Source organism: Heteronotia binoei, chromosome 6 (assembly GCF_032191835.1).
Source record: "Heteronotia binoei isolate CCM8104 ecotype False Entrance Well chromosome 6, APGP_CSIRO_Hbin_v1, whole genome shotgun sequence".
Lineage (NCBI taxonomy): Eukaryota > Metazoa > Chordata > Lepidosauria > Squamata > Gekkonidae > Heteronotia > Heteronotia binoei.
The window spans coordinates 48,951,025-49,011,972 of NC_083228.1; the positions used below are offsets into that span (position 1 = coordinate 48,951,025).

General features: G+C 41.8%; 1 protein-coding gene across 1 annotated transcript; it reads right to left on the reverse strand.

Moving 5' to 3' along the window:
• Positions 1 to 21,890: 21,890 nt before the first annotated feature.
• Positions 21,891 to 60,643, reverse strand: LOC132573724 (proliferation marker protein Ki-67-like). Its single transcript, XM_060241417.1, has 16 exons — positions 59,853 to 60,643; positions 57,096 to 57,207; positions 54,025 to 54,106; positions 53,257 to 53,372; positions 52,571 to 52,640; positions 51,863 to 51,935; positions 42,694 to 44,058; positions 42,038 to 42,279; positions 40,897 to 41,266; positions 40,571 to 40,689; positions 39,858 to 40,047; positions 33,461 to 33,580; positions 30,487 to 32,741; positions 29,956 to 30,010; positions 23,823 to 28,055; positions 21,891 to 22,331 (listed from the first exon to the last, which is right to left on the reverse strand). The coding sequence occupies exons 2-16, from the start codon at positions 57,185 to 57,187 to the stop codon at positions 22,192 to 22,194; spliced, it is 9,522 nt and encodes a 3,173-aa protein (XP_060097400.1). The 5' UTR covers positions 57,188 to 57,207; positions 59,853 to 60,643; the 3' UTR covers positions 21,891 to 22,191.
• Between the last annotated feature and the right edge of the window lie 305 nt (positions 60,644 to 60,948).

Here is a 60,948-nt window from a genome sequence, read left to right on the forward strand (position 1 = left end):
TCAAGCTTGTGTACATTTTAGGCACCATCCAGTTAAAGTGAAGCATGCACTTAGTTTTTAGAATTAAAATGCATGGCAATTAAAAGTGTGCAGGTGCCCATCATCCCTGCCAATTGTGAGCAATCCACCCAATTCCTGTCCCCCAAATTCCTGCTTAGCCCCCAAACTGTTGAACGGCTAGTCCCATGCTATTCCAAGGGAGGGTGAGTCAGAAGCAAGTGGGAAAAGCCTGCTGAAAAGGGAACAAGGCTTTCTAAACTACTCCTCAATTCCCACTGGCTGATTCCTTCTAGCCATTCAATTTTTCCATTGTGCTTCATTTGAATAGGGGTAGGGTAGGGGCAAACATATCCACAGCCTGACTGCTGTGAATGCCCCATGTCCAGCCATCTGTGCATACCTGCTCATAAATCTGGCACGAAAAATACCGAGCAAGAAAAAAAATGACCTTTTTTCCCTCTATTGATAAGGAATGACAGCACAATTTAAAAATCTTAGAGAACAAGTCTAAATAAGTTTACTGTGAATTCTATATAATGAGACTTATTCACAGGAAAGTGTTCTTAGGGTACCACTATTAGATATTTAATGCTTATTGACCTGATCAATCTAAGTCACTGTAACAATATATATTTCTACCCATGCTTTAAAATGAGATAGACAGTGGTATCTTAAAACAAGAATGATTAAAAATATGAAAAAATCTCATTTTCTGTACCAAGCAAGAAACTGAATTTACAAGGAAAATGAAAGGATTTTACCCATTTGCATTTAATATTGTGATTTATAACTTTGGGCAATTGATAAAAGAAGCTTGCTTTGTCATTTGCCACAGGTTTCTACATTTTAAATGTCCAGCTGCATAGTTGTCAATCAAAAAAGTTTCCCAGCACATTAATCACCTGGTGCTTGAAAATACATCTTCGCTAAGCACAAAAATACTCATCTGAAATAATGTCACTAAGATAAAGTTTATCTGTCTTTTTACCCCCTTGTCTCATTCAACTATGTGCTTTGCCTCTTATTAAAAAGGTATGGGATGAGGTAAAATTGCCACATTTACACTGAAAATATATTACAACCACAGATTGTGTTATTTAGAGATTATTTCTAGTAGGTAGATAGAACAAATACAGAGCAAATAGTCTAGAAATGTTTGGTATTCAAAGGAACCCTTTTATAAACTTCATTCTGAAGGGTAGAAATGTTCTCCATCTGCCCCCTACACACAGACACACTGTTTTCATCAGGGTGCCAACCTTTTCAAAATAGAACAATTAACAAGGGAAATGACACCCCTTTCAGTGATATTGGAAAGTTCCGAGACCAAATAGGCACATTAATTACTATGTTGTCAGAGAAACACTTGTTCCTTCTCTACACACAGGTAAGAGAGGGAGTGAAAACTCTTAAGTCCAACATTCACCAGCATCCCTGCTCTGTAATGGCTCTTTGTTACAAAGACTGACTGTCAAGTCCGGGAAAAATGTATATATGCAGAGTTAAGGTAAACAAAGGTATTTGAATAATGCCAATTTTTTCACAATTGCGACATCTCATCTGATATCTGAAAAAATAAATAACTTGCAAATGCAGGTCTAAAAAAAATATACACCCCGTATTCAGGTTTGTTCAACTTCTAGTTTAAAATTTTAATAATAATAAAAAAGCTAGAGAGCTCATTCAAAAAAGAAATTAGTGGAAAAAACTTTGGTCGTCTCTCATCAGTGAAAACTGATTTAGTTATGCAAATTACTGCTATGAATATTAAACCACTGATGAAAGGTTTTTAATGAAGGGATCTTTTGTTTTGGAAATGCAAGGGTATATGCTTTAATTTCTTGCTAATTTACTGTTCTTTGATAATGTTCACATTTTCCCCAAAGTGACTTCACTGATGGGTTTAATACAGTGAATAGAACTACAGGCCAACAATACTGGTTTTGACAAGCCTTCCCCTGTGTAACAGGAGATCATGATTTGCAGCCCCTTATGCACAATTCTATTAGGGTGAATTTTGTCTACAGGGCTTTCCCTGAAATGAATTCTCATTTTAATGTTAGCCTCCTGCAGTTTTTAATTTTTAATCTGTAATATGAAATTGCAAATTTTACAAACATCATTTGGAAAAGCCACTAGGACAGAACCGAATGCCAAAGTTTACATATTGCCTAATTAGACGGTTATGAGAAGCAGCTTATCAATGTCAAGCCAAAGATCATCAAAAATCCAATTACTAATTTGAAAAACACATATATTTATAGGTTCATTTTGTTTAATTTGCATCTGATTAGCTTAATAATTGTTTAAAATTTGTATTAAGTTTAATAGTTTGGGTTCCGTTTGCACCACACCTGGGCTGTAATTGCAGTTTAGAAGCTTTGTCAGTTGCACCATCTATGATAAAATCTTCATCATAAAGCAAAGAGAAAATTCAGTACTCAAATTGCAAAACAGTTTTTCAATATGAAATTTATCCATTTTATTGATACTGTCTCTTTTTTAACTGCTGTATTATTGGACAGATGATTAGACATCACTTTCATCAAACCACTTTTTGCTATTGTTGTTGGATACACTTGACTGGAAATGTCAAGAGAAGTTTGTTTTCTGTTAACATTAGAAGAGCATGCTTTGTTACTTGTGTTACCAATTCAGTTAACCATTCATAAAGCCTTTACTGTAGCTGCTATGTATTTTTTAAAACACAACATCAAAATAAAATAGATCACATAATCATCACATAATGGATAATCTTAGAGGTTAATTACATGATTATTTATCCTCTCAAAAAAGCAAAAGATGGCTAACTCATTTCAGTCTCTACTTGTTAACAAACAAGTGGTGAATTCTGAGATGGACAATGACAAGTTCTTTTCCTACTTTGGCTTTCACCCTTGGCATAACTGACCATGTAAAGCAATAGTACAGGAAGAGATTTATGGTGGGTAGCATTAGTGCACAGTGGGGGCTTAAAGTGCATTGAGGCAGAAAGAATGGGTGGCTACAATGCCTAGAATTTAATTTATTTATTTTAAGATTTGTGCCCCGCCAAGCACAGCTCCAAGGAGCCCTCAGGGTAGCAAACAACATGGTATAAAACAATAGTAAAGCCAATATAAACCAATATCAAATTAAATTGCATATATGAACAACAAATCAACAAGTCAGCAGTGGCAAAGAAAGAAAAACCTGTCTGGTAGATTGAAAACAAACCAAAACCTAACCTCGAAATCCCCAGACACTATACATTCAAAAGCAACAAGACCTCATCCTTCAAAGAACTGTACAGTAAGGCTTTTTACTAACTTTCTTACAACACAAAGAAAACTGGGTTTTCTAAAAAGTGTCTACAAATGTTTTTAACTCTAATGGATAGGGCTAAATAAAATTAAGGTTAAAACCTCCCTGTTTGATTGACCAAGTTCTGCTGCTGTAAAAAATCCTCAGAACTAAACTGGTTTTAGAGTTGGGTATTATCAGTATGCTGATGACACCCATCTCTCTATTTCTTGGTCCAAATTGCACTGGACTTCTGTGGAGGTCTTGAGCCAGTGCCTGGCTGCTGTGGTTAAGAGGCTAAAGACAAGCAAGCTGAAATTGATTCCTGATAAGACAGAGGTGAAACTGATTGAAAAGGCTGAGCTTTTGGAGGGTATTGTGCACCCCACATTTGATGAGGTTCACCATTCAGCTCACCTTTATTGACTCAATTAACAGTCTAGAGCAGAGGTATCAAATTCATTTGTTATGAGGGCCAGATCTGACATAAATGAAACCTTGTCAGGCTGGGCCATGGTGGGCAGGCCATGTGTGTACCTATTTAAGATTAGGTAGCAGAGATAGAAACTTTATAAAGGACACAGATAAGCACAAATATTTTTTTAAATCCCTTAAAACATTAACACTCTATAAAATATTAATGGAAAAAATCTGGAACAAACCCACTTCCCAGCAAAATGCTTGGAAAAGAGACTGCAATATCCAATTCACAGAGGACCACTGGGATAAACAGGTTGCTTACCTGTAACTGATGATCTTTGAGTGGTCATCTGTGCAGTCACACACATGGGTCTTGCCGCAGGCAACAGATCCATACCTCGGAGTCTTCAATAGCTCGCCTAGAGTGTTTTTTGGCGCACTTTCCGCTCGCCCTGGGGAGCAGGCATCGACTGCTCATTCCTGGAGCAAGCGGGAGGCACCATTCCCACTCAGTTTCTTCCAGCCGCTACTGACAGTCTACAAAGGTAAAAACCAAGGCAGAAAAAGCCAGCAAAGGGAAGGCTGGGTGGGCGTGTGTGACTGCACAGATGACCACTCGAAGATCATCAGTTACAGGTAAGCAACCTGTTTATCTTCATCGTGGTCTCTGTGCAGTCTAGCAAGCTGAAAGTCAAAAGGAAGGTGGGTGCTGGCAAGAAAAAAACATTTTCATACTTTCATAATTTCATAATGTATGTATGCACTCACCTGGGGTGATTTCAGTGGAAGATGGACCTGAGGACCACTTGGCCGAAGGAGGCGTCCTGTCTGGTACGAACGTCCAAGGCATAGTGCGAGATGAACATGGATGGCGAGGACCATGATGCAGCAGCACAGACGTCCTCTAAGGAGACGCCCTCCAGGAAGGCCGAGGAGGTCGAGTCTGCTCTAGTCGAGTGAACCTTAAGGCCTTCAGGTAAAGGTTGCTTAGCAACTTCGTAACACAACTGGATTGCAATGGATACCCACTTAGAGAGTCTCTGGGTAGAAATCTTGCGTCTTCTTTGAGGATTGCCGTAGGCCACAAATAAGTTAGAGTCCTAATGGAACAGTTGTGTATGAGAGAGGTAAAAAGACAAAGCTCTTCTGATGTCGAGGGTATGTACAGCTCTTTGTACGGAGTCCTTAGGATTAGGAAAAAACGTGGGCAACGAAGTAGAAGTTGAAAGATAAAATTTCGATACAACTTTGGGTAAGAAAGCAGGATCCGCTCTCAGGACCACTTTGTTCCTATGAAAAACTGTATAAGGTGGGTCAGAACGGAAAGCACACAAGTCACTGGCCCACTTGCCAGAAGTGAGAGCAACCAACAGGGCAGTCTTCCAAGAGAGAAGATTAAGGTCCACAGTGGCCAAGGGTTCAAACGGGGGTTTCATAAGTTGTAAAAGAACTAACGACAAACTCCAAACTGGCACAATCAGTTTGATAGGAGGGTGAAGGTGCAACATGCCCTTGAGGAATGATTTGGACAGTCTATGGGAGAAAACAGTCTGACCGTCAATAGGCTCATGGAAAGCAGAAATGGCTGAAAGGTGAACTTTTAAAGAAGAATAGCTGAGCCCCGACACCTGTAGAGACAGCAGATATTCCAGGATCGAAGGGAGAGGTATAGAGTCTGGATCAAGTTGTTGAGAGGATGCAAAGGAGCAGAAGCGCTTCCACTTGCACTGGTATGAGCGCCTGGTAGAAGGTTTTCTAGCATTCAGGATAACTTCCATTACTCTCGGTGGTAAAGATGTGGCCGAATTCTCCAAGCCGTAAGTCCTAGAATTTGGGGGGGGGGGTGCCATACCTAACCATGATCTTGGGTGAGGAGATCGTCTGCCAGGGAAAGGCAGCGATAAGTGTGATGGGACATTTGAAGGAGTCTCGTGAACCACGGTTGCCATGGCGACCAGGTTGGATAGAACGGGAGAAGATGTGTTTGATAGCAGGGATTCAGCTGTTGAGTGAAATGCAGGGGGGAGTCAAAGAGACTGCTTGGCTGGCTGAGAAGACTTCTTTGTCTGCTGAGAGCGTGGCCTCTGTTGGAAGGGTTGCTTTTGTTGGGGGAGGGTTCCTCTTCCAGTAATCGGATTGCTTAGGAGAGCGTTGACGCCTCTGAAAAGATGGTCTCCAGGGCTTAGGTCAATTGAACTGCTGAGAGGCTGGCTGAGAGACTCCAAGGCGCTTCACCCTCTTGCGGCCATCATCTACCGAAGTGAGGACTTCATCAGTGGATGCATGAAAGAGGCCAAGATCATCAAAAGGTAGGTCTTCGATTTTTTATTTGATATCGGGTTGCAGGTTGGTTGACCTCAGCCAGGCGTGTTGACACAATGCCATCGATGAAGCGAACATTCTAGATGAGCAGGAAACCGCATGTCTGATGGTGTTAATCTGCTGTTTTGAAGGAATGAGAGGAGAAAATTGGTTGGCGAGATTAAATGTATATGCCGCAAAATAAGCCAAGTAATTATTAAGCTTGGAATTAGTAGAGGCAAGGTTGTAAATCTTGCGAGCCAAGGTGTCCAACTTCCGGCCCTTACGATCAGGAGGAGTAGGGTGCCTGGATGGTTTGGCTTTAGTAGCTGAGTGCATGATTATGGAGTTTGGAGCAGGATGGGAGGCTAAAAATTTAGAATCAGGAGCATGTACTCTGTACAGGGAGTCAAAGCGCTTCGAAGTAGGTGGAATCGAAGCAGGTTTGTCCCAGGCCTCATGCAGACCTTCCAAGTGCACTGGCAACAGAGGTAGGAGACCCCGCTGGGAAATCCGCCTGAACCAGATCATGGACTATGTCAGAAACCTTGGGTGAGTTGGAAGGAAGAGTAACATTCAAGGCTTCAGTCATGGTAGTAATCAGGTTAAGGTAAGCCTTCGAACCATCCAATGGAGAAAGACGGGCGTGGAATCTGAGGCAGGAGAGCCAGGAGGATCTTCAGAGTCAGAAGAGCCTCAGCTGTCCCCGTTGGATTGGGATTCCTCGGTTGCAAGAGAGATCAGAGGCTTGGAAGGTGCAGATGCGGATGCACATTCCTCAGAAGGTTTAGACTTATCTTGTAAAGAAGTCAAAGTCATGGCCAATGTAGAAGTCGTGGCCAGGACAGCAGATATGGTGGCGAAAGCAGTGCGGGGTATAAAAGGTTCTCGGTACTGAGGAGGTTCACGGACTCGAAGGGCTTCATGGTCTCGAGAAGAGAGATACTCCGGGTCTCAGGTTCGAGAACGCTCATGGTACCAAGGAGATTCGAAATCACGAATTCGAGGTGTTTATACATCACGCCTGTGGGATGCGACCTCGAATTCATGGTACCAAGAGTGACAGAAACCCTCATCCGAGGGGGAACGGGAGTAGCGATGATACACCCGGCGATGTCTGGGAGATGGTGATCTGGAGAGTGAGGAATATTCATATCGACCCCTCTGGTAATAGTCCTGGTATTCACGGTAGACTGGAGAGCGTGAACGGAAATCACGACGTCGAACTGGTGAGCAGGATCGGACATGCTGGGTGGAAACCTGTGTCGACGACTCTCTGTAGAGAGGAGAAACTCCAATGTCTTGAAAGGATCCAGCCTGTAACAAAGACCGGGGATGCTCCTGAGAGAAAGTCAGATCCGAATGGGGGTCGGGTTCGAGGAACGGCACCATGCTATAGATGGAGGGCGAGCGAGATCGAACCGGTATAACCTCGACTGCAGCTGGGGAGTGAGGAGTGAGATGAGGCATATCGGAGATGACATCGGAGGGTGCCGAAAGCTCTGGTGGAACAAGAGGTTGGATCAGAGCTGAGTGTGTGGAAACCAATGCCATCGATGTTGCTATAGCGGTCAAAGTGGTAGCCCTCGGGGAAGTCGTCGAAGTCGACCTTGTCGGATTGCGGGATTTCTTCTGGGCCGAGGCGGATGAATCTGTATGGCGAGACTTCTTCAAAGCCTTGTGGCCAGTGTTGGAGTGCTTGGATGGTCTCTTGTCAGACTTATGTTTCTTGTGAAGTTGAGGAGCAGCCGACAAAGCCAAATCTCCCACTCGGTGTGGGGGAGGTGGCGAATCAGAGCTGGGCATAGCCCAGAGATTTTTCAAGCAGGAAACTTTGAAGTCTTGCCACTCGGTTTTTTCGCACCTGTTTACCGAAGCTGGCGCAATGAGGGCAAGAATCTACCCAATGAGCTTCACCCAAGCAGAAAAGACAGTACAAATGTCTGTCTGAAGTAGGGATTTTAGATCCACACCTCCGACACTTTTTGATAGTAATTTTTCCTTCCATGCGCTCCGGACAAGGGAGGGGAGGGAGGGGAGAAAAATAGGGAAAGGAAAGCACAAAAACAAGGCCTTTAAAAAAATTATAAGGATGAAAAATGATAGAAGAAAGGTAAGAGAAAAAAGAATACGATACCAAACAAGAGAAGACAAGCTGAGAAGACGAGCTGAGGAGAGAGGAACGCAGCAAGGTAGGTGTTGTCCGGGTGGCGGAAAGGAAGAAACTGAGTGGGAATGGCGTCTCCCGCTCGCTCCAGGCATGCACAGTCGATGCCTGCTCCCCAGGGCGAGCAGAAAGCGCACCAAAAAATGCTCTAGGCGAGCTATTGGAGACTCCGAGGTATGGATCCGTTGCCTGCGGCAAGACCCATGACCCAAGACCACGATGAAGATCAAATATGGTCTACTCCTACCTTAAAGAGTAGAGCTATAAATATCCGTACCCAACAATACAGGCCAGTTGCTTGGGGGCCTGATAGGACCCCTCCAGAGGGCCAAATTTGGCCCCTGGGGTGCGTGTTTGACACCCCTGGTCTAGAGGATGTACTGGATCCAACATTATTGCTGGAGAAGAAAGTTTACTGAGCTGCAAAAACAAAACAAAACTTTCATCTTCATGCTGTCTGCACTAGACTACTCTCAATGACATTGGAGAAACTATTTATTTTTGTTAATTTCTAGTCCACCCTATCCCTCAAGTAGGCTCAGGGTGGGTCACAACAGACATAAACAATAAAAATAAGCAATATAATTAGAAGTAAATAGACAATTAAAACAATAAAATTACTCCATTTCAGGTGGAAGACAACTAATCAGGCCATAGTGCAAACAGAGATGGAACCAATGTTCCAATAGGCCCAATAGATGATGGAATGCTGTGACAGGGAAGCCAGACTTGATGTACTATTGGCGTCTGCTGCCTCACTTAAAGGCCTGGCAGAACAGCTCCATTTTACAGGCCCTATGAAAAGGTAGGGCTCTAATCTCCAACGGAAGCATGTTCCACTAGGCCAGAGCCAGGGCATAAAAAGCCCTGGCTCTAATCAAGGCAAGATGGACATCCTTCAGGCCAGGGACAAACAGCAGATGGTGATTAGCTGAACATAAAAGGAACAAATATGGGGAGAGGTGGTCCCTCAGATATGTCCGCCCAGGCCACACAAGGCTTTAAATGTCAGAATCATCGAATCATAGAGTTGAGAGGGGCCATACAGACCATCTAGCCCAACCCCCTGCTCCATGCAGGATCATCCTATAGTATCTCCGACAAATAATCATTCAGTCGCATTTTGAGGACTGCCAATGAAGGGGAGCTCACCACCTTCCTAGGCAGCTGGTTCCACCTCTGAACTACTCTGACGGTAAAAAAATTTTTCCTAATATCCAGCCAGTACCTTTCAGTTTGTAATTTGAGCCCTTTGCTTCAGGTCCTATCCTCAGCTGCCCTCCTGTAAATGACAGCCTTTCAAATATATAAAGAGAGCAATCATATCCCCCCTCAATCTTCTGAAGAGATGAAGAAAGGGCAGAATTGCTCAATTCCTACTTTTCCTCACTCTTTTCTTCTTAGGGAAACAGTGCTCAACATGGCCAAAACAGAACATATAATGAGGGTATGGAGCTCCAACCTACGATCGGCATAGCGGTAGTACATAAACATCTAGTTTTTTAAAAAAATGAAACCAAGTCCTCAGGGCAAGATGAATTGCATTCAAGAGTACTAAAAGAACTTGCAGATGTAATTTCTGAACCTCTGGCCATTATTTTTGAGAATTCTTGGAGAACAGGTGAGGTTCCAAAAGATTGGAAGTGGGCAAATGTCCCCATCTTCAAGAAAGGGAAAAAGGACGATCTAGGTAACTACTGACCTGTCAACTTGATGTCTATACCTGGAAAAGTTTTAGAACAAATCATTAAACAGTTAGTCCTGGAACATTTCGAAAGGATGGATGTGATTACTAAGAACCAGCATGGGTTTCTCAAAAACAAATCATGTCAGACTAACCTGATCTCTTTTTTTGAGAAAGTGACTACCTTACTGGATCTGGGGAATGCTCTAGACATTGTTTATCTTGATTTCAGTAAGGCTTTTGATAAGGTTTCACACACTGTCCTTATTGACAACTTGGAAAAAAGTGGTTTGGATCCTGTTACCATTAGGTGGATCACACCCAAAGAGTGCTTGTGAATGGTTCCTCATCCTCTTGGAGAGGAGTGACAAGTGGAGTGCCTCAGGGATCTGTCCTGGGACCTGTTTTGTTTAACACCTTTATAAATGATTTGGATGAAGGAATAGAGAGAATGCTTATTAAATTTGCAGATGATATTAAATTGGGAGGGCTAGCAAATACAGTAGAAGACAGACAAGATACAGGATAATCTTGACAGGCTGGAAAACTGGGCTAAAACCAATAAATGACTTTTAACAGGGTTAAATGTAAAGTTTTGCATTTAGGTAGGAAAAATCGTATGGATGGTTATAAGATAGGGGAGACTTGTCTGGGCAGTAGTGTGTGTGAAAAGGATCTAGGGTTCTGTGGATCATATGCTGAACATGAGTCAACAGTGTGATGCGGTGGTTAAAAAGGCAAATGCAATATTGGGCTGTATTAACAGAAGTATAGCGTCCAGATCACGTGAAGTGATGGTATCACTTTGCTCTGCTCTGGTAAGACCCCACCTGGGATATTGTGCTCAGTTTTGGGCACTATATTTTAAGGATATAGACAAGCTGAAATGGGTCCAGAGGAAAGCAACAAAGATGCTGAGGGGTCTGTAGACCCAGTCCTATGAAGAAAGGTTGAAGGAACTGGGCATGTTTAGCCAGGAGAGGAGACTGCTGAGAGGTGATATGATCACCATCTTCAAGTACTTGAAGGGCTGTCAATATAAAGAATGGTGCAGAATTGTTTTCTGTGGTCCTAGAAGGTAGGACCAAAACCAACAGACTGAAATTAAATCAGAAGATTTTCCAGCTCAACATTAGGAAGAACTTCCTGACAGTTAGAATGGTTCCTCAGTGGAACGGGCTTCCTCAGGAGGTGGTGGGCTCTCCTTCTTTGGAGGTTTTTGAACAGAAGCTGGATGGCCGTCTGACAGCAATGCAGATCCTGTGAATTTGGGGGGAACAGTATTTGTGAATATCCTGAATTGTTCAGCGGCTTGGACTAAATGACCCTAGAGGTCCCTTCCAACTCTATGATTCTATTCCTCTTCTCCAGATTGAACATTCCCAAGGCCCTTAGCCTCAACCTTCATACGGTTCTTCCTCCAGGCTCTTGATCACCCTTGTTGCTCTTCTGCACCCGCTCGATTTTGTCCACATCTTTTTTGAAGTGAGGCCTCCAGAACTGTACACACTATTCCAGGTGTGGCCTGACCAAGGCAGTATACAGCAGAGCTATGACCTCCTGTGATTTGATGTGATAGCCCTTTTGATACACCCCAGGATTGAATTTGCTTTTTGCCACAGCATCACATTGCTCACATTTAGTTTACAGTCCACTAGTAACCCAAGATCTCTTTTGAACACACTACTTCCCAAAAGTGCATCCACTGTATTTGTGCTTCACATTTTTGAGACCCAGATGTAAGACTTTGCACTTATCTTTGTTGAATTGCATCCTGTTTGCAACTGCCCACTTCTCCAGTTTATTCAGATCTTGTTAAATTTTAACTCTATACTCTGGGTGTTTGCGACTTCTCCCAATTTGGTATCATCAGCAAATTTTATGAGCAACCCTTCCATCAGATCATTGATAAAAATGTTGAAAATGTTGAAAAAACTGGTATCAAAACCCTGAAACAAATCTGGTACTCCATAGGTAGCCAGTGCAGTGTCATTTGTCAGTTTCAAGCAGGGGAACTTCTACCTACACCCTCCACTCCCCCATGCCTGCTCAGTGGAGCAGGGAGAGAAAAAAGAGGGCAGGGACATTGCATAATACAGTGATGTCACTTCCAAGTGATTGGTTGGAGATGACAACACCGCACCAAGTGAATTCACTTCTGGCCTTCACACATTAGTGACATCACTATGTTGTGCGCTGCTCCTTCCAGACACAGAAAAGCTCCCAGAACAACCTTCTCGCAGAAACTCTAGCTGATATAGAATTTTTATTTATTTGATTTGATTTATATCCTGCCCTCCCCGCCAAAGCAGGCTCAGGGCGGCTCACAGTATAAAATCACAACAAACAATTAAAATCAATATATATCATAAAATTACACATTCTGTAGTTGAAACAATCAAAATTAATTTGGTGCTAATCTCTTTGATGTTATGTTTTTCAGTAGTGATAGTATTTCTTCAGTTTCCTACAATATAGGCTCTGCATCAATTGAAAGCAAACCGGAAGAGAGTGGTCTTGCAGGCCTTGAGGAACTGGACAAGGTTCCGCAAGACCCTCACTTCCTCTGGCAGTTGATTCCACCAGTAGGGGGCTGCTATCAAGAAGGCTCTCTCTCTGGTGATCTTTAGTTTGGCCTCCTTCAGCCCGGGAATTACTAAGATTTTGAGATCCAGATCGAAGTACCCTCTGGGAAACATGTGGGGAGAGATGGTCTCTAAGGTAGGCAGGTCCTAAGCCATATAGGAATTTAAAGGTAATAACCAGCACCTTGTAATGAATCCAGTATACTATTGGCAGCCAGTGCAGTTCCCGTAGTCCCGGCTGTATGTGCTCCCACCTGGGAAGCACCAATAACAGCCTGGCCGCCGCGTTCTGCACTAGCTGTAGTTTCCAGGTTTGGTACAAGGGCAGCCCCAAATAGAGGGCAATACATTAGTCCAACCTCGAGGTGACTGTTGCATGGATCACTGTTGCCAGGTCACCATGCTCCAGGAAGGGGACCAACTGCCTCACCCACCTAAGATGGAAACAAGCAGATTTAGCAGTGGCTACTATTTGGGCCTCCATTGTCAAAGCAGGCTCCAGCAGCACCCCCAAGCTTTTGACCTTGTGCACCATCGTCAGTGGCGCACCGTACGGTAAGGGGATTTTCCTGCCCAGACCGCCGTGACTCAGGCAAAGGACCTGTGTCTTCACTGGATTCAACTTCAATCGACTCAGCCTAAGCCATCCTGCCACGGCTTGCAGCACCAGATCCAAATTTTCTGGAACAGTCTGACTGGCCGTCCATCAGTAGATAGAGCTGGTTGTCATCAGCGTACTGGTGGCAGCCCAACCCATACCTCCAGGCAATCTAGGCACAAAATGACTCAGTTCAGTTACCACTGGGAGCTGGGCAATGTAGGCATGTTATACCTGTTCTACAGTTGCTCTATAGGTTACTGACTACCTGTAGTTTCTGGTTTCAGACAAGGGCTCTAGTTTATGGCGCAGTTTATTGCATGCATTATCTTCATCTTGTTGCATTATTTGCTAACTTCAGTAATCCAGTTTTTGCATTTTTCATGTCGTTTCTCATACTGTTTTATTGCAATGTTCTCTGATTTTATAATCCAGTCTTGTTGCATCATTTATTGTACCTGATACTGAACCTATTTCATTATTTTAAAATTCTGTAATCTGCCTTGAGTCTCAGTAAGACATATTAACAAAATCAGGAAATATATAGGCTCTTTGTAAACAGAAAGGGGGAAAATGTTGATATTGCGTTAGTAAAAGTAGGTGTTCGTTTTAGGCAACATATGGGGCAGAGTCAGCAGGAGCCAAATTGGATACAATACTTCATGGCTACAGGCAGGCTAAGCCCCCTCCTTGAGTGGTAATAGGATAACATTTTCCAGTTCTAGGAATACACACTTAGGACTGCTTAATGCAAATTAGTTATGACTTCATTGTTAAGAGAATATATGTTCAAAATGATAGATGGGAATTAAACAACAGGTCCATGCAAAGCTTGTCAATCCCCTTCCCAAGGCTCCGAACATAATTAATAAAGGCCTTGAATGTACCATCCCTACAGTGTAATCCTAAAGTTACACCCTTTAAGTCCATTGAAGTCATTGGGCTATTCTTAGGATGGTCTTATAAATTCTCTAATATTTTCAAATGTGTGGTAGTATGGTGTACATAAGAATTAAGCAAACACTACCATTTTCTATTCATCTGCAGCAGCAGTTCTTGCTCAGTCAACTCTAAAGGTTTTGCCTGAATTTCATTTACCTATAAACTATAGTTAGATAAATCAATATATCTAATTATCAACATGGCCCTATCTGTGGATACTTCCAATTAGTGATCTTTGAGCACAAGACAGATCTTTTTACAAACTTGAAAAAACTCCATGTTTACAGAAAAAAAAATGAAATATTAAAAAAATACCAGGGGGTGGGGGTTTAAAAACAAACTGATAAAAACCATCACCTTTAAACAATGAATACCATACATCTTTTGGTAGACAACTATGAGTTTTGTCAATTCTTACTTTGTCAGAAAAAGTCATGGAGAGGAATCTTTGAGGGGTATTCTGGTCTCCCCCCACCTTTTTGGTCTTTCAAGGATAACTCATTGAAGCCAGGCCCTGCAGCAACTGTCAGGCAACTTAATTACCATACAATTTGCATGACTCACCTGGTCCATCTGCTTGCTACCATTCACAAAAACCAGTGTTGGGAGTGGATAGTTTCAGTCTAGGATCTGGGAGACTCAGCTTCAAATTCCTACTGCACTGAAGCTCACTATATGATTTTGGGCACGTCACTCAACCTAGTCTGGAGATGATGATGCTTGGTCCCTATTGTGGAGAAAGTGTTACTGAGTTACAATTGACTCGTGACTCCAACCATGGGCTGTTTGGAAAGAATCAATGATGGTTTTCCTTTTGGCTTCCTCTGCATAGCAACCTCCATCTTCCTTAGTGGTTTCCTATCCAAGTACTGACTGTGGCAACCCTGCTTTGCTGCAAAGCTCTGACAAGGTTAGGCTAAGTTACGCAAATTAGGCTTCCTATTGTGGAAAAAGGTGGTATATAAATGAAGATAGATGAAGATGGAGTGACAGATATGTTGACAGGTGAGTGGGAAGAGAAGAAAGCATAGAAAAGTGAGGATATGGGAGCTGCCAGGAGCAGGGAAAGAGGAAAAATTATATGGAGGATTCTGGGGAAAGTGAGCTTCCACCCTGCAATTCCTTGCAGCTCTCTACCATGCAACTATGACTGGGGACCACCAGTGCACAACTGGGCAGGATAGTGCTCTCATCTGGAGGGCTAGGATGGATACTATCATCACACTTAGATCTTCCTTAGAATGAAGATGATGCTTGGAAGATTGCAACTGCTGCAGGGAAAGGGCAGATTGTATGGCTGCATAGATAGTCAGACAACATCAGATACAGGCAAGGTGTATGCATAGGCAGTTTTGATAAAAGGTATGAATCCCAAAATTGGGGGATGGTAATAATATTCAGATCCTGATGCTGGGAAAGACAGAAGGCAAAATAAGAAGGACACAGCAAAAGATGAGATGGCTGGACAGCATTACTGACATAACTAATACAAATTTGAGCAGACTTCTGAGGATGGTGGAAGACAGGAGGACCTGGCATGACTTGGTCCATGGGGTCGCAAAAAGTTAGACTCGACTGCGACTGAACAATATTCAAACCAAGGTGATAGCAGCCAGTCATTTAGAAGTTAGGTCCCAGCCAGAATTGCATACTGGGAACCCAACCAGCACCTTCTTGTGCATCAAAGAAATTGTGCTCCCCACTCCCCTTTCTTTTCAGTTTTGATCTCTGGCAATGAGGAGCGATGTTTAGACTTCAGAGCTCAAGCAATCCAGCCTGAAGATTACAAAGGATCCAAGTGTGAGTTAAAAGGGATCAGAATAGTAATTGTGTCCATCATGGAGGAAAAGACAATGATATAAGGTGCTTTGGGTTCCCATTTTGGAGAAAGGTGGAGTATAAATAGAATAAATGATAAATACAGTTGAAAATATAAGGTAGGTGGTTGGCAGGTAAAAAGGAGAAAAGGAAACAGAAAAAGTTGAGGATATGGTAGCTGCCAAGAGAAGAGTAATGTGGGAAGGGGATACCGGAGAAAATGAAATGTGTTGGTAGTCTTTGAGGTTTCCCTTCATCCAGTTCCTGGCCTGCTCTATTCAGCTGTAGTTTTACCAGGAACAGGCTGCCAGGGGAAGGAAAGCCGAAGGGGAGACAGTTAAAATGTAGTTTGGTTGGTGAATGGGGGGAAAAGCAGGAAGAGGGGTTATGGGACAGGAAAGAAGCTAAGAGTGCAGGAAGAGGAAATGAGATGCCCTCTCAAGTTCTGGGTCCCGCAGTTGTGATAATTTTCTGGGACCAAGGAAGAAAAAGCAGCCTGAATCATTCTGAAGCAAACAAAGCATATTCCCAGAAGCTGGGGGGGCGGGGGGGGGGGGGTGAGTGGAATGAGGTGATAGTAATGCACCTGTTTAATAACATTCTGACAGTAATTTTCTGCACCTGTTTCGTACATTTTCTTTGTGCTATTCTATGAACAATAGGCAGTAACTAGGACTTGATGTGTGGTCCTGCAAATGAAGAAGTCTTGCTTAGAAAGGGAATGCCAAGATTACTCAGGCTAGCAGTTCACCTGTGCCAAATGCAGATGTTCTAGTGAGCCATGGGTCCTCCCATAAGTAGCAAGCAGAATTTACATATCATTCTTACTCTGCAGATGCTCCATTGGTTACCCACCAGTGACCAGGCCCCATTCAAGTTTCTATCACCTATAAAGCCCTTAATGGAACTGGAGCTGCATACCTGTAGGACTGCCTCTCCTACAATGCTCTGCCATGACAGCTGCATTCATGTAAGCTAATCCTCCTGAAGATGCCAGTCTGCAAACAGGTCAAACTGGCAGCTGCCCAAATACATTCTCTGTGGATTCCACATTACAGAACTAACCTGAGGCTCTTGGAAAGGAGCCCCACGCTTCTGTGTCAAGTACTGCAAGTTCTTCACCAATCAACATACCTTGGTTTCGTTAAAGGCATTTATTGACAAGCAAGACATGACAGTCAAGCAGGGGCTTGCTAAAACTAAAGCCCAAGGACTTTGTCCAGTTAGATATAGCTAGGGTCCATTTGTTTCATAGTCCAAAGTCAAAAGTGCCAAAATCTACCAATCACTGCTTTCACCCTACTAGGTGTCATCCCTGCCCCTGGTTTTGCTCAAGCAAGCTGTGAGCATCTATGAAAATCAGATAACATGATGTATTACATACACAATAATGCAGTGTGTGAGAACAAAGAGATGGCAGAAAAGCAGGACCATCAGAGGTTACAACCCAGCACAACTCTCCCAACCCTCAGCTCATGGCAAGCACTCTTGACATTGTCATTTAACAAATTTTGCAAAACAAAATTGTTCACAAGGACATTCTACTTCTAGCAGGAAGACTATTTCAGAGTAACATTTTAAGCCAGCATTTCTTCCAGCCACACACACAACCTTCCCACTTGAGTCTGAAATCTCCACTGTGATACTGTGTAGCAAGAACACACTGGCAGCTCTTTTCTACTGCTATTAGAAACCCTGAAAAAAAATGGGGGAACATTTTAACCTTCCAGGACATTCAGTTGCTGACCTACGAGTAGCAGTCCTCTTACAACGGAATTTCAAAGGGAGATTAGAGACTGCTGAATTGTAATTGATAATAAAGCTCAAGGCAATGCATCTTCCTGGATTGAACTGAAACCTAGGTTTCTTTTCTTGTGATCAGTGCCTGCTATTGTCATGTGGCATCTAAAATAAAAACATTTGTACATTTACATCCATGGGGATAGGGCACCTATGCTGATCCCAATCAGTATGTAAAAAGCCTGATATTTTTGCACATAACACCCAGTGAGCATGCGCAGAAGCCCCATTGTGCATGCTCACTGGATGAGCAGACATCCCACCAGTTCCTTCGGACCACTGTATGATCCTGATCTAGGGAGGACTGACAGCAATGGGGAAGGAGGGCGGGTGGTGTGAATGCACAGATGACCACTCGAAGATCATCAGTTACAGGTAAGCAACCTGCAGATTAAGAGAGTTCAGTTGTTTTGTTTTCTGAAGTCTGGTCCTCAGAATCTGAAGTTGATGCTGAAGAAGCTTCTTTGGTATTGGAGTAATCAGACAGATGTGGAGTCAAGGTCATGGCAGTAGGCCGTGTCAGTGGCAAAGTCAGTTTGCTTTGAGAAATTTATGCAGTGTGGGCACAAGTGAACCCAGTTTAGCAGGCTCCTTTGGTTGCTGCTTTTTTTACAATGATCCAGAAGTGGAGTCGGTACCGACACAGTTACTGAAGGTGGCTGACAAGGATGACAAGATTTGTAGGACACTTCCGAGTGTTGATTCCAATCCAGTGAGTTACAGAAAGGAAGCCATGGATAAACCAAATGGAAAGGGTATGGCCTGTACAAGTATATTGTGATGATCCTGGTACCAATGGGCTTGTGCAATGGATCAGAGATACAATAAATTGGGAGTGGAGGGATAATGGAAATGACTGTTAGATCTGCTATCAGGCATTTTAAAACTGGAGGTCTGGCAGAGTTATGTTTCCAAAGTTTCTTGTCTTATGTTTCAGCGGCTTGTCATGCTTTGATCCCTTATCCTCCCTATGTTTCTTAGCAGGAGCGGAGGACTCCGATTGGGAGGCCGAGCCCACTCACTTGATGGGGTGTTCAGCATTAGAGAGGGGGTGTCTCTGTGAACTTAGATTGCCTGGAAGGATCAATGCTGACACTGATGTCAAAGGTTGTGTTGACAGGTCAGCGGATGTCAATGACGTTGATGCCATCTTGCTGGTCGTTAATGCCCATTCAAGCAAGGAGGACATACGAGTTGCTCGCTTCTTTTTTATTTGCTTCGAGAAGTTTACGCAGTATGGGCACAAGTGAACCCAGTGGGCTTCCCCTAGGCACAGCAGAGAGAATGGCCATCTGGAGGAGAGATTTTACCACCACACTGAACACAGCGTTTGAAAAAGACTCAACATCTTTCCATAAGCCAAAAAGGAGTAGGAGCAGCAGAAATACAGGGGGAGGGTAAAAAGGGGCTCTGAAAGGCAAAGTCCAGAAAAAGAGTCCATTTCCCCCCAGGAGAGCAGAGATGGAAAAAGAGAAAAAATGACCAAAGAAATCAGATGAGAGGCTAATAAAATAGAGGAACTATACCGACCAGAGCATAGAGAAGACTAACTAGTCAGTGTAGCAGTTAGAAGAGAACTGGCGGGATGACTGTGCTCACCCAGTGAGCATGCACAGTGGGTCTTCTGCACGTGCTCATTGGGTGCTAGGCACAAAAATCCAGGCTTTTAATGTACTGATTGGGATCGGTGCAAGCTCCCTATCCCCATGAATGTGAATAAGAGAGACCACAAAGATCTTCACTCTCCAAGATCTAAGGACACATGGTATTGAATTCCCTTTTTAACTTTCTTTGGCTCTTTTCCTCCTTCCTTTCTCTGAAGAAGAGTGGAGGCACACAAAACCTAAACACAGGACTCCATTCTCTCTCTGGCTTTCCCTCCTTTCTCCCTCCATATCTGAAGAAGTGTGGAGGCACACAAAAGCATATACCTAGAATAAAACGTTGTTTGTCTGCTGCCACAGGATGCCATTTTTTCCCCTCTCCCTCTGGCTGTTTCCCTCCTCAGAAGGGGAGGAGTTCTCAAGTCAATCAAGGGAAGGCTTTCTTTGGCTCTTCTTCCTCCATCAGCCAAACAAGGGAAGGCCTTCTTTCTTACCTCTGTGAACCAGCGGCTCAATCATTGTCTGATCTTCTTCGTGGTCTCTGTGCATCACACTGATGGGATATAGGCGCCCGCGCCAATCTCGATCGGTATTCTTGAAAGCTGTGGATTTCCGCGCCCAGGGCCCAGTGCGCATGCGCAGAAGCCCCACCGCGCATGCTCACAGGAACTGTAGCGGACATCCCGCCAGTTCTCTTCTGACCGCCGTTCGGATCAGTTGATCTTCACCACGGTCGGTAGAACCCTTTCTTGGAAGTTGCGTTATTACTATTTGGACTTTATTAGGACTTTACATACAATTTTTCCAAAGAATTTGGGGGCGAGGGAAGCGGACTTTCTTAGAGGAAATTTTTCCTTCAGCCTTTTTCCCGCCTTCCCACCCCCCTCTCCCTCAGTGCCCACTCTCCCCGCATGGAAAAGCGGTGGGGATTTTTCAAAAGGTGTGCGGACTGCGGTAGCAAGATCGCCCCTCCTGACGGGCATACCCTTTGCCTCTTCTGTCTGGGAGAAACTCATATACCGGACGCGTGTGCGCACTGCGCGAAGTTTTTCGCAACAGGTGGTTCAGCCAAAGGGAGGGAAGGTGATTTGTGAACAGTACCTTAGGATTTTTATTAATAGGAGAGATTGGTGCTTTACCTGGGTATTTGCAAGGATGATAGATGGATGACTGACAGAGGAGTTGTGCAATTGCTAAATACTACAGACCTGGCTACTACTGTTCTTCTGGCTCTTTCAGGACTAACGTTAAGTAGCTTCTGAGTAACTATAGGATACAATCTCACTTCTGAAAGCCATCAGCTTTGTATCATAAAAATGATAATCCAAAATACACACTATTATGTAAACTAGGAGTAAGACCTGTTGTGAAGAAAAATACAGCAGGATCTAGGAGGTGGTGCTGGGCAAGTGCCCTCCCCTTGCTGTCTTCCCTCCCACCCAAGTGAAGGCATTCAATCCCCCTCACCTCATGGGGAACTGATCTCTGCCATCTGGAGAGCAGTTGTGCCCTCACCTGGAGACTGGCAACAGTGGTTCTCCAGGAGGAAATAGCATTGTACCTGTCTGAGGTTCCATCCCTCCCCAAACCCCACCTTCTCCAGGCCCCATCCCTTAAATCTCCAGGAATTTCCTAACCTGGAGTGGGCAACCCTACCTATTTGACTTCAGGTTTCCATCACCTTCACCCTCCCTGCAGCTTCTACATAGGAAAAGGATAGCCTTTCTCCAGTGTGAGGGGGAACCAAAGCAGCTTACTTCATTTTCCTCTCCCCCACCTTTGATCTGAACAACAACCCTGCAGGGCAGGTTGGTCTGGAACTTTGTGACTGGTCTAAAATCACCCAGTCAGCTTTCACAGCAAGAACCTGGGTCTGGCAGACCCTCTCTGAAGCTCTAACTCCTATGTCCTCCTAAAACTCCACTACAGAATCTCCAGTGATTTCCCACCAATCTGGAAAGGTACCACTAAAGGCCTATGGGTGATTCTCCTCCCCCCCTTGCTATCTTCCTACCCACCCAAGTGAAGGCATTCAGTCCCCCTCCCACCTCAAGAGGAGCTGATGTCTGCCATCTGGATTCCAGACAACAGATCTCTCTTCCCATCCTTGGAAAAATAACTGATTTGGAGGGTAGCAATCTATTCCCGAGGCCTCTTCTTTTCCTGACAAAAGCAGGCGGGGTTGCCTAGGAAGAACCTCTGGCTAGCACTTCCCAGGAGGCAGACATGGGCTCTAAGGAAACACTCTCAGTGGGGTCTGGTGGCTGTGACTATTTCTGTGGCTTTTGGAGGCTGCGTGTGCTGGGAGGCCTTTCGTGAGGCCCCAGTAGGCTCTGCATCCCTTTCTGAGGCGAGTTGACAGAGTGGACACAGAGAAGAGTTGGAGATGTGGCTGTCTCTGAGATAAGACTGCTTTTGGCAGTGTGTTCTGCAGTAGGTGGGGGCAGGGGAGTCAGCCAATGGGAGGCCAGAGACAGTTACCAACATGTGATGGACCAATAGTGTTCTCACAGTAACTGCCAGAATCAGCTTCACTGGTTAGCAACAGCCACTCGGGTGGGAGAGAGGAGCAGTCTCAACCAATAGTATGCAAGAACTCTTGATTGATAGTTTGACGGGCCAAAGACTGAAACCCCTCATTCCCACCGAGTCCCAATCAATCAGGATGGTCAGATTTGCCACAACAGAATTATTACTAAAAGGTTTAATTTTAAACAAATATAGAACTTTAACAACATTTTATATTTAAAAGAAAATCTAAATTTAAGACAATTCCCTTATCCCTGCTGCTTATTTCCTACAAAATATTTAAGAATTAATTTACACAGCTTTGCATGACAATTTCAATGTCAACTACTAGCAAGAAGTATGTTCTGCAAAGTAGAATGTATTCATCTAAATCCAGATTATACTTTACAACTGTGCATTAAACAATCTTGGAAGTGCATCCATTTACTCTGAAGAAAAATTACAGAGCCCACTATCAAAGATTACAATACTCGTTTTCTTGTTCTTCTATTTGCCTTCATCTTGGTTTGAGTTTCTATAGCAGACTCAGTGGTAGCTAAGATATGCTCTTCTTTCATTTTCTTTCTTCTTCCTCCTCTCTGTAATGTACTTCCACTATTCTCTATTTGAAAACAAGACAGGGAACGTTTCAGAAGTCAAGCTTCTATACCAAAAATTGCATTTGACCCTACCAAAATGCTATTTTTGGCTAATGAACCTGATACAGAAGACATAAAGCACATAAAATGAACAGCAAAATGATCAATCGGGGAAGAATGCAAACAATGCAAAGAGGATGCTTGAATTTAAGTTAAGTACAAGGCAAAAAGCCATAGTGAAATTATCAGGATGTAGAAGAGACCATTTCTAATTCAATGTTTAAAAAGAACTCTTTTTGTTTACTACAATGTTGACAACCCTTCTTTTCCACTTATTTTTCCCAACGGGAAAGATTAAGCCCGCTTATGGTGTATTCCTAGCTAGTTATCCCAGTCTTCTCGCAGTGATTGAAATTTACTTGAAGAACAGTGCTCCAGTAGTGGGTGGTTTTGTACTACTTTAAGTAAAACCAAGCCTTTCAGATTCCATACACTTTAGTACTATTTTTTTGTGCAAAGTTATGCATAATTCCTTTTCAGATTTTAAAAAGTAAAGTGAAGCTCTGACAAGAAAATATACACAACATATTTCCATTTGTCCCTGGGGGAACAAAAAGTTTTCCCAAGAACTTGCAGCATGTATCTATTTCTCAAGCGTGTCCCCATCTGCAGACATCAAAATCCATGGATTTGAGCACCACTGACACTAAACAGATTTTTCTCATGAACTTTAGCCCCTCCTCCTCTTTAAAGAAAACTTTGAAATCTTTGCAGTTGGCTCAGCAACAGGCGAATAGCTCCAGGCTTGGACCAGCTTCCATACACCACAGCTGATTAGGCCAGTAAAGCAAGAAAGGGGCAGAAAGAAATGGGAGAGAATATTGACAAGGAAGGGGGAAGAAATAGGCTGACAGGGAAGAGGGGAAGAAAGAATAAGTATTCTCAGAGAAGGGGAAGGAGTACTAATACGGGAGGAGGTTGACATAGGGGAGGAGGAGATCAATGAAGAAGGAAGCAAAAGAGGGGGTAAGAACAGATAAGGGTAGAGGGAGAAATATAGGGAGAAAGACTGATAAAGAGAAGGGAATGAGGAATAGGGGAAGAATGTTCGAGAAGAGAGGAGAAAGAAGCAAGCAAGCAAAAGGGGGAGGGGAGAGAAAAGAACCATTAATGCAGAATTCACATCTACAAAAGTGAATCCTGTGAGGTGTTCTTGCAATGTCCCATAAACAAATTCAGTAGATTACAAGAGATCTCAAACTAGAACCTAGCTGCATATTATTAGTCACAAACAACATACCAACAGTCTTGCAACTCCTTTGAATGTACTCAAAAGACCTCTATCCATAAGCAGTTTTAAATATTAGCTGTTTATGTTTCAAGTGTATCACCAGCCTCTCACTTTCATGCAAACACTGATGTTTACACTAAGTATACTGAATCAAGTAGGAGAACAATGTCATCTTCTAAGAACACAACTCTCTAGAACAGAAAGAGGAAAAATATTGTAATACCTGCTTCAGGCGCTGATGTCATCTTTTCTGCATAGGGGCATTGCTTCATGCCAGATATAGTTCTGTGTGCTTCAGTGCTGACTCGGTCCCTTCTTCCTCGTTTAGATGAATTTTCTTTTCCCTGAGGAAGTGTGATTTCTAGATCATTCTTTTGGTTACTGTTGTTTTGGTCACTGTGTTTTAGTAAGTTCTTTCCCTTAAGAACTCGCTTTCTCCTACCCTGTGAGGCATCTTCCATCTCAGAAATCGTATTTGCCATAATCACTTGTTGATCCTTAAGAATACCATCACTGCTTTCAGGCAATCCACATTTTTCTTCAGAAAAGGTTGTTTTAGAGGCACCAACTTTTCTCACTGTTCTCTTCTGTTTGTCATTTGATATACCTGTCTTTTCCATATCTACATTTGGTTTATCCTGACACTCATCCTTCTCTTCAGGAAGCTTGCATTTTCTTCTGGCAGATGTGGAACGAGGCACTATTTTCTTATTTCTTCTGCCATTTACTGATAAATTTTCTTTTCCAGTAGCATTATTTTCTGTATATAAGTTTTGATTTTCCCTGGCAGTTTCATTTTTGTCTGATGACGGCAAAGTGATGCTTATTTTGAGGGCAGGAGAGGTAGGTGTTTGGAATGCCAGAACAATATTTTTCCCTCGACTCCTCTTTGACTGGTTTTCAAAGAGAGAATCTGCAGACACCTTTTTGCATTTTACATGTGTTAACTTGCTACCAGTAGCTCTTTGTTGGATATTTGTTTCTGTTGAGGCTTCATGAACAGGTAGTTTTTTGGATACATTTTCTTTTGTCACATCTTTTAACTCACTAGCCATTTCTTTCTGGTTAACATTATCAACCATGCTAGGTTTTTTACCAGCAGGAACTGAGCTTTTTTTGCATCTGCCCCTATGGGATGAACTATTTGCAGTAATTGTCATTTCCAAAGCTTCAGCTTGTTCTTCTACTCCACTTTTGTCTTTGCTTGATAGTGGGAAATGGTCATTTTCAAGTACCTGGGGTACAGCGGCAACTTTTCTCCCTCTACCTCTTTTCGGCAAATTCTCTTTTACAGTAAAAGCATTTTCAACAACCATATCCTGGTTTATGACATCAGGTGTGTCTTTATTATCCTTTTCTGTGGGTCGTTCATCAAAAACTACTTGCTTTCTTCTGCCTCTCTGAGGCAGATTTCTTCTTGACACTTGTCTTTTTGGTAGAATGTGTTCTACAGAAGACTCAATATTGCCCAAGACTATCTTTTGGGTTTCATTAGAATGCTCTTCATTTTGAGTAACTTGCAAACACTTTTCTTGAGCAAAACTGAACCTACCAATTGATGTGTCCTCTTTAACATTCTTACTCAAAGTAGTTGTCATTTCTAAAGCTCCAGCTTGCTCTTCTGTTCCACTTTTGTTTTTGCTTGATAGTGGGAAATTGTCACTTTCAAGTATTTGGGGCACAGCAGCTTTTCTCCCTCTACCCCTTTTTGGCTGATTCTCTTTTACAGTAAAAGTATCTTCAACAACCTTATCTTGGTTTACGACATCAGGTGTGTCTTTATTATCCTTTTCTGTGGGTCGTTCATCAAAAACTACTTGCTTTCTTCTGCCTCTCTGAGGCAGATTCCCTCTTGCCACCTTTTGCCTTTTTGGTAGAATGTGTTCTACAGAGGACTCAATATTGCCCAAGACTACCTTTTGGGTTTCATTAGAATGCTCTTCATTTTGAGTGTCTTGTAAACACTTTTCTTGAGTAAAACTGAACCTACCAATTGATGTGTCCTCTTTAAGATTCTTACTCAAAGTAGTTGCCATTTTTAAAGCTCCAGCTTGCTCTTCTGCTCCATTTTTGTTTTTGCTTGATAGTGGGAAATTGTCACTTTCAAGTATTTGGGGCACAGCAGCTTTTCTCCCTCTGCCCCTTTTCGGCTGATTCTCTTTTACAGTAAAAGTATCTTCAACAACCTTATCTTGGTTTATGACATCAGGTGTGTTTTTATTATCCTTTACTGTGGGTCGTTCATCAGAAACTGCTTGCTTTCTTCTACCTCTCTGAGGCAGATTCCCCCTTGCCATCTTTTGCCTTTTTGGTAGAATGTGTTCTACAGAAGACTCAGTATTGTCCAAGACTACCTTCTGGGTTTCAGTAGAACTCCCTTCATTCTGAATATCTTGCAAACCCTTTTCTTGAGCATAACTGAGTCTACTAGTTGATGTGTCCTCTTCAGGAACAGTAAGGTTTTCCTGGGTCTGGGTCACAGAGGCAAACTTTCTCCTTCTACCCCTTTTTGGTTGATTCTCTTTTTCAGTAAAAGCATTTTCAGCAACCATATCTTGGTTTTCAACATCAGGATTCTTTCTATCATTTTCCATGGCTGGTTCATGTGAAACTCCTTGCTTACTTCTGCTATTATGAAGCAAATTCCCTCTTGCTACCTCTTGTCTCTTTGGTAGAATGTGTTCTACAACAGCCTGAGTATTGTCCAAGCATGCTTTGTGGACTTCGTGAAACTTATTTTCATTCTGAGTGCCTTGCAAACACTCTCCTTGAACAAAAACAGAGCTGTCAGTTGATAAGTCCTCTTCAGGAGCAGTAAGTGTTCCCAGTGTTTGGGATACAGGGGCAATCTTTCTCCCTCTACCTCTTTTTGGTTGGTTTTCCTTTGAAAAATTAGCATTTTCAACACTCATAGGCTGCTTTTCAATTTTATGAATCACTTTACTTCCATTCTCAGTGGGTGGCTCAGGAGAAGTTGTTCTGCTTCTACCTCTCCTAGGTGGGTTCTTCTTTGCTACTGCTACCTTTTGTCTTTTTAGTGCACTATGCTCAACAGATAGTTGCATATTTTCCCAGGCTATCACTTGGGTTTCATTCAAATTCTCATCAAAGTTAATTTTTTGTAAACACTCTCCTTGAGCAAAACTGGCTGGGTCCTTGTTTTCCAGAGTAAAGTTTCCCCTCTCTTTAGAGATCTCTGCTAATGCCTGCTTCTCTGAAGAAAACGAGATGCAAAGTGCTGGTGATACAACAGGAGCTGCTTTCTTTTTGTTCTTTTGTGATGTATTCTCTTTTACAGGGGAAGTGTTTCTTTCAGAAAATGCATTGTATTGTTTTTGTTGCGTACCACCCTTGCCACCAAACACACATTTCTCTTCAAGAGTTTCAGAAGTACCACTCTCAAGCAGAAAACAAACCTTTCTCCTCTTCACTGCACCATCCTTCATTTCTGTTGGATGATTCTCCAGAGTTTCCAGTTCACAAATTTTAGGCAACATGTGTTTTTCACTCTCAACTGCTTCCACTTCTGTTTCTACTGCCGTAGCTTTTCTCCGCCTTGTATTTCTTTTAAGTTGCTGATTTCCAGAGTTTCTCTTTGAAGTTTCAAGGTTTAAGCTTTGCATTTTTTCTTGGGGATTTGGTTTTGTAAATTCAGACTTTGGTTCATCTTTGTTTTTCTGATTTCTGGATCTCAGAGATGTTTTTGAAATGAACTGATTTGTATATTCTTGGTTTGTTGCATTTTCTTCTAAATGCAAGCTTTCTTCAGCTTGCCTACTTAGTTTATCCACCACCCTTCTCCCGTTAACAGATGGCTGTGTTTCAACTGACATTTGTTTTGGAAGTCCCAATAGTTCCTGAGCATGTTTTATGTTATTGAAGGCCATATTACCATCTTTTTCCATAGATTTTTTCCTTAATTCTTCTGTTATCTCATTTTTAAGTGCTGAGAGGTCACTTTCTGATTCTTTCGGTTGACTAGTTTCAGGAACCTTATCAAAGTTTTCATCAGTTTGCATACGGTTAGCTAACTTGGCTCTGCTGGTGTTTCTTGTTTTCCTTGGTATCTTAGTTGTATCATGTTCTTCTGTAAAACTGGATTCACCAGCTTTCTCTTTTCTAGGTTTTTTAACTGAAGCCAATGGTTCTGGTATTTCTGCATTTATTTTCACTGGATCTCCCTGCTGTGCAGATGATTCAAAAAAATCAACAACAGCTCCACTTTGGAAATCCATTCCATCTGAGTTGTATTTTTCTGATACAAGCTGAACTGTTGCAATGCTTTCTACATGTCCCCCTTTTACGTCACTAAGTGAGCTACATGAAGTGTGTCCCAAGTAATCATGACCATCATCAGGCCTCCTTGGCATTGCATTTGGAGATTTTTTTTCAAATGAATCTTCCAGTCCTGTTTCTTGCCAAGACTCTTCTCTTTCAGGACCATCTTCTTTGCACTCTAAAATTAATAAATAATATTCAGAAGAGCAAAAGCAGTAAATATTTTGTATCCTACATAATCAGTTATTTGTGAGAAGGCAATGACTGCAACAAATGACATTAATGTATTTTAGGAGTATATTATATTAGAAGAGTTTTTATTAACCCCAGAATTCTACAGAAGTTTGCATGGCTTCATGATTTTGTTTTGGAAAAACAAAGATGCTGTCATACAATACTAGGAATTCTTATTTTCACAAGAGGCTACAACACCTACAGATAATACAGATACAAATAATGTCTTTGGTACAGGTGTTCCTATAATTTTAGTCTTCCTGAATTCCCCATGCATAACTTCATGGTAATTGCACAGGAGTATACTACAAGAATACAATCAATTCAGTAGATGGCTGAAGTTAACTTTTGCCATGGCAAACCACTGTGATTCTATACATTTTCTCACAAGGATATCAAATTATATTTTACAGACTACATCTGGGTTTTGCCTCTTCTACCAATTCTAACTTGCTTGTAGGTTCTTCTGCCTATGCCTTCTCTTAGTTCTGGGGACCAGCCATATAAATTCTTATTTTCATTGATTCTAATTGGATTTAGAAAGTAGTATTAGATTGTGCCTTCTTTGTGTTACTAAACAGTACTGCTTTCTGGAATAGTTTTCTGTCCACATGGGAAAACACAGATATTCAAGCCAAACCAATCCGTGGTTCTTAGATAACTGAACAGACAGATTTCTGACATCCTATATATGCTGACAGATTTAAGTCAATACTGGCAACCCAGGCCCATATGGTGGTTCAGATTTGCACTGGGATCTCACACTTACCATCAACCAGAGAACCACATGACTACTGACTAAACTTTCTTATTATCAGACTGCTTCTGATAATGTAAGGTTCTCTCTCCCCACTAGAGTGCTCACATATCCAGAATAAAAGGCTTCCCTCTCAACCTTCTTGCTCTCTCAGCATGAAGGAAAAAAGCTCAGGTGAATAGAGAATGTTAATGCTCCTGGAGGAAAGCAAACTGGCCTTGGTAAAAGAGAAGAAAAACTACTGCTACCCTACTGTACTTTTAACCTGTACTTTTGCTGGATGGTGCTGAGACGAGAGTGCAGAAACTAGTAACTGTAGTATAAAGGGTAAGGATTTTATTGGAAAGAACAGGCCCCTTACTTCCAACCCTGACATGAGAACTGAAGCTCACAGCTTCTTCACAACAGTGGCTGGTTCAAGATGGAAGTAACCCAATAAGGCAATGGCTTGCTCTCCTTTCTGGAACATGAAACAGGTGCTACATTGGAGAATAGTGCCCAAAGGAGCAACAGATAGCTCCACATATGGCTCCTAAGTATCACTGATACAGAATGTAACAAGCAAGTAGATCTAAAGCTGCTAAAATTAATAGTCATTTATTGTTTGAAAGTGCTGCAAGTTATACACAAGTTGAATATCCCTGGGCCAAAGGAGGCCAGACTGAAGACTACCCGGGAACGGGCCTTCTCTGTTGCAGCTCCACTACTGTGGAACCAACTCCTGGAGGAAGTGCGGGCCCTGCGATGCTTGGACCAGTTCCGCAGGGCCTGCAAGACCATTCTATTTAAATTGGTCTTCACTTAATGCTGAGGTAAAATAGATACGCTGAAGATGTTATTAGCCACAGAATTTCATAAGATCTATGTTATAGCACCTTAATGTTAATTTAATTTAATATAAGCTGTTTTAAATGATGGTTTTATCTAAATGTATTATGTATTATGGTTTTATTGTATACTGTATTTATGTGTTGTAAGCCACCCTGAGCCTGCTATGTGGGGAGGGCGGGATATAAATAAAAAGTTATTATTATTATTATATTTGTGCTACAAATTAAAGATTTTGCCAGAATATTTTTATACATACCAAATTCATCACTGGAAATCTCATGTGGCTTATTCACAGCTTCTGATAATTTGACCTAAAAGAGTTATAGAGGTATTCAGTTACATAATGGGCTCTTCTGCACACACACACACACACACACATTCTTGATTACACCTCAGCGTGACATGAGGCTTTGTTGAACCATATTCTGAGAGACCGAATAAAAAATATTATATGTCCACTGGATATACTTTAAAGCACTGAATACAAGAAATCTTGGAATATTTTACACTATAGAATCAGCTCATATCAGAATTATATCCATACTGCGCATACAATTCACAGTATTTACTGTGTGAATGCCGAACAAGTATATAACAATTTTTCAATAGAAGAAAACATGCCAAAAGCTTTACAGAGATAATTAAGAGAAGACTTTTCTGTTATGGAATATGCCTTCATCTTTACACATACAAAACTAGTGTGCAACAAATGACATTAATGTATTTTAGGACTATATACAGGACTTCTGCAATATGTTACTGTTGGAATCAGAAATGACCAACTTACCAGATATCCATCTTCAGGTCCCAATAGTTCTTTAACTCCTGTGTAGTCTATTTCAGCACTGAGAGAATTTTGCTTAGGTTCAGCCATAAGTTTTTGCAATCCCAAATAGTCATCAACTGGCATAAACTTTTGCTTTGGTGTCTTCAGTATCCTGGAAATACCAATCATATCTTCCACTGGTTCAAATTTTTGCTTAGGTGTCCTCAATAGACTTTGAATTCCTTCGATACCTTCCACAAACCCTATTACTTCCTTTTGGTCTTTTGTAACATTATTAAGACTAAACAATCCTGCACTATTCAAAAGTTTGGAGCAAACGCCATCTTTGACAGGCTCTGCTTTGTGATTAGGTGCCCTAAGAAGCCTCTTGACTCCAGAAAGGGTCTCAACTGGCTCTGGCTTAGGGGTCCTGAGCAGTTTTTTGACTCCTGAAAGAGCATTGACCAGTTCTGGGTTTTGCTTAGGGGTCCTGAGCAGCCTCTTGACCCCAGAAAGGACCTCAACTGGGACTGGGCTTTGCTTGGGGGTCCCGAGTGGGATCTTGACTCCAGAAATAGCCTCAACTGACTCTGGCTTTTGGTCGGGGTTCCTGCCTGGACTCTTGACTCCAGAAATAGCCTCAACTGACTCTGGATTTTGCTCGGAGTTCCTGAGTAGGCTCTTGACTCCTGAAAGGGCCTTGACTGGCTCTGGGTCTTGCTTGGGGGTCCTGAGTGGGCTCTTGACCCCTGAAAGGGCCTTGACTGGCTCTGGATTTTGCTTGGGGGTCCTGAACAGTTTTTTGACTCCTGAAAGAGCATTGACCAGTTCTGGGTTTTGCTTAGGGGTCCTGAGCAGCCTCTTGACCCCAGAAAGGAACTCAACTGGCTCTGGGTTTTGCTTGGGGGTCCTGAGCAGCCTTTTGACTCCAGAAAGGACCTCAACTGGGACTGGGCTTTGCTTGGGTGCCCCAAGTGGGTTCTTGACTCCAGAAATAGCCTCAACTGACTCTGGCTTTTGGTCGGGGTTCCTGAGTGGACTCTTGACTCCTGAAAGGGCCTCGACTGGCTCTGGATTTTGCTTGGGGGTCCTGAGTGGGCTCTTGACTCCAGAAATAGCCTCAACTGACTCTGGATTTTGCTCGGAGTTCCTGAGTAGGCTCTTGACTCCTGAAAGGGTCTCAACTGGCTCTGGATCTTGCTTGGGGGTCCTGAATGGGCTCTTGACCCCTGAAAGGGCCTTGACTGGCTCTGGATTTTGCTTGGGGGTCCTGAGTGGGCTCTTGACTGCAGAAATAGCCTCAACTGACTCTGGATTTTGCCCAGAGTTCCTGAGTAGGCTCTTGACTCCTGAAAGGGTCTCAACTGGCTCTGGATCTTGCTTGGGGGTCCTGAGTGGGTTCTTGACTCCTGAAAATACGTCAACCAATTTTGGGTCTTGCTTGGGGTTCTTGAGCAGCCTCTTGACTCCTGAAAGAGCATCAACTGGCTCTGGCTTTTGCTTGGGAGTCCTGAGCAACCTCTTTACTCCTGAAAGAGCTTCAACTGGCTCTGGCTTTTGCTTGGGGGTCTTGAGCAGCCTCTTGACTCCTGAGAGAGCTTCAACTGGCTCTGGCTTTTGCTTGGGGGTCTTGAGCAACCTCTTGACTCCTGAAAGAGCTTCAACTGGCTCTGGCTTTTGCTTGGGGGTCTTGAGCAGCCTCTTGACTCCTGAGAGAGCTTCAACTGGCTCTGGCTTTTGCTTGGGGGTCTTGAGCAACCTCTTGACTCCTGAAAGAGCTTCAACTGGCTCTGGCTTTTGCTTGGGGGTCTTGAGCAGCCTCTTGACTCCTGAAAGAGCTTCAACTGGCTCTGGCTTTTGCTTGGGGGTCTTGAGCAACCTCTTGACTCCTGAAAGAGCTTCAACTGGCTCTGGCTTTTGCTTGGGGGTCCTGAGCAGCTTCTTGACTCCTGAAAGGGCCTCAGCCACTGCCAGCTCTGGTTCTTTATTGGGAGTCCTCATAAGCCTCTTGGTTCCTGAATGTGTCTTGATGCAATCTGATTTTGTTTTCGGATCGTTTATTATTTTTTCCATTCCCCCAATTTCACCTGTTACCAGTGAACTATTTTCCCCTACAGTCTCATCTGATGCGGAATTCCCTCTTCTGGGAACCTTCAATTCATATCGACCACCAACAGCAGAAATCTGAGATACTTTTTTCAGGATGGGGGATTCAACATCTTGATTGTCATAAATTTTCTGGACTGATAGATTTAAAGGAGACATTGTCATTTCCCCTATTAAAAATATAAAATGGGAGAAATCTTTCAGTAAATTGTATGTTAAGTCTTTTTTAAAAAATTAATTATGTTAGCATTTTTACTAAGAAAAGAAGGACAATAGATCCCCATCCTGGTAACAAACAGGCTTCTTGAACTAGTAATGTATTCCAGGAGAAAATGACTCCCACTTATCCAGTTTTTATTTAAAATATTTTCTCCCCTTTCTCCAGGAACTGAACTCAAGGTGGCTTACATAACAAATCTTAAATCAATCACTCAATATCTAATCTGTCTGTCTACCTACCTACTAACCATAAGCCAAAAAAGCCAGCTCTTAATCACTTAGAGATATGAAGGCTCTGGGGAAAAATTTCAGGGGAAACAAGATTTTTTTCTTTTTCACCCTAGAGAACTTAAAAATCTAACCTATAAGACCAACAAAATACTGTACAAAAACATTAAATAAGAATTTGATAGATCTCACATAAATTTGCTTGTAATTTTATTGAAGGTTCTCAAATAGACAATGCATAGAAAGAACTCTAAATAGGATCAACCATGATTAGGGATCTTCCCTTCAACTGTGAAAATTCATCCAAGCAGTCATATCAGAGAAAGCTCTTAGAAATACCAATAACAACATCATTTGTGATTTTTAGCAGTAGGATAACGAATTTTATAAAAAGACAGATGCATGAGGTTTATCACTAGGTACATTATAAGAAGATGTATACCAGATTCCTCTGGAGTGTGAATTTCTGATACTTCTGGAGTTGACCCATTAGACTTCTGCACAGAAGATAAAGGGCTTCCTTGCTTCCAGTTCGGTGGAGTGTGGAACATCTCAGTCATCCCTACAAACAGTATTTAAAGTTCAGTTAATGCTCATTTTGTCTGTATGTAACCAATAGGAGAAAGCAAGCATAAGTATTAAGAATTCACTCTTTGCCTTACTTATCCCCAGAAGAACTGCAGTTCCAGTCCAACTTAGTCCTTAGTATTAAGGACTGATGCTCCTGGCAGTTTCCTGCCACAAAGCCACCTCAAACAGCATATCTAGAGATGAGGAAGGCATTTTAAATCAATCTACAAATGGCACCTACCAGACAGATTAAACTGTGCTTAAAGACAAAGTATTCCTTCTCAATGATTCATTACACATAAAAAGGTGAGAGGAAAAAAGGACTTTTGAGGGGGAGTGGGGAGGGAGAAATCAACTTACTGAACTGGTGACCAGAACAGATATTAAAAGTTAAGTTTAACTACTAGACTTCTATAAACGAGACACACACAGCTACTTTAATAAACTTTTAATAAGATGCAGCTTCAAATAAATTTGAACTTGTAGTTGAATCTTTGTTCTGAAAATAAAAACCTACCATACTCAAAACCTATAAAGTAGCATATTCTTTCCTAGTCTTGAGGTAGTTCACCATTCATATTTTTGTAGATAGGAAATTCAATGTTCAAAAGGACAGGCAGTCTTGCACCAGGCACTCGGATGAACAAAGATTTACAAGAGCTCAGTGGTTAAGACAGAGTAAAATCAATTACAAATGGCCAGACTGTTAGCAGCCTTCATCACACTTTTGTATTTTCAAAGCAGGGAAACCAAACTGCTCCATAAATATTGCTTGAAGGCAAACAACCAGAATGTGCACCATGTTCATGCATCCAGATTGATACATAATCCAGCCCATGGTGGATAGATCAACATCTTCTTACTTCAAGGCACAGAAATCACCCATGACAGCTGCAGCAATAGCCACAGCCCTCACCTCATTATTAGTCTCCCAAGTAAGAATAAACCTAGTCTAACATTGGCTCAACATCTTTCAAGATCAGCAGTAAAAGGATAGTGTAGAAATGACCATTATATAGTATTATTTACCACTGATTAACACAGCTTTGTCAAAACATATTTCATCTTTTTGTGATTGGCAACGTGAGTTGTATACATTATTATCTAGTTTCAATTGTTAAAGGACACGGATTTAGAATTTGATTTATATCAACACTTTACACTCCAGGAAACCTTACATCAGAATATGACTGGATTTATAATTTAGCGTTTTATATACATATATGCTTCTCTTGTCCCTCCAGGATTCCCTATGCAGTGTCTGGGACAAAAGCACACAGGCTGGGTTAAGGGGGGGCAGTCAGAGTAAAGCCCTTCTCTCCAGCTGGCTGGTGCATGTTAAATTCTTTTCCTTCCTCATCCAGAGCACAAAATAGGGCTGAAGGCTTTGTGATTTTTTATGCAGGGGAAGTGGGAGGAATCTTACACTGTTGACATCAGATTATAACAGAGAGAAAAGGAGAGAGTAAATAATAATAATAATAAAATTTTATTTGTATCCCGCCCTCCCCGCCTAGGCAGGCTCAGGGCGGCTAACAACATTTCATAAAACATACAATGGTAAATATAAACTTTAAATTTAACAGATATAAAACTTTAAATTTAACATCATTTAAAAACCAGTCAGTATAATTAAATTGTTATAGCTTAAACTGACAGTGACGATGGCATTTTCGACGCTTGTTCTGTCAGTATACAGTTTACACGATGGCATAAGTCCTTGAATAGGACCGTGTTGGCGGATCCTTAATTAACTATCTTATTCAGCAGTCCGTATATGCCAGCTTGAAGAGGGTGGTCTTGCAGGCCCTGCGGAACTGGTCAAGGTTCCGCAGGGCCCGCACCTCCTCAGGGAGCTGATCCATAGGGCAAGGGCCGCGATTGAAAAGGCCCGTGCTCGGGTGTTCTGAAGTTTGATCTCTTTCAGCCCAGGGATAGTCATTATATTTAGGAGATCTACTTGCAATTCTCTTCAGATTTACATGCAAATTGAGACTACTTTTATTTTATCTGACTTTGCTTATTGTTGGGTGTTGTGCTGTCAAAGATTAACTGTTTTTTTTATTGCACTGCTTTTAATATTTTGTTCATGTTTATTTTAAGCAATATATGTTGATTGATGGTAATATGTTCTAATACATATTTTGGTACCTCTTCAGAAATCATTTATGTTCCTATCAAAATCTGACCAGAATCTCGTTTTTACAGTACACATCACATGTGCAGTGAGCTCTGACCAACCTTTCAGAACCAATTGTCATTGTTTAAAGAAACAGTGCAGGCTGAAAATGTCTGGGCTCATGAGAGAAGGGTTCATCTAAGGCTAAGAAGCCAGTTAAAGCATCCCCCCCCCCTTTCCATAAGTGTGTTATATGCTTGCAAAATGAAGACAGGTTAGAGTTTTCTTAGCTCATATATATTTAATTTTGTGTGTACACAAAAAAATGCTTTAACTTTAAAAAGCAACCCTATTAAAAAGAGAGCTTGTCTGAAATGCTAAAGAGCTGTTTGCAGAATTATGCATAACCTCACTCCGACATTTTGCAGTTGCATCCACCACCTTGTCAGCCTTCCAGGTGTGTCTGCAGGCTGAAAAGGGTTAGAATGGAATCCCTGCTCTACAGACCAATTTTCCTCCTTCCTTTAAAGTGTGATGGAGGCAAACATCAGTTCCATCAGCAAGGTGAGAGCTAAATAGCAGCACCAATTCCCCATTACAAATTCCTGCCCCACACAGAAAAGATAAATATAATCACTCTCTCTTCAATTTTCCAAATCTAAATTTCCCCCATATGTTATTTTCCAGTGTGGCAATTTATATATATATACCTCACTACACTTCCCTATGACACCACCGAGCACAACTGAGAAAGAGGACAAAAATATTTACCTGCCAGTGTGTGGTAATAGTTACAACTAGGCCACCCTTGAAGTAAACACAATGAGATATGCTCTCCCATATCTTGGTAAAACCTGTTATAATATTGTCTGCCATTAATACTAATATGCGGGTACAAGAATTTGCTTTTTTTCCTTGGGTACTGTGCCTATTTGATTATAAACCATCAATTCAAACTAAACATAACTATGGGTACAGTGGTGTTTTGTCAAGTAAATACTGTTTTTTTATTTCTGTTTCAATGTGGAGTTTCAAGCATATGTTGCTATGATCTATACGTTGCTATGATCTAAAATGTAGGTTCATAGGTAAGAAACTGGAGGGCTGGATGGATGAGTGAAGTATGTTATGATTGGACAGTAGCTGTTCCCTTGGGGTGGTATTGACTGTGCTGTTCAGACAGTAGGTTTTGTGTGAGAGTGAGTGATCAGCAGGGTGTGTGAAGAAAGGAGCTTGACTGGGAGTACTGCAGAGTTTGAGATATCTGTTCTGTGTGGAAGTTAAAAGCCTATGAGGAAAATGAAAAAATAAGTTTCTGTGGCTAGGTTTGCTTAAGGAATCATTTTGCTTATATACCTATCTGAAACTATTATGCTCATTATCTATACAGAAACGGCTATGCTGTTTTACTTACAAATAAGCTAATTTGCTTATTTTAGGGTAAAAGATCCCCTTTTACCTCAGCGCCACCCCACATACTGACTGTTCTGTCATTCTACCACATATAACTAAGCCATTCTGTTCTTTGGATCCACCTAGCAATTCTAAGGTCTGAAATGCTGTTTTTGGTAGAGTGAAAACATGGAAAGCAAGGAGGCAGCATAATACATGTCACCTCAGAACACTACAGAGAGGTGCTTTTACAAAGAAAGTGCAAAAACGTTACTAGTACAATCGCAGAACACTGAAACAAAAAGATAGAAAATAAATAAATTTTAACCTAATTGTAGTATAGTCTATTTTCTAGTATATCCTACAATAGACACAAATGAGGAATGAGGGGCAGATGAGGAATATGAGATTTTAGAGTTACAGAGCAAACACTGGATAAGTAAAAAGTGGTATTAGAGTGCAGCATATATACCCCATATACTCTTAGTTGCTGCTCAAGATCGGATCAGAAGAGCTTTGAAAAGGAAAGGATACTGCAAGTGCAGAATTTAGTATTCTGAAAGGCTTTAAAGTGGAAAGTGCTGTCAAGTTGCAGCCAAGTTACGGTGACTCAGTAGGGCGCTCTCAACGCAAGAGATGTTCAGGTGGTTTGCCATTGCCTGCATCCACATCACAACCCTGGCATTCTTTGGAGGTCTCTTACCCAAATACTAACTAAGCCAACCCTGCTTAGCTTCCAAGATCTGATGAGATCCGGATAGCCTGGTCTATCTAGGTCAAGGCACAGTAACGCTTTAAGTTGTCAAGGTACGCTTTAAAGCAGGGGTGTCAAATGCGCAATATGTGGTCCATATCCGGCCCCTGCATGGCTGGCATTCATCCCGGGAGCAGCTCTCCTGAAACCTTCTCCTGGCCACTACTGCTACTATGGAAAAGCATCTCTGAGGGGGAAAGAAAAAGAGAGAGCAAGCATGTGCACCAGAGAAAACTTTCCCCCACTCTTTTTCTTTCCTCTACAGGGGCTGTTGCAGCATTGCCAGGCCTGTCTTCCCTCGTTTGAAGAGGGAAGGAAGTGAAAAGAAAGAAGAAAAGGGAGTCCCATGGCACTTTCAAGACCAAAGTTTTATTCCACGTATAAGCTTTTTTGTGCATGTATACTTCCAGGGGAAGGGAGGGGAGATTCTTCATACAAGACTGCTCTGCTGTTTACTTGATCCTAATCACACATTAAAAATAAAGTGGGCAGGAAAGAGATGCATCTGGGATAAAGGGAAATTATTTTGGCTTATTCTGAGGGGTTTTTTTAAAACAAAAAAAGATTAGATTTTTATATGTGTATATCTAGGATTTTATTTTCTTTCATAAAGACCCTTTTTAGGAATTACAACATTTAGATTGGATTCCATTTTAATGACTGAAAGTAAATTGCTAAGTATTAAAAAAGTACATTTATGGTTCCATGTATTCCAGTTCAACATGTGATTTCTTCTCTTCCCTCTCTCCTAACTGGTTGCATTTCTTCATTAACCCTCCCTTGCTTTTTGAACTTTTTATTATCACCACTAGCAGTAAATGGATTTTGTTCAGTCTGAAAGCAACATATTATTTCACTTGGAGATCCCCTTTCCAGCTCTAACAGATAATAATAATAATAATAATAATAATAATAATAATCACAGCTAGCGATCTCCATTATTGGAAGGGAGTGAGAGTCTCAATTCATCCCAGAATTGAGCTTCATTATCAATAGCAATTCAGCAGTCTCTTTCTAATTGCCCTCTGAAATTACTTTGTAAGAGAACTGCTACTCCTAGGTCAGCAACTGAATGTCCTGGAAGGTTAAAATGATCCCCTATTTTTTTTAATGTTTTGGTTTCTTATAGCTGTAGAAGTAAAAGTTCAGTAGCACCTCAAAGAATTATAAAATTTGTGGCAGGGCATGAGCTTTCATGAGACACTACTCACTTCTTTATTCTTTGCATCCTCCTGGACCAAACTGAGACTTAGGTTTCCTGTCTCATTACTAGTGTTGATATCTCCACGCCTATTATCCCACTGCATATTACACCTAACCCTATCAAGCTTATTGCCATTCAGTATCTGGAATCACATTTATAAAATTTATATCTCTGGTACCTTGCGGTATATTTTATGGCACACATGGTCCAGCTCAACGAAGTGACATTTATGTCAGATCCGGCCCTCATAACAAATGAGTTCAACATCTCTGCTTTAAAATATATAATGAAATATCAAAAAATAGGGGGTGCATGAACAAAGTTCTGTTGAGTGGAGAAAATATACACAATTCTATTTAAAATTCATCTTTTTTTCTCTGTACAACTTTGCATGGGTTTTTAGCAATATACACAGCACCTTGGAACAGTGACTTTTAAATTTTTTTTTTTTGAATTTTGATTAAACTTCCCATCAATTAAGCATTGCAGCTCTATAAACCAGTTTTTATTTTAGGCCAGGATTTCTAAAGAAATTTTCTATTGCATATTTTATACAGCAACAGCTATAAGGAAATTAAATTGAAATCAACATATTAAGGTAACCAGAATCACTTCCTATTCCTTAGCCATACAGTCTGAGCTAAAAGGTGGGTGGCTACTCTGCAACAAACATAACTAAAACCATTCCACAGTCAAGTTCTCTCTATGTTTTCATAGGAAACAAGGTAACCCATGAGATTAATTTAAAATGAATGTATCCTATAATAAGCAAAGTATCATTTAATCAAAAATCAGTTTACCTGTAAAATCTTCATTTGTGTCTTGCTGTCGCTTCAAAGTATAGTTGAACATCACTTTAGGGACTTGCGCAGTTATCTTTACTATGCTAGCATGAGCTTTTCCAATAACAATTGGAGCAGGAGAATTTGCATGGCCTGTAGTGACGTAACCCTTGACTTTTCTTGTTGGTGTTTTTAAAGAAACATTGCTCTGAAAATAAACATACACATCTTTGCAGTCTGATCAAAACCCAAACTATGTTCCACTGTGCATACAAAACTTAATGCAGGCAATATTTACTTCAATAATGAGAAAAACTGTATGTACAATTCATAAGTGCACAGCAATGCCAAGCTGAATCCTATGCCTTGTTCTGCTCACAAAAGAGACACTTCTGCTGCTGCAGGCCCCACAGTGTTCCCAGAAGTCTAAGTCACCTATGAGCAGTATTTGAGGAGCACATGACAGAAATAGAAGTAGAAAACTGTTGCTGAGACCACAGACTACACCTATTCTTCAAAGCAGTGGTCCTCATACTGTGGAGGTATGCTGACTTGGGGTGAGAAGTTGCAAGAAGGGACAGGATCCTCAGACAGAGTGTCAATTAACTATGAGCTGTGCCCTTCTAATTATGGCAAAATTTCATATTCTTAAAAAAACATTCTCTTCAGCAACTAAATTAGAGACTTCCTGAACCCTAATAGTAATACTGGGCCTAATTTTTGAAGAGTACCTTTGGTGCTTTTATAGGAATTTTCTTGACTGGTCTTCTTTTAAGGCCTCGTTTAGGAGTACTTCTTTGTTGTGATTTTGGAACACCTTGTTTCACTACTTCAGCCCAAGACCTTGAAACTGCAAGGACATTTGATCAAGATATGCACATTACTAACTTCCATGTGTAAAAGTCCAAGTCCTATTTCCAAGTCCTATTTCCTCAAATAGTTCAATGAAATGTTATAAAGCTGTATATCTATGCACAATTTTGAGATTTACTGGTCCTTTATAACGTTACTATGTACTATTGTTTCAGAAACACTAAACAGAACAATTGTAACAAACCTATCAAATTGGCTTCAGATGCACCACTTTGTCTTTTAGCACGAACAGCATCCATAGTGCTACTCCTCCTATGCAAGGAAGTTCTCTTTGAAACAAACTTGTTGCTTCTCCGTACTGACTGAGTAGTTTGGGATTCTTGGTGAGAAGTTTCAGGTGTTTTTACTTCTTTATTTACATCCATTTCTCTTGCAGGAATATTCTGTTCTACTGAACTAGGAGAAGGGACATCAACATGAGAAACAGAGAACCGCCCTCTCACATAGGGCAGGTTACAAGAAAACATTGTTAGGGATTTGCGAGCCATGGGTGAGGCTGCTGAGAACTCCTTTCTTGACAGTGTACTCTCCTGCTGATCTTTTCCAGAGAAACTCTGCAAGAAAAAAATTAGAGTATGAACATAGGACTCTCAATTCAACATAAAAATGTGTGAAATGTACCATGAGATTTTAAAAATTAACAGTTTGACAAATTTACTTGTAAACATGTAGACATCAGGACAAGATAGACAGGCTAAAGATGTGACAAATAAAATAATCCATGCTCACACACCAATAGCTGGTCCAGTAAGCTGCTGGGTCTTTTTCACATACATACTACTTTGATCAACTATATTTACTATTCTATTCATACGAAGAAGGTAGGCTGGAGAAATATGGGATTTAAGACTAACCATCTGTACATCCCCCATGATAGCAAAGCACGCAAGAAGGAAGTGTAGTTCATACTGTATCACAAAACCTGGAAACTGGTTGGTTTATACTTCAGTTGCATTCCCCTTAGAATACAACTTAAACACCACTGTTCAAATATCTGCATAATCAGTCTGAACATGTTGAAATTTATGGGCAAAAATACTGAGCAGGTTCCTTTATAAGAATATAAGCCAACTAGTTCACTAATTCAAATGTACACCCCTTGTTCTTTTTTTTACCCCCAACTCCACAAATTCACTGGATATATATGGCAGAATTTGCATGTGGTGTGTAAATGTGGGAAAGAATGGTTTAATTAAGCTTTAAAACCAAAGCTTTCAATCCCAAATTAGGCAACAATTTAAAAGACATACATAGCTATTAGTACTAGTATGGTGAGGATTGAATTGAGCACACTTAAGATTTCTGAAAAAGTTGTACTTCCTTACCTTGATTACACATTGTTTAGATTCTGAAGCTTTTTTCAAAACTGCTCGAGGTGAGTTTCCAAATGGCAAACTAAATCTTGCTGGAATTGCACCTTTTTTAAGCGGTGAGTTTGGAGGTAAACGCTTATCAAACAATTCAGGACTCAACTGACCACCAAAGGATACTCTCTTTCTTTTTCCAAAAGGTTGAACCGATAAGTCAAGTTCTCCACCTTTACGTTTTTTAGGTGATTTCTGGACAGCTAGAACAGAAGAGCATAACTAATTTAAAAGTTGCTTTGTTGTCAAACTTTTATTAAAAGTGTTACTATTATTAAGCAATTCCTTATAATATTGCTACTAAAACAGCAACAACAACAAAAGGATTTTTCTGAGGTGTAAGGATATCCTTCTTGCATCACAGTAGTAGTTGGCTACTGTGTGTAGTAAACCATTACCTGAACTGAAAGAAGAGGTCAGGAACTAATAAATCAAACCATCTGGAATCCTGTTCATTCTCTTGTGTCACTTAACTTTATCATTATAATTATGTGTGTGGCTACTGAAAATTTCTATGAAGGAGAAAAGCTAGATTCCTCTGTGGAAAGAATACACTACAAATATTTCTAAAGCTATCAAAGAAGTGATTATCTTGGAATGGGATTTAAACCATTTACCTGGCTCTTTCTTTATACTATACTGGTTTGACGTGTTCATTTCCTGAACATCTTCAGCTAGCATTTGGACACAGCTTTTAGATAAACAGGAAGATTCTGCTATATTTTTCATTACAAAATTATTCTCAAGGCTTTTTGTGGTTGGCCTTTCCTCAATGTAACCATCATTCTCCTGGGGCCAATATTTCACCATGTTTTCTTCAGATACCCCTTTAAAAGGTGACACATCTTGAGCTGTTTCTAATGATTCTTCCATGATTATGGAACCTGCATTTGAAAAATGTCTTCGTCTAGAACTCCGTCTTGGGCTTTTACTGTCATTACGGTGAACTAAGCAGGCAATTGTTTCATAATGTCCGTCTTGTAGTGGATCACTGTTCATTTTTGTTTCTTCCAGAATTTGTGCATCTAAAGGCTGTTCTGTTTCCAACAATTTATTATTCCTGCTTGTTTTCAAAGATTTATTTTCTTTCAGGACACCAGATTCTTCTTCTTTAGTCATTACAGGAATTATGTCCTCAATTTCAGTAGAATTTTTTAACGTGCTCTTCAGACCTAAGAAAGGATCTGATTCAGTTTGTAGCATACCACTGGTTTGTCTTGAAGATGGACTAGAACAAGTTTCAAGACTCTCCCCCCCAGCTTTTGACCTGAGTAAAACACTTTTTACAGAGCCAGAAGTATTTAGATTAGTTTTTATTTCTACACTGGCTCTCTGTGCTGGTGGATTTATTGATCTTTCATAACAGCTTGCTTTTTCTGTATATTCCAAGGCGACAATGTTAAATGATGCAGATAAGCATCCTGAACTTCTTTTGTTTGCACCATTTTCATTACTTTTAGTTACTTCAGAATCTTCATTTTCTTTAACATTCTGAAAATGTAAGCGATTTCTCTCTTCTCTTGGTCTCTCATTTGCAGCATAGGTTTGAAGAACTCTAGAAGATGTTCTGGAAGTGTTCCCTTCACTACAGATTGGATTAGATACTATCATGCTTATTTCTTGATTTTCAGTGCCTGTAAGCTGTTCAACGTTCTCCAAAGCTACTTTTTCAGTTTCTTCAGTCTGCATTGTTTGACCAGGTGTAGATATCCTGTGTGGAGTCTGAGATGTAATAATATCAATGCTGTCCTTTCCTTGTGAATATTCTACTTTTTGCTGTATGGAGATCTTATTGCTGAAGCTTTCTTCTGTTTGTTTTGTATCAACTTCATGTTTCATAAATTCATAAAGTGTGCCAAAAGGAGACATACTTTTTTTGCCAGATCTACGTGTTTTAGATGCAGACTCATTTTGTCTGGTAGTATCTTGAGTTCTTTGATCATTCCCGTTGGTTTTCTGACCTTCCCAGTTAAGTTTCTCATCTATGAAGTGACAGAAACACATGTTTCAATCCCAGCATTTGTTATTAGAAAGCAATAGAGAAACCTATTTTCTCATAATTCTAAGTCTCTTCTAGAGAGAGAAAAAAGTGATACATGTACATTGGAAACAAAAACCAAAAGAAAATGCTGGGATATCATTTAGAGTGCCATCAATGTGAATAAGGTGGAACAACAGCAGGAATAAACAGGAAACAAACACACGTTAATTCCATTTATGTGTACTTTGTATTAGAAGGGGAGGAAGACTAAATGATTGTGCAAAGGAAATGGTTACTTTTGAAGTACATTTGAAACACAAAGTGGCACTGTACAGAGTTCCAGGCATAAGGAACAAGCAGAGTTGTACAGATACAAAAGTGGAAATATAATGATCACAGAGGCTTGAAAGGAAAACACAAGAAGTTTGTGTGGGATAAAGGAACAGACAGTCAGTGTACAGATTTAAAAAGGAAATATATTATGGTTAAAATGAAAACAGTAAATGATTCTGGCCACAGAATGCCAGGCAGCAGTGCAAGGGTGACAGTCCTATAGTAAGCAATCAGAGAAAAGGAGGCTGCAAATTAAAGATTATCACAGTGATCCATAGTTATAAAGGAAGTAGTATCATAACTTGATTACAGCCTGAATATGGGAATAAAGACTTCATGCTTGTTAGTTTGGACAGTGTGTGACAACTGGGAAGATGGGTAAATTTAGTTTGAGTTTGAGATTGGCAATCCAAGAGAAAATACCAAACAGCCAAACTGAAAAGTGGAATTGGATGGAGAGAGAAAGTTCAGATGTCATCAGATTCGAGATCATCCAGGGGAAACTACTGGCATATTGTAATGCAATAGGAAGGGAACCAGATAAAAAGGATAAGTTCTGTGTGGTAGAAAGAAGGCTGAACAGAGAGATGACAGCCCAAAGTTTAGAAAAAGAGGATCAAGATGCCAAGTTAAGAAAGTGAACAAGGCCAACAGGAGAAATAGTAAGAGGAAAAAAGATTGATTGAAGGAAGTGTATAAAGAAGAACATGGCAGGAAAACTGTATCCAAGAACTTAATGCCTGGTTTCCTCTGTCTCCCACCTCACTTATGGCGAAAAAGTCTTCTGGAATAGGTTTAGGTGGAGGTCTATTCACCCTTTTAACTAATTTGCTGTGGCCCTGCTTTTTTTAGCCCTGACTATGTAGTATAAATATGAAGATGGTAGATAAGAACACATTTATAACCGGAGGGGGGGAGGGGAGATCAGCCACCTTCTTTGTTCTGCTCCATATACTTTCACTGTACAAAAGCATGAAAAGAAATATAAGTCAGGGATGGATAGAAGGATGAATATCATTGGGAAATTGGTGGGACTAACTCAAGAAGTAAGGACAGGTATAAAATGCAAATAGAAACCGGAATCTCAGGAGCAAGCAGTTGCAGAAGTGACATGAAGAGACACAGCTTCTAAGAAAATCACAGGAAAGGGAAACAAAAGAAAGAGTTGGGAAAGTGGATTACATACAATGCTGTGGGAAATAAAAACAATAGGGTATTACTGCTAATGATGAAGGCAAGATCAAAAGTGTCCAAGACAGAGACTGAAGGTGGTGGTCAGGGACAAGAAATACAAAGCCACTTTTACAAAACAGTTATTAATATGAATATTGAAATCGCTCATGTAGCATGGACACTGTCAGACAACATCAGGCATTCAAGTCAGAAAGAGTAAGCCGGGAAGTGCATATGACACAAACCTACAATTTGAAACTGTACAGAATGCACTTTGACAATTGAGTAGTGGATTGGGGTCTAGGTGAGAATTAGAACAACCATTAGGTCATGAGGGGTCCTTCTCCTCTGAGGATAGGCCACTTTGTGGGTATTCCCAACCTATCAGTAGGGAGGCAGGACTAATTTTCAACTTTCTGCTTCCTTTGGGAATCGCCCACATCTCAGTTCAGCAATTCCTGAAGTAGTAGGTATCTATTCTCTAACTGGAAATATAACTGTTAATAAACAATGAAACTTGAACTTAATCGAATAGACAAGATACAGGTAAGAACATAGAAACAGGAAGTTTATTGATATCTTAGAGTGTATAATTTTTATAAGTGTATAATTTTTTTTAATTTATCTAAGAGTTCTGAATACTCTGAACTTTTGAATGTTCTGAGGAATGTCGATGGTGGTATAAAGGGAAGGGCCAAGGTGGCCTCCTATCCTTAGAGGAGAAGGACCCCTCTCAGTAAGTACTCAATGGTCGTTCTCCCTCTGAGGCGGAGGCCACCTTGTGGGGCATCTTAAAGCAGTGTCCCTAATTCTTGGGAGGGACCTCGCCATCAGCATCCCCCAGAACGTGCTGAAGTACTTTTCTCCCAAAAGCAGCATCAGCTGAATCGTATGCATTGATTTTATAATGCCTGATGAAAGTAGATAGAATCACGTAGCAGCTCTGCATATTTGTTCTACGGAGGCTCTGCTAGATAATGCTGCGTTTGTAGCTGCGCTCCTCACCAAATGAGCCGTCAAACCATGAGGAGGAGTCAATTTTTCAGTCTTATAAGCTTCTGATATGCAGAGGCGTAAGGCTTTGCTGATTGCAGCATTAGACATCTTCTTGCCTACATGTGGTGGGGCAAAGTTTATGAACAGTGACTCTGTTTTTCGACAGTCTCTTGTCCTATCAATATAACATCTTAAGGCTCGTCTGATGTCCAATTTGTGCCATGTCTTTTCCTTGGGATGTGAAGGATGCGGACAAAATGACAGTAGGTATAGTTCCTGTGATCTATGAAAACTAAAGTCCACCTTAGGTCTAAAAGTGGGGTCCGTCCTGAGTACTACTTTGTCCTTATGAAATATACACAAATCCTTGTGCTCCTAGTTCGGAAACTCTTCTGGCTGATGTTATGGCAACAAGAAAGATAACCTTCATCCTAAGAAAAGACAATGGGATCTCTTTTATGGATTCAAAAAGAGCTTTTGTTAGAGCTGTGAGAACCATATTCAGCTTCCAAGTAGGAAATCTGAGTTTGAGGTGGAAGAGACAGTGTAGTACCTCTTGAAAACCTAGATATATGCAGATACCTAGAGAGTTCTTCTCTCATTTAGATAATACTGATAAAAGAGCTGCCGCCTGATGACGTAGAGTGGCTGCTTTAAGGCCTGATGTCATTCCGTCCTGCAGAAATTGAAGAATCTTTTTCATCTCCCGATTCAACGGATTGACCCATTTTCTTCTGCAGACAAACGCTTTCCAAGTCGTGTTGTAAATGCACACTGTGGATGGCCTCCTGGAAGCTAGGATTGTCTGTGTCACATGTTCTGAATAGCCCAGCTTTAACAACTTCGACCTTTCAATTTCCATGCAGTCAGATGTAGCCAATCCAGACGGGTATGAAAAATTGGCCCCTGATGCATCATGTCACTGACACTGGCAGAGTTAGAGGAAGATGAGTCGATAACTCTTGAAGATTTCTTGAAGTCAAATTCTCCTTATTACTCTCGGTAAGAGAGGAATCGGTGGAATGGCAAACAGTAAGGTCTGTGGCCATGGTGCTGTCAATGCATCCGTATCCTCCGCCTTCGGGTGGAAAAATCATGTGAAAAAATGTCTCAGCTTGTTGTTGAGATGAGATGTGAAAAGGCCTACTTCTGGTTGGCCAAAATGTTCTATTAGTTGAACACCACCCTTGTTTAGAGCCCATTCTCCTTGGCATATTTGTTGGCAACTGAGCCAGTCTGCTTGAACATTGGAAATACCCTTCATATGCTCCGCTCTGAGCGATGCCAGATGAGTTTGTGCCAGCGTTAGCATGAGTAAAGCTTCCTTGAAAAGTAGAGCAGATCTGGAGCCTCCTTGCCTGTTGACATATACCTTCGAGGAGACATTGTCTGTCCTGACCAATACATGGCAGTTGCGGATCTTTCACCAGTCCCGGATTAGCGGGCAGGGGGGTGGGGTGGCGGTACTCATACAGGAGGATTACTCCTTCAGGGCTCTTCCGGCCCCAAAGATCGACGGTATTGAGTGCGTTGGCCTTGCGTGGGATGTCGGGGAGAGGTTGGCGATCTGGCTGGTGTACCGTCCGCCTAACGCACCGGCCAGCACCTTACCATCCCTGATGGAGGCAGTGTCCGGCTGGGCGTTGCAGTACCCGGGGCTTTTGGTCCTGGGTGACTTCAATGTCCACACCGACGGCGCAGCCTCCACTCAGGCGATGGACCTAGTGTCTTCCATGGCGACACTGGGACTCTCTCAATTTGTCACGACTCCCACGCACCAGGCTGGGCACACATTAGATCTGATCTTTGCGGCCGGGATTCAAGTGAACGAAATCGCAACGGAGGCGATACCATGGTCGGATCACTTAGCCCTCAAGGCTCGTATGGAGACGCTACCACAACCCTGTAAGGGCGGAGCCTATTTTGGCTCGCCCGCGGAGCCTGATGGACCCGGAACGGTTCCAAACGGCTCTTCGGGATCCTTGGCCCCCTTGCGATTCCCTTGATGCCCTGGTTGATGCCTGGCAAGATCGGCTATCCAGGGCAATCAACGAGATCGCACCCCGACGTCCTCTGCGTCCTCGTTCAAGGCTGGCTCCTTGGTATACCTCGGAGCTACGCCGGCTGAAACAAGGACTCCGACGACTAGAGAGGCAGTGGCGGCGCACTCGTGGCGAAGCGGTGAGAACATCCTATAGAACGCTTATGAGGTCTTATGAGATGGCAGTCAAGGCCGAGAAGAAGTACTTCGCGGCCAAGATTGCGTCTGCAAATTCGCGCCCGGCACAATTGTTTAAAATAATTGGACACTTAACCACACTGCCCCAAGGCAGACCAAACATTAGAGAATTGGAAATAGGCTGTGAGGCTTTTGCGAAATTTTTTGCAGACAAAATCACGTCGCTCCGCCAGGACCTGCCCATCACCTTGGATACAGTATATGAGCCCGAGGCCCCGTGCCTGTCTTCCGATTTAACCCTGGATCACTTCGACCCGCTCAGCCTGGAGAAAGTTGACGGAATCCTCTCCTCTGCGTGCCCTACAACTTGTGATTTGGACCCATGCCCCTCCTGGCTAATTAAATCCTGCCTGAGGGAGCTTGAATGTCCTTTACGGGACATCATAAATAGATCCCTCTTGGAGGGGCGTTTTCCATCATCTCTAAAAGAGGCTTTGGTCCGTTCCCTCTTGAAAAAAAGTACAGCAGACCCGGCCGAATTGGCAAACTACCGGCCGGTCTCTAATTTACCGTTTTTAGGTAAAATCATAGAGAGGGCAGTGGCGTCACAGTTGCAGAGCTTTCTGGATGACGCTTCCATCCTAGACCCTTGCCAATCCAGCTTTCGCCCGGGTTATGGGACGGAGACAGTACTGGTCGCCCTGGTAGATGATCTTCAACGGCATCTGGATCGGGGCGGTGCTGATGTTGTTGGACCTGTCAGCTGCGTTCGACACGGTCGACCATCGGCTACTAACCCGCCGCCTCGCCGACGTAGGGGTGAGGGGGTCTGCCTTACAATGGCTTTCCTCCTTCCTCGAGGATCGGGGACAAAGGGTGGCAATTGGGGGCGAGCGGTCCCAGAGGCGCACACTGGACTGTGGAGTGCCTCAGGGGGCAGTTCTCTCACCAATGTTATTTAATATCTATATGCGCCCCCTTGCCCAGATCGCCAGGAGACATGGACTTGGGTGCCATCAATATGCAGATGACACCCAACTCTATCTGCTAATGGACAGCCGGCCTGACTGCGTCCCAGAGAATTTAGACCGGGCCCTGCAGGATTTGGCAACTTGGTTGAGGAGGAGTGGGCTGAAATTGAATCCAGCGAAGATAGAAGTTCTCTGTCTAGGTCGGGGCGCTCGGGGAGGAGAAATACCTCTCCCTGTCTTCGACGGGGCACTGCTAAAAGCGGCGCACCGGGTTAGGAGCCTGGGAGTTTTACTGGAGCCTGCACTATCAATGGAGGCCCAGATTGCAGCCACTGCCAAGTCAGCCTTTTTCCATCTAAGGCGGGCAAAGCAGTTGGCTCCCTTCCTAGAGCGCCAAGATCTGGCAATGGTGCTTCATGCAACGGTCACCTCGAGACTGGATTACTGTAATGCCCTCTACATGGGGCTGCCTCTGTACCGAACCCGGAAGCTGCAGCTGGTGCAGAATGCAGCGGCCAGACTGTTGTTAGGGCTTCCTAAATGGGAACACATACAGCCTGGGCTGCGCGAACTGCACTGGCTGCCAGTTATATACCGGGTCCGTTACAAAGTGCTGGTCATTACCTTTAAAGCCCTATATGGTCGAGGACCTGTCTACCTTATTTTGGAAAAGAAAAGGCCTTTATGTAAGATGCCTTTTTTGGAGAAAAAATTCCATGTGCCCTTCCTTATGTTTTGCTTTTTTATTCTCTTCCTCCTCATCCTGCACGTCTGGATCATCATGGAGATCTAGGGCTGTAAGCGTTCTAACTAGCAAATACTGATAATCTTCTGATTTAAAGAACCTCTGGGCAGGTTCTGGTACATCAATAGGTAAATCTTCCTCATCAATAAGGAATAACCCTTCTTCTTTGTCACTATGTCTTTCAGATTGATCATCTTCTTCAGACAGGGTTAGGTCTTGTTCCCCACTTGGACTAGGTGTTTGTTTTTGTGCTGCCTTAGTAGGCCACTTGCCCTTCTCCTTAGGCCTTCTTGGGGGGAGATGGGGAGGAGGAAGAAGGTGAATGAGGCCTGCTCCTCTTTTTGCTACACTTTTTACAAAAGTGTTGCATTTCTTCTCTCATTTGGTTTCTCAGAACTGAGAAGAAATCATGGAGCAGTAATACAGGAACCAATTCCTCCTGTGTAGTACCTTGAGCAGCCACTAGTTGGCCTACTCCGGAGGAGGGTGTAAGGGAAACACTATGCCCAGCCATGGACTGGGCCCCTGCACCAACTGATCTCCCTTCTAATAAGCCCGGCTTGAGTGTCTCACCACCTCTGGCGCTCAGGGTTTTGCCGACTCCACTGACGTGCTGGGCGCTTAAGGGCTCGCACTCTCCTTCTGATAGAAAACTGTCATCCTCTGAGTGCCTCATCAACTGAAGCCCACACCTTTTTTCAGTCCCGGCAAGAAATTGACATGGGACAACAAAATGGCGGTCAGGACACCTTTGGGCAAACCCGGACAGAAAAGCTGTGAGAAGTCAAAGGATGACAGGAAAGAAGTAATAAGAACAGGAAAATAAGTAGTAAGAATAGACTGAAAACAGGTGAGTTTAACAAGAATTAGATGTAGAAAATATAGATGCAGATATAGATGGCTGAATCCTAACACAATGCTCTCCCTACAGAGGCAGGAAAAGAACTGAGATGTGGGCAACTCCCAAAGGAAGCAGGAAGTTGAAAATTAGTCCTGCCTCCCTACTGATAGGTTGGGAATCACCCAAAGGTGGCCTCCACCTCAGAGGGAGAACTGGCAGAATTTGGAAATTCTTCTGCCAAGAGACTTGCTAAACAAGCCACATTTATGCTATAGTTTATGTCTGCATGTGATCAACAGATATTACTGACCATTAAAAAGTTTTAATGATTTCCTCCCCTGTAATCTCAAATTGGCAAAACCGTTTCTGAAGACCAGGGGATCCTCAGGAATGTCATGTGGAGAACTGCAGCTGGAGGGGGCACACAGAACACCCTCACGCATAAAGTGCCTTCCACACAGACAAGCAAGATTTTACCTTCCATTTAAAGTTTCCCATACCTTTATTATTGCCTAAGCCTTAGCACAATGACAGCTGTATAAAAATCTAACTGAAAAAGCCACTAACCAAAAATTTGAAGACTTTTACATTCTGAATTTTGATGGAGCTTCTCTTGTTCCACCTGCTGAACATGAAGAACCTGTAAATTTGAAAATCATTATAGGACAGTATTTAACACAAGTTTTGAAATTCTGTCTTGTTAAAGGTTATAAAATATTCTTACCAAACAAGTGCCCATCAGTTCCTCTTTGGAATAATTTAACCCTCCAATTCAGTATACTATCCACAACAAAAAATTTCCCTAGAGTGTTAAAAATTATCAAGCCTACAAAGATATTCTACAAACATCTTAAGAGTTGAATATCCCAGTAAAAGCCTGTGCCAAGTATAAATCCATAGTAACTACTTGAAGGGCACACTAGCATTAAAATGAGTCAGTGAACTCTAATACCATACACATGGAATAAATTGCCACAATTGTACAGAATGCTTTTTCTCTTACTTTCAACGGCAACCCTTGACCAGTGACCTTCACACCCGGAACTGAAAAGAACAATGTTTTATGTAGTTTCTTTTCTTCTCTAAAGCCCAGTGTGAAGTGAGAAATAACTCTGGCTGTCTCCCAAGTTAAATGCACTTTTGCTACTAAACCAAGCTAAATTTTCAGAATCATTGGTTATCAAATATCCAATTGCTGCTAATCTCTTATTTCACAAGTACCACCTCCTTCAATTCAACAAGATGTAAAAGCAATTGCTATTAACATGGAATCACCTGCAAAGTCTCCTTTTCTTCAGATCTGGAAATCTTTTTCCTTGTAAGTGGCACAGGTGGATATTCAAACCTGTTAAGACAGTAAGGAAAGTTTGGGTCATCCTACATTTAGATTAGCAAAACAAAATTGTTGCAACACAAAGATATTTGAGTGCCTAAGTCCTATTTTATTTCACTCTTGATTCTAACTCCAGCAGTGCTTGCTATCTAAAGTGTCATTTGATTCTTACCCGATATCAATATTTGCTTAGTATCAAAAAACTGGGAGATTAATTGAAAAACAGCTAAAATTATGCAAACCAGGTATCTTAAAGATCCTTTCAAAATTCAGCTTACTTGTCATGAGCATATATGCTTTATTTGGTGTATCATTTATACAGTCACGTACGTTGCTTTATTATTTATTGAACCCATACATAATACCACTAGCTAGTCACTAGCTGTGGGGAAAAATCGACTGGAGTAGAACAGGGAAAAACAGCTTCAACTTTGATATATACTTGCTTTAGAGTCCGAAGCATTCAGATTAAATTGTAAATAAAGAGATCATAAGCAATCCAGTGAATGACAATCATGTTTGAACCATCCTCTTTGTGCACACACACACATTAATAACCATAGCAAGTTGACCCAATACAGGGAACATTATGGGGAAGTCCCATAGTGGTTTGCATCACACTGCCTACCTAAAAGAACGATCGATGATAGTCAGTACATCTCCATGTTTTAAGTATATCGGCTGTTGAAAGTCACACCCATTCAGCTGTGTTGGATTCGCAGTACTTAAGTTAGTTAATGTAGCCTGAAAATGAATCAAAAATATCCACTTCAGTCAATTAAAAAGAACTGTTAAAAAGCAAATAAATCATTCCATGGCCACACATCTGCAGGACCAGCGTTGACAGCTTTGCCCATTTGAGCAACATCCACTGAATGTGCCACCTTGCAAAGGGTAAGATAGACAGCTGCCCATAGATGTGCATTCATTCTGTGCTGCGGCTCCCACTTTGTGAAATGGTATGCATAAGATCAGGACACTTCTATCATTTCAGAGATAGCATAAGACAGTTTGCAAGGGCAATTTAAAAATGGAGCAGGGCCATAGCGTAAGGGAACAGATAACAACAATGCAACAATGCATTCGTAAAGCAAATAGAAGTATTCTGTTCCACTGTTGATTGTATGCATTACCTGACCTTTACTTCTGTAATTCTATGTTCACTATAGTTTATGTCATGCTGTTTTTCTTTGCATTATTTTCTAAATTTTGTGGGTGGCCTCCTAGAGCTTAAGAAAATTTATCAAATTCTGTCCTATTTCATTGCTTATTGGACTGCTTATGCTGTCTGACTGCATTAACATTTTATACTGTTAAATATTTTGCTAAGTATTTTGGAATACATTCTGAGTTCAGTGACAAAAATGGGCTACAAATAAATGAAATAAATACATGCCTCCTTATTCTCATTGACTTCAATTTTACAGTGTTCTTTGGAAACCTGAGGCAACTGGATTCGAATGTCACATTCTTTTTTTCTGTAAATATAAGAACACATCAGAATTATATTTGCAGATTATTTGGAATTTTGACCTGCCTTCCTGAAAGCCGGAATTCAGGGCAGTTAACAAAAGGATTATAATTACAAACAATAAAACAAAATAAATAAAAGCATACTTTACAGTCCCCAGAAAAGATGGCGTCAAAATCCTAGTGATGCTGCTATCTCATGGGAGGGTGGGAGTGAAAGTAGAAGTGCCAAGATGGAACCAGATGCCTGGCAAAACATCTCTGCCTTACAGCCCTATGGAATAGTAATAGGTCCCATAGGACCTGGATGGAGCTTGGCGGAGAGTTACACCAGTATGGGGCCAGGGCAGAGAAGGCTTATCAAGGACAGCCAGATGTCTCTTGGGCCAGAAACCACTAGCAGAAGTTGGTCTCCAGATCACAAGGCTATCTAGGGGGTATACCAGGAAAGGAAGTCCTGAAGATATGTGGGTTCCTGGCCGTCAAGGGCTTAAACATTAGTACCAACAAACCTTTATATAAGTAATAGCTCTTAAAGGCTGGATGCAGTTATGATTTTTTTCACTAAGAAAAGATGTATCAGTGGAGCTGAATTTCAGTGGAGCCTCCCACTTTTGCTACAGCCTAAAATGTTGTCCTTTGGGATTAGAAAACTGTCAAGAATGCCACAAGCAAATTGGGAGGCCAGTAGAACTGGCAATCACAGACATCCCTCACCATTATAAAGTTAATGCTGGATCCAACTCAACATATGCAATAATGCTGTCGGTCAAATACAAACGTCATAAATAAAACACATCCAGTCAATTTTTATCTGTTTATGGCAGATAAAAAACAAGACCAACATTCTCTTCCCCCCCACACATATTAATCGCTCTTGATAAACTTTCCAATTCAAACTCACTATTTGAACATAGATTTGAGGGACAAATATTTGGGCTCTCAGTCACTAAAATATTTGAAATTGGCAGCAACAAAATAAATAAAATAATTACCTCATCTTTCATCCAAATGAGCACTCGAAGTAACTTACAATGTTCTTCTCTCACCCATTCTATTATCCTAACAACCCTGTGATGTAGGTTAAACTGACTGTGTATGACTGGCACTAGGTCACCCAACAAGAGTGGGGATTTGAACTCAGGTCTCCCAATCTAGTAGAACACCACAGTGAGCCTCTCAAAAAAGTGGTATTTTTAGTTGGAGGGGATGGTGGAGTTTCACAAATAGGTCAGTGCTTAATTACAACTTTTTAGCTGAAAACCATTCTCAGCACTATACATGCTTAGCAAAGGCAATACCAAATTGTGGCTTAATTAAAAGTACTGGTTATCACCTACAAAGCCCTGCATGGCCTCTGACCACTTAACTGCATGACTGTCTCTTCTGCTATGCTCTACCATAACAACTGCACACATTTGAGTAAACCCTTCTCAATGCAAACGGCCATGTTCAACACGTGCTCTGTACACCTGTTTTCTCTGTTGTGACTCCCACCTTGTAAAATGGTGTGTCTCAGGAGGCCAGGAAGGCTCCACAATTCTATTATTTTGCAGGCTGTTCAGGAGAACATCCTTATAAAGGGAATGGGACTGCAGTATGCAAGTATGATCCAAGAGCACACTTCTTTATAAAAAGAAAAAGACTGTAGTCTACTGCAATGTTCACAGTATGGTTTGTTGCACTGTCATCTACTTTTCTGTTTCTATGTTCTGTATTTTTTATATTTTAGGTGTAATGAACTTTTTCTTTTTGCATTCTTTACCTAACTTTGTGTCCCTAATCTTATTGCACTGTTTTTGGATGCCTTATGCTAGGGGAGTCAAACATGCAGCCCAGGAGCCAAATCAGGCCCCTCAGTGACTGGCTGTCATCTGCTTCCTTCTCCCTCTCTCTTGCTTCCTTCTGCATCAGTTTGTTTTGCAAGCCTTGCTTAATTGCACAGGAGCTACAGAACAAAACCTCTATTTTCTCCATTGGCTGACGCTCCTCCCATGGAGAGGAAGCGGGGGGAGGCAGAGCTTGCTTTTCCAGGCTCTCTCAGTCACAAAGCAGAGCTATTGAGCCAAGCCTCTCTCCTTCTATTGGCTGAGGCTTCTCGCCCCCCCGCCAGTCCCCTAGGGAAGGAAGGAAAGAGCCAGAGCTTTCTTTGCCCAGTTACCTGGATCCCATAGGAGAAATACAAAGAAAACACCTTTAAGAACAATGAGTGCTAAAGTTTTAAGCATGTTTTATTTTTATTTTTTTATTGTGTTTGCCTGTGTCCTTTATAAAGTTTATATCTCTGCTACCTAATCTTAAATAGGTACACACAAGGCCTAGTGTGATATGGCCCAGCCGGGCTGACAAGGTCTCATTTATGTCAGATTCAGCCCTTGTAACAAAATGAGCTTGACACCCCCATCTTATGTTGTCTCATTATATGGTTTATATTGTGTGATCTGCCTTGATTCGGAGATAGGCAAGCAATTAATAGTGCGATGGGCATGCTATAAATAAATGCAAAAGAAATTCAAGAACATCATCATAAATTATATTCCTTCTACAATTTCTGAATGTAGTGCAAATAGTATACATCTCTCAAATTCACTTGGATTTTAATTTAACCACAAACGTCTTTTACATGGCCTCCCATCACTTCACAATTACTATCTCTTGATACTAACACATCACAGTTACTATCTCCGCAGAAGAGATATGGTAATTCAAAGCAATACCTGCATCCCTCAAAAATCCAAAACTGATAAAGGGTTTCAAACATTACAATAAAATTTGGAAGACACATGTGACAACTATGAAGTTGCTTTCCCGCCAGCCTGCAAGAAATGCCAGTGTTCATCAGTATGAAAAACTGACTTGTGAAAGGAGGTGGGGTAGATTAACTGCTTGAGAATTTGTTGCTCACACTTTTCTGAACTACTGATGTTCACAAAAGATAAAAATTTTCAATGAAATGCCAACATAACAAATTATATTCCTAACATCAATAAATCTTACCTTCCAAATGTACAAGAATTTACAGTCAGTGGGAAATGAGTTCCATCAGTCCCATTCCTTTTAATAACAACAATTTTCCCAAAAAGTGGCATCTTTGCATTTGGACATATACCTGGGAGGAAAGATCAAACTTAAAATCTGAATATAACATTGCCTCTTCATCATAGAAAATCTATTAGACAATATGTCAAGAGTTATAACTTTTTGAAGATGCAATATACTCCCCAAAACTAGTATATAAATGTACATTTGTGTCGCCCATTTCAAAATGTGTTTAATTTTACTGCTTTGCTGACCTCTTTGTCTCACTTGTTCCATAAACTCATTCCCAGTGCCTCTTTCTCCACCCTATAAAACACATTATTCAGAACAGCGGTAATCAAAGGACAAATTACCCAGAGGGGGTGGGGCGGTGTTGGGTATATTTTCAGGAAAATCAATGTGCAAAATTGCTACCTTTTTAAAAGTTATAACATTCATTCACCCACAGAATGTCTGGAAATGGCTGTCTGAGAATATGCATTGCTATGTCTGAAAATGCAAAAAAATGATAATGGATAATACAATGAATGTTTGACAGGAAAGACAGTGAAGGGGGGGGGAGAAAATGCTAATAGAAGCAGAAACTTGGGTGTATCAGCATGGTGTCACAGCCTGGCCAATCGCAAATAAGTGAACAACTCAGTTGAACAGGCCCACCTCCAGAGCCCCCCTAACAGCACTTCTAGGCAATCACACTAACCCCTAGGGGTCAGTACTACCTACTTTGGGAACCATTGTTCTATGGGTATTTGATCCGTTTGTTCTTGGATGGGGCAAAGCTGACTAGTGCAGAACAGGTTAAGAGTATGAGGATGCATAAGAACCCAAACATACTGTTCAGAAAGCAGGATGACACAATGGCAAGAATGTCTTTTATCAACTTCATCTGGGTCACAAACTCTTTTCCTAGACTCAGCCAATCAGACCATGCCCATTTTTGAAATCTCATTGCCGAATTACTGTAACATTCATTCTCTATGCAGGGCTGCCCTTGAAGACAACCTGGAACAGCAGCTGGTCCAGAATGTGGCAGACCAATTATGGTCAGGGGCTAACTGATGGGGCCATATACTGTTCACTTGGAAACAGCTGTTTGTTTCCAAGTTCAAGTCACAGGGCTAGCTATGACTTTGCAGTTCTCTATAGCCTGGAACTCACATAGCTGAAGGATGAACTCCTCCCAGATGTTCTCATGTGCCACCTACGACCTTCAGGCTGCCACCTACTGGCTGTTCCTCCACTTAGGGTGGTTCACCAGACATTGACAGTCTGGGTCTGTTTCATTACAGCCCCTGTTCTGTGGAATGGGCTCCCTGAAGAGATGTGGGGAGCCTTCTTGTTGGAGATCTTCAGTAAGAACTACAAAGCATGTTTGATAGGGCTTTTGATGGAACATAAACAGCAGGGGAAGTTTTAATTTGATATGCTTTAACTATTACTGGTAAGCCACTTTGAACCAAGAGGAAAATTATAAATAAGACAAAAAAGAGATATAAAATAAATCAGTCATATACAGCTATACATTGGACAATCGATTCTTGATTACCGGACTCAAGAATAAAGCAGCCTTTTCAGTTATTTCAGATGGCAAATCATTCAGAAGATGGCATACCTTTGCAGCATCCGAGACATAGTAAAAGTCACACCTAAATATTTATTGCTGAGTTCTGATACAACGGGGTTTGCACATACAACTGCAAGTCTTTAGAAGGGTACAACAGCATTTATAAGAACATAAGAAACACTCTGCTGGATCAATCTAACATCAACCTAGTCCAGCATCCTATTTTCCATTCCATTGTTGGTCTTAAAGGTGCCACTTTGTTCTCCCCCATACATTGATGCTAGCCACGCACAACAGCATCAAGTTTAAAATAACCCTTACAGATCAACATGGGATGGCAGAGAATCAGGCTGCAATCCTATGCACACACACCCAAGAGTTCAAGTGCAACTTATTTTCTACATAAAAAACTTGTACATAACTTCCACGTTGAGAAAGTGTTTCCCATCTCATGTCACCCATTCTCCTTTCTTCCTCAAAGCCCGAGTTAACCTCAGTCTGGATGATCTTTAGCCAGGAAATGAATCGATCTGAGGATTCGTGTACCATTGGTTGGAACCCTTCCATGGCACCATACCCGAAAGTTCTCTACTGGAGCTTCCACCCATTTAAACATCCCGCAAAGCAATCTTATGGAGTTTTCTATTCCCAAATAATCCAGAATATAGCTTTGGACCGCCCTCGCCACTCAGTGCATTCACCATCTAGTTATCCTGCTCGGTAGGCTAGGGAGGAAGGCTCTTTACATGCAACTGACGAAGCGGGCTCCCCTCCAAGAAAGCCTGCCCTATAATAGAACCCAGTGAGTTTTTATAAGGAACCATCATGCTTTTGTTTATTTCTGCTGACACAGACTAAGAGGCTGCTCCCACGGAAATACTACCCTTTTGCATAGAAGCCAATCAGATCTTCCTAGACAACCACACTACAATCGCCTTTAAGCAAATGTTTATAATTCTCTTGCTCCGGCCACCGCTCCTTCAGACAACCCACGCATTTTCCCCACACATTACCTGGAAAGCGTTCCCTGAACAAACCCACCACCACGTAGCAGCTGAGCTCCCTCCTTAGACGCCCGCACTGTCTACAGAGACCCTTTGCAAGAGACCCTGTCCGACTCGCAACTCACGACACAGGCTATTGCCCCTTACCTGTACGCGCGGCCACTTCACGGCCCACTCCGCCGAGCTTGGGGCATGCAGGATTCCCTTCCTTCTTCTTCAGGCAACGCTGACGAACCTTCCAACCGCGCGCCTCACTAATTCAAAATCGCCGCTTCGTCTACGTCGCGGAAGAACGTCCTGTGCCTATCACTCAGTATTTCTTGCCTATCACTCAGTATCCCTTCGCCATATAAAACTTTCCGAGCTGTGGTCTAGTCAGCGGCCGCTTAAAAAAAACAAAAAAAACCCCTACCCTTTTTAAATTTTCTCTGCTGGATAAAAGCAGTTCTCACGAATTAAAAAAAAAACAGTTTTTTTTAACAGTTAAAATAAAACCATAGGAACTACTTCGCGTTCATCAAGCGCAAGGATCAGTTTGTATCGTGACAACACGAAGTTCTTTTTTAAAAAACGAGCGCGGAGTCTCCTCATTGGTGTGAGGGATATTACGTCCTCAGAGAAACTACCCAATCGGAAAGCCGATGGGAACGTTCAATTTTTAACGGACTCGGAACTTGAACCGCCCCGCCCCTCTCATTGACGTCGCGTGCGTGAGAGAGAGACTCGCACGTTTGGCTGTTTAAAATAAGAGACTTGGTTAGACAAACTTATTTACAGCAGAAATAAAGTGCCGTAAAGTTACGTGCTATACTGAGGCTGAATTAAAATATATTGCTTAAGTTCCCGAAAGGAAACCCTTTTGATACGAATTCCCCCAGTGAGAAATGGGACCCTACTCGTTGTTCGCTCCCCGTTAATGAAAGGAAACCCGCTGCTCCATTTACAGCCCCGAAACGACGTCGTTTTAAGCGCTCTTAAACCCTTTGATTGCCGCTGTATTTGGGGCACTGATCTCTGTATGGTTGTCAAACTAGTTGTCAATAGGGGAGCTGACATACAAATTCTAGCCGATTGGCCATGTTATGTTTGTGGCAGTAAAGGTAAATCGAGGTCACAGAATACCAGTTCTCTTAACACTCCCCCCGCTCCCCCGCAGCATTCGAGATTCCCAACAACCGAAGCACTCCCGATCTGTGCAGGTGGGTAGCCGCACTGGTCTGAAGCTGCAGGACAAAAGTTTGAA

What these genes read in the sequence shown, in the direction of transcription:
- LOC132573724 (XM_060241417.1), bottom strand. Translation starts at nt 57,187, where the DNA reads ATGCCACTTTTTGGGAAAATTGTTGTTATTAAAAGGAATGGGACTGAT. An exon ending in ATCATCGATCGTTCTTTTAG is followed by an intron (nt 52,641 to 53,256) that starts GTAGGCAGTGTG and finishes CTGTCTTAACAG; the next exon opens with GTTTGAATATCCACCTGTGC. An exon ending in AAGAAAAGGAGACTTTGCAG is followed by an intron (nt 51,936 to 52,570) that starts GTGATTCCATGT and finishes TCAAATTTACAG; the next exon opens with GTTCTTCATGTTCAGCAGGT.